The 72,089-nt window shown below is 38.4% G+C and overlaps 1 protein-coding gene across 2 annotated transcripts; it reads left to right on the top strand.

Moving 5' to 3' along the window:
• Positions 1 to 34,032: 34,032 nt before the first annotated feature.
• On the top strand, positions 34,033 to 56,960 carry ICOS (inducible T cell costimulator). Of its 2 annotated transcripts, XM_028112191.2 has the most exons (6): positions 34,033 to 34,182; positions 46,711 to 46,869; positions 50,610 to 50,948; positions 51,631 to 51,737; positions 52,881 to 52,965; positions 54,917 to 56,960. In XM_028112191.2, the coding sequence occupies exons 1-6, from the start codon at positions 34,125 to 34,127 to the stop codon at positions 54,955 to 54,957; spliced, it is 789 nt and encodes a 262-aa protein (XP_027967992.1). In that variant the 5' UTR covers positions 34,033 to 34,124; the 3' UTR covers positions 54,958 to 56,960. The 2 variants fall into 2 exon arrangements, with proteins under 2 accessions (XP_027967992.1, XP_027967993.1); XM_028112192.2 differs by lacking the exon at positions 46,711 to 46,869 and having other exon boundaries at positions 34,034 to 34,182.
• The last annotated feature ends 15,129 nt before the right edge of the window (positions 56,961 to 72,089 follow it).

The following is a 72,089-nucleotide window of genomic DNA, read 5'->3' as shown; positions in this document are numbered from 1 at the left end:
ATGCCAGGGCCACAAGGAAGAGTGTTTTTCTTTGACAAAGTTTCACTTGTCTGTAGTGAGATGAGAAAAACACGATTGATGTAGTACACTTTTAATTCCATTTAAAGAACTGTCACTATTTTGAGAATGTATTCTTAACATTTTGGTGTCCAACATGCTTTCTTTGTATGACTTTGTCATGGTAGTTTATACTAGGATTTTTGTTGTTTTAAAATTTTATTTACTTAAATACTTGTCATTACTTGGCAAAGTGAAAAGCTAACAAAGTCTCCCACTAATTGATCAGTTTAGTTTTGAAAATGTACTTTGTGAAACTCAAGAGTCTGGGAACCACAGGTGGAAGTTACATTAGCTTAGCTGTGTTTACTACGTTTTCAGGGCTGCATGTTAACTGTATCTTTGTCCTTTCTGGACTCCTCTTCTTTTTTCTCTCCTTTTTTTTAGTTAATCTAACAAGTTTGTCTCTTCAATTCTTTTGTCTGTTATGAACTAGAAAATTGTTGGGGATGAGGGAAAAACAGCAAAATAGCCTGAAGGATCTGAGATTGCTTAACTTGGAGTCTTACTATCATTCCTCAGAGATAGAGAAGTTGTAATGCAGAGGGCATGGACCTTAAATATTTTTGGACATTAAAACAGGAAGAATTGGGTTAAGATTGTTGATCACATGGTTGAGCAATACGAAGGAATTCATGAAATGGGGCCATTATTAACCTTGGAACAGCCTACCAAGATCCAGCTTGGAGTTTTTTATCCCTTTGGAACACTGGCCATGTGAGTTCAGATTGGTCCAAGTCTCAGACACTGAAGCCGGGCCTGGTAACTCCTTAGAGAATCATTCCAGCTTTTTGATTACAAAACAGTCTAATGACCTATGCAAAATTCCTGTATGACTTTTACATTATAAAATGGATGACATTCCATCATAAAGAATTTTCCAAGTTCTTTAAGAAAGGTCTACAAATCAGGATTGACCCATGGGCAATCATTGAACACTACATCAAAAAATAATGAGGTACTATATGTTGGCTAATTGAACATAATCATTAAAAAAATGTGCTTTGACCAATGAAGTGATAAAAAACCAAACCAAAACAAAAAAGGACTCATAGTTTGAACTACTTCATTTTAAATGTTCTACTGACTTCAGTTATTTCATGATTACATTGTCCATGAAACTGCAGGCAAGCCAACAAATTTTTAGAGAGCCTGGAGTGTTCCTTTTCTTCAGTGTGGTGAAATAAATATTGCTATCTAAAAAGTTTTGTTAAAAGATTTTACTTATTTGAGAGAGAGAGAATCAGCGGTGGAGAGGGGCAGAGGGAGAGAGAGAGAGAAGCAGATTCCCTGATGAGCAGGAAGCTCAACGATGTGGGGCTCGATCCCAAGACCTGTAGATCATGACCTGAGTGGAAGGCAGACCCTTAACTGATTGAGCCACCCGGATAACCCTAAAACGTTATGTATATGTTCAACATTGGACTTAGAATCACAGCAATGTTCCTCTTGCTCTGAACGGCTGTTTTGCATTTTTTGGAGCTAAAAACCTGTTCTTCAACTCTCTATTCAAGGAAAGGAATGAAGGCCCACAGAGGTTAACCATCTTGCTAAAATAAGGCAATTAGGTTTAGAAGCCAGCTTTCCTGATTCCTAGCTTATTGTTTTTTCCACAGCATCAAATTATTTTCCTCAGGACTTCTGCTTTGAAAAGTAGACTGTAAAGAGGAAGATTTAAGCAGGGTGAGAAAAATTATGGCCCACCTCTGACAGGCTTTTCATTTTTGATGGATACTATGATTTAGTTTGCAGAAAGAGAGCTCTGGCACTGTACATTTCAACAAATGGTGTTATCTGATCACACTTGCCTGCATTCACAGATCTGTAGAGTGTTGGAGCCTGGGGGACTTCTGAGGTTATCCAATCTAGGAGCTCCCAAATGATTCAAAGCTGCAGAACTCTTTCTTCAAATTAAGCCTTCCATAAAAACACACTATAAGAAGCAGTTCCAAGTGAAGCTTCTCTTCCTGAGGTAGGAGCAGGAGTTGGGTGGGATCTGTCCCCTGGTAGCCCTTAGAGCATTGTGCTCTGTGGTGAGCAATTTCAAGACCCAAGTACTGTCTTTGGCCCGCATTTTGCCTCTGAGGAAGTTGAAGACATGCCTTTGCTCTCTTAAGTTGTATCTTCAAGTAAATTCTTCTTTAAAAAAAAAAGATTTATTTATTTATTTGAGGGAGAGAGGTGGGGGAGGGGCAGAGGGAGAGGGAGAAGCAGAATCCCAAGCAGACTCTCTGCTGAGCATGGAGCCTGACCCAGAGTTCTATCTCACAACACTGAGATCATGACCTGAGTCAAAATCAAGAGTCGGATGCTCAACTGACTGAGCCACCCAGGTGCCCTTATCCTCAAGTAATTTTTTTTCAGATTTCATTTTATTTATTTTAGTTTTTTGAAGATTTTATTTATTTGACAGAGAGAGAGGCAGTGACAAGCAGGAGGAGTAGGAGAGGGAGAAGCAGGCCTCCTGCTGAGCAGGGAGCCCGACGCGGGGCTCGATCCCAGGACCCTGGGATCATGACCTGACGCTTAACTGACTGAGCCACTCAGGCGTCCCTCTTCAAGTAAATTTTTTTTTTAAGATTTTTTAATTTATTCATTCGAGACACAGAGTTACAGAGAGAGAGAGAGAGAGAGAGAGAGAGAGGGCATGAGCAGGGGGAGAAGCAGAGGGAGGGGTTGAAGCAGACTCCCCGCTGAGCAGGGAGCCCGATGCTGGGCTCGATCCCAGGATCCCGGGATCGGCCTGAGCCGAAGGCAGACGCTTAACCATCTGAGCCACCCAGGTGCCCCCTTAAGGGTGTATAAAAGGTGAACATTTGATCCCTTGCAAGTCTGAAAATGTTTTTATTTGCCCTCACATTTGATTAAGGATATGTGAGTTGAAAATAATTTTGCTTCAAAACTTTGAGGGTGTATCTTCATTGGCACAGGAGTCTGATGCCCTCTGATTTTCTCATTTCTCATATGGGGAATATATTTGTTTCCTCTCTCTAAACAGTTAGAATCTGAATTTAATTTTTAAATTTTCTTTTGCTACACTTATAATTATTTGTACTATGTGTAGCACACACACGTATGTGTGTGTGTGTGTGCATGAATACATGTATTCCTTATCACCCTTAACATGATAGCGTTCCATATAGTCCTTACTTTTTGGATCTTGTTTCACCTAGATGTTCCTGCGGAAAAATGATTCACTTCCATAGTAGCCAATGTTGTTAATCTTTCCCCTATTTCTAGAGATGAGAAATCCCTGCCGTTGCTATCTTAGAATCCACTTTAAAAAGCTTTTAAGTAATCTACACGTTCAGAGGTATAGGATGGGCAGATGATATGAAAACAGGAACAATGTAGAGCTGATTCTGAAGCTAGATTCTTAGCAAGGACAGTTCTACATATTCCCATGTGGTTGTGATGATTAATTTTATGTGCCAACTGGCTGGAGTACAGGGTATGGCTATTTGGACAAACTTTATTCTGAGGGTGTCTGTGAAAGTGTTTTGGGTGAGTTAACATTTAAATTGTTAAACCTGGTAAAGCAGATTGCCCTCCCTGATGTGAGACTCATTCAGTCAGTTGACTTGAATGGAACAAAAGGGCTGACCTTCCCCTGAATAACAGAATTCCTCCTGCCTGATTGCTTTTGAACTAGGACATCTGCTTCTTCCTGCCTTCAGACTTGAACTGAAACATCAGCTCTTCCTGAGTGAAGAGCCTGCTGGCCTTCAGATGAGAATTATATGGTCAGCCCTCCTGGTTCTCAGGTCTTTGGATTGGGGCTGGAGCTACACCATAAGCTCTCCTGGGTCCCCAGCTTGTTGACTGCAGATCTTGGGGTTTGTCAACCTTTATAGTCAGATGAGCCAACTTCATATAATATATATGTATATATATTACACACACACACACACACACACACACACATACATCCTGTTGGTTCTGTTTCTCTGGAGAACACTGACCAATACACTGATGTCCAAATTGACATTCATCTGTATGTTTTAACATTTATTTTGTCTCATTGAATAGAATTCTATTAATTAGTGCCTCATAGTTTATCAAGCATTTTTCTTTTAAAAAAATAAAGAAACATCCAGTTTCTGGTCCAGCATATAAGGAACATAGACGTTGCCATTCCATCATAACAGCAAGCAAAAAGCTAAACAAACTAAGAAAAAAAAATCAAAAGCTCTTCTTATATCTGTCAAAGGGTTGAGGTCAGAGGGTCAACTGCTGTGCCTAAAATTGGAGAGACAGGCAGATACAGATAATCATGACTAACCAGAACAGAAACACCCAACCAGAACCTCTGTGGGAACCAGTGCTAGGGTAGGAAAACCTAACTGTAGTTGATGAATTGCTAGAGGCTCAGTGTGGACCACTGTGAGAGTTAAAAACTCCAGGGAGACCAGTCATGGATGGGGAGGGTCTCCTACACTTTTATGAATTTTACCTCCAGGAGTTCTACCAGGTCTCACAGGGAGTCCTGGAGAAAAGTCTTCTCATGCTGCTGGCACAGGGAGGAAGAAAGGAGGAGAAAATAAGTGAAAAGCATTGGATAAGTTCATAGTGCAAAGGAACACATTACTATTTACATTAACACCTCCTAAAATGAGATACCTAGGTATTAATCTAATAAAACATGTTTAAGATCTATGTGAAAAAGACTACAGAGTTCTGATGAACAAAATCAAAGAAGTACTAAATAAATGAAGAGATATTCCATATGCATTGATAGGCAGTCACGACATTGTCAAGATATGTGTTCTTCCTAACTTGATCTATAGATTCAATGATATCCCAATGAATAGCTCAAAATATTACTTTGTGAATATTGACAAAATGGTTCTAGAGTTTATATGGAGAAAAGATGTAAAATAGCCAACTCAATATTGAAGGAAAAGAATAAAGTTGGAGGACTGGCAATACCTGATTTTAAGACTTATTATAAAGCTACAATAATCAAGACAGTGTGGTATTGCTGAAAGAATAAAGAAAAAGATCAAGGAAACAAAATAAAGAGCCCAGAAGTAGACCTACATAAATACAGTCAACTGGGTTTTGGCAAAGGAGCAACGCAATACTATGGAGCAAAGATAATCTCTTCTATAAATTATGTTGAAACAACTGGGCATCCATATGAAAGAAAGGTAAATCTTGACACAGACCTTAAACTCTTCACAAAAATTAACTCAAAATGGAAAACAGACCTAAATGTTAAACCTAAAACCATAAAATTCCCAAAAGATAATGTAGGAGAAAAGCCTACATGATCTTGGGTGTGGCAATAATTTTTAGATATATATCAAAGGCATGATCCATAAAAGAAATAATTGTTAAGGTAGACTTCATTAGAATTTAAAATGTCTGCTGTGTGAAAGACAATGTCAAGGGAATGAGAAGACAAGCCACAAACTGGGAGAGAATATTTGCAAAAGACACATCTGATAAAGAACTGTTATCTGAAATATGCAAAGAAGTCTCAAAACTCAACAATAAGAAAACAACCTGATTTAAAAAAGGAAAAAGACCTGGACAGAGACCTCACCAAAGAAAATATACAGATGGCAAATAAACATATGAAAAGATGCTCCACATCATAGGTCATCAGGGAATTGCAAATTAAGACAATAATGAGATCCTACTACACACCTACTAGAATGGCCAAAACTGGAACACTGACACACGAAATGCTGGCAAAGATGTGAAGCAACTCTCACTCACTGCTGATGGGAATGCAGAATAGTACAGCCACTTTGGAAGACAGTTTGACATTTTCTTACAAAACTAAACATATTCTTACCATATAAACCAGCAACTGGGTTCCTGGGTATTTATCCAAATGACTTGAGAAATTGGGTCCACACAAAAACCTGCACATAGATATTTATAACAGCTTTATTTATACTTGCCAAAACATGAAAGCAACCAAGATGTCATTCAGTAGGTGAATGGATAAACTGGTACATCCAAATAACGGAATATTATTCAGTATTAAAAAGAAATGAATTATCAAGCCATGAAAAGACATGAAGGAAACTTAAATGAATATTACCAAGTAAAAGAAGCCCATCTAAAAGGGCTACATCCTGCATGAAAAAGGAAAACTATGGAGACAATAAAAAGATTACTAGCGGCCAGGGTTAAGAGAGAGGGAGTAACAAATAGGTATAGCACAGAGGATTTATAGGGCATTGAAACTATTCTATGACACTATTATGATGGATACATGTCATTCTACATTTGCCAAAATGCATAGAAAGTATAACACCAAGAGTGAATCCTGTTATAACCTATGAACTTTGGGTGATAATGATGTGTCAATAGAGGTTCATCAATTTTAACAAGTGTATCACTCTAGTGTGAGATTTTGATGGTAGGGGAGGTTATGCATTCATGGAGACATGGGGTCTATGAAAACTTTCTGTACTCTCCAGTCAATTCTGTTGTAAACTTAAAAACTGCTCTAAAAAATAAGGTATATTAATACTAAAAAATATGTATAAAATATATTTGGGATAATATGGGAATTTAGTGATTATTCAGATTTTAGTGTGAATTAGTTTGGGGGGGATGTCTTTTTTCTTCTATCAAGGGGAAAAGTGAGCTTTGATTATGAGTAGGGAAAGGAAGAAGATGGTAAGGGCATAGAGAAACATAATAGCATTGAGCCATGGATGGGTAGAAATCAGTAGATAGTAGAGGAATTAAAATGCACCAGTGTTAATTTTTTTCAATTTAAACATGCTATCTAGATTTGGTTCTATGTTGTATAAAGTCATTGTTGTGTTGATATACGTAGGTTTATTTTTCTTTTATAACTCAATTATTTGCATGGGTAATTTTGTGTCTTCCTTTTCAAGGGTCTCACTCCTTAATTCCTTTTCTTGTCTTATTGCATTAATCAGAACTTCTGGGATAATGTTGAGTAACCAGAGAATGATAGTTGAATCCCTGGGTCTTGTTCCTGACTTTAATTTGAATACACCCAAAATTTTAATCTTAAATATAATATTTACTTTTGATTTCTGTCAACGATCCAGGATTAGAAAAACACATCCATAACAGTAAAATATACTAACAACTTTTTAGAAATGGCTATTGAATTTTGTCAAATATTAAATTATTTTATTTTTATTTATTATAACATGTATAAATTTCTTAACTATACACACGCACATGTTACACACATGCATGATTTTCATAGATGTGTAAATATGTGATATCTGTACTTTTTACATTCTTACCACACTTTCTCCTATAATCTAGAGGAACAGTTTAAGATGTGTCCTTCTATTTTTTTCCAAAATGACATAATTCATTACATATGTTCATCACATGCACTCTTTTGGGTTTGACTTTAATTCAACAATATTTCATGGAAATGCCTCCAAGTTAAACAGATGCTACATTTTAGTCTTGCCTCTGGTATTTATTAATTGCATGTCCTTGGGTAGGTTAAGTAACATTTCTGGCACAGGTTTTCCCACCTAAACATGAGGATAATTATTCCTTTCTCTGAGGACTATTGTGAAAACCAAATGATATCCTATATATAGCACTAACATGAAACCTGGCAAATACTAGGCTCTAAACTAGGGTTACTTGATCTCATGCCCAGCAGTGGGAGACCAATCCCCTTTCTTTTCCCTTTTGGCAGTCATGGCCTTTGGCCGAGGGATTTGTAACTCAGCAAATACCTGAGCCCCTGCTGAGGGGCCTTGAGGGTACCCTGTGTGGCACTTTGGTTCAGAGCAACAGTTCAGGAGCCCCATGGGTCTGGTTTTGAATCCACACTCCATCTCTTTGTAGTTATGTTCATTAATTTGGACAGACTTCTTAGCCCGTGTTCCAGGTGCTTCATCTTCAAAATGCAAACAACAATACCTATCTCTTACACCTGTTGTGGGTGTAAATGGCATGATGCACGTGGTGCACTTGGAAGAGGGATGGGTACACTGAAATGGGGACAGGCAAGTAACGTGAAAGGACACAGGCCTCGAAGCCAGTCAGCTTATCTTTGCCATTTACTGGCTGTGTGACTTTGGGGGTTATCATGAGCCATCTAATCCCCATCTTCATCTGGAAAATGGGGATGCCCACCTTCAAGCGTTGCTTGAGAGTAAGATATGTAAGATATAGTCAGTGGTGGCAGCGTGTGCTTTGTGTGCGCGGTGCAGGCTGCCTCCCTCCGCCCTTGCTGCATATGGTCCAGCCTACAGCTGCGTGTGCTTTGGCCACACAACAGCTCTAACCATCCTTCACAGTTCCAGACATGGAGCTGCCAATGAACTTCCCAAGTGCATGCTCTTAGTGAGTTGGAGCATGCTTGTGTCCTGACTGTCTGTTCTCTTCAAGTGGTTCATCACCTATCCCAGCAGGGACTGGGGTCATGCTCTGATCTCAGTAGCCTTTACTACCTTGTTTTGTTTCCTTCCTGCATGTGGAAATATGCATTTTGTTTTAAGTGTCAAGAGCTTTCAAGAAGACTACAGATTTTCTACTGGTCTGGCGAGCACAGGAGGAAAACCATGAAGTGCATTTGCAGTAAGAGAACAGAGAAATGGGACCAAGATGAGCCTGGCAGATGCATATAGGTATCAGCTAGTTTTCTTGCCTTCAATGGGATATTGCAATCCTCCAAGGACATCTTAGTTTCCTTCTCAGATCTCTGAGTGGAAGCTCTCCCACTATCCACCCACCCCCAAGCAAAGCAAGATAAAAAAAATGCGTAGGTTTTCAGGCAGTCATCTATTTCAATGCAAACGCAAAATTCTTTCAACAGAACAATTCCAGGGAAAGTATCACTACATGGATTTATCCATCTCTTCTTGCTGAGATTTGCTTGCTTCTGTTGGCAATACAGGGATTTACTGAGTTAGCTTTATGGGCCTCTACTGCAAACTCTTAAAAAAAAAACAACAACAAACAAAAAAACCCAACTTTCCTCTTACACTGCATTGCACGCATGCCTATGGAATTAGTTGGTGGGTGTTTTATATTTTACGAATTAAGTGTGATTCAGCAGCACTCCCTAGTGGCGATATTTGGAAACTGTCAGAAGTTGTGAGATGCAAATGAATCTTGGGACTTCAAAGCAGGAAACCTATAGAAATACCTTTTTTTTCTTTTAGTACCTAATAAAATGAGCCACCCCGACACCCCCAAGTATGTTTAATTATATAGAACTCTTTTTGATCACCTCACTACTTTCTTTTTTCTTTGGACAACCCAACTGAACAAATAGAAAGAGCTGTATTTCTCTGCTTTGGACTATCCATCTGGGCCACACCTCCACCTGTCTCCACTTAAGCAGCACAGACCCGGGAAGTGGTGCCCAGTTCTACTCTTTTATTAAAGAAGATTCTGTCATTCAGCCACTGGAGTGGATATTGATGAACACAATGTATTCTGTATTCGACCACAAGCAGTTCCATTTTGATATCACTTTCTATGCTACGGATGCCAAGTATTTGTACTACTTGTCAAAGTAATTATCCCAGCTAACCACAAATAGGTCAAAGCCTTCAGTTTCTCCATCACACATTCTAGATAATTAAGAGTTACTTTATATATTCCTTACATAGATGACTAGGGAAACCTAGTTATTATCATAAACCCTGCTGATGGATAGAATCTCTATAGTATAGTACTAACTTTTAAAAAATTATTAAACATGAAAAAGCTGATAAGATGAAACACTGATGCAGTTGAGCCAAATGGAGAATATACAACGGAAAGAGTGAAATATGTAAATCCCAGCTTCTGCCAATTGCTATTTTCTTGAGCCTCAGTTTTCATATCTGTAAAATGGAACTGCTGGGAGCATCAAATGAGACGTGTGTTAAGTTCTTAGCACAGTGTATAGAAGCTTAAATAAATGTCAATTCTCTATGTCATACAGAAAAAGAGAGTGAAGTTAAAATTAATAAGTCAGGAAACGACAGATGTTGGCGAGGATGCAGAGAAAGGGGAACCCTCCCCACACTGTTGGTGGGAATGCAAGCTGGTGCAGCCACTCTGGAAAACAATATGGAGGTTCCTCAAAAAGTTGAAAATAGAGCTACCATACGATCCAGCAATTGCACTACTGGGCATTTACCCCAAAGATACAAATGTAGTGATCCGAAGGGTCACTGTTTATAGCAGCAATGTCCACAATAGCCAAACTATGGAAAGAGCCCAGATGTCCATCAACAGATGAATAAAGAAGATGTGGTATATACACACACACACACACACACACACACACACACACACACACAATGGAATATTATGCAGCCATCAAAAATATGAAATCTTGCCATTTGCGATGACGTGGATGGAACTAGAGGGTATTATGCTAAGCGAAATAAGTCAATTAGAAAAAGGCAAGTATCATATGATCTTACTGATATGAGGAATTTGAGAAACAAGACAGAGGATCATAGGGGAAGGGAGGGAAAAATGAAACAAGATGAAACCGGAGAGGGAGACAAACCATAAAAGACTCAATCTCAGAAGAGTTGTTGGAGTGGTGGGGGGTGGAAGGGATGGGGTGGCTGGGTGATGGACATTGGCGAGGGTATGTGCTATGGTGAACGCTGTGAATTGTTTAAGACTGATGAATCACAGACCTGTACCCCTGCAACAAATAATACATTATATGTTAATAAAAAAATTAAAAAAATAAATAAAACAATTTACAGTTGGTAAAGCTTGAGTTGTTAACTGACACTGTGGCCTTAAGAAAGTGTAGTAGTTATAAGCCTGGACTCTGGGATTCTCTCCCCATATTTCAGATTCTGGATCTGCCGCTTAACAAGTGGAAGGACCTTGTACAACTTACAACCTCTTTGTTACTCAGGTTCCTTGGTTGCAAAGCAGGGATAATAGCAGCATCTACCTTATCAGATTTTGTAGGGATTAAATGATGTAAAGATTTTATTTATTTATTTGAGACAGAGAGAGAGGGAGAGCACACAAGCAGGGAGGAGGGTCAGAGGGAGAGGGAAAAGCAGACTCCCTGCTGAGCAGGGAGCCCCATGTGGGGCTCGATCCTGGGACCCTGAGATCATGACCTGAGCTGAAGGCAGACGCTTAACCAACTGAGCCACCCAGGTTCCCTGGGATTAAATGATTTAATACAAGTAAGTGTTTAAAAAAGAGTCTGGCATAGAGTAGTTTCTCAATAAACCTTAGTTGTTATGAGGATTAAAAGGTGAAATACATCAAAAGGGCCTAGAAAATGATAGGTAATTAAATACCTACATTTTCTGCTGTGAACATGCTCTTTTAAGTCATATACTTAATATTTCATATATGGTGTCAAACAGTGCTGCCCAATAGAACAATACTGTGGGCTACTTATGTAATTAAAGCTTTTGTAGTAACCACACTAAATAAAAGTACAAGTCAGCAGTAAAAAGGCATAGTAACTTCCCAAACTCCTTGATAGGTTACACTGGAAAGGACAATTCTCATCTGTAATTTTTCTTGCCCCAAAGCAATAGCCTCATTCCAATCATGAGGAAACGTCAGATAAACCTAAACTGAGGGGCATTCTGCAAAATAAAAGGCAAGTACTCTTCAACAGCATCAGGGTCATGAGGGATGAGGCAAGACTGAGGAACTGTCACAGATTAGAGGAGACTAAAGGAACATGGCAACTAAATTCCATGTGGAATCTTGTATTGGATCCTGGAAACAAAGCAAAAAAAAAAAAAAAACAACAAAATCAGTAGAAAAAATTGGTGAAACATGAGTATAATTTGTAGTTAATAGTATTGTATCAATGTTAATTATTTGGTTTTGGGAATTACACTATGGTTATGTAAGATATTAATTTGCGAGGAAGCAAGGTGAAGATTATATGGGAACTCTATACAACTGTGCAACTTTTCTGAGTCTAAAATTGGTTTAAATAATTTAAAAATTAAAAAGAAACAAGTAGGGGCGCCTGGGTGTTTCAGTCGGTTAAGCGTCTGACTCTTTGTTTCAGCTCAGGTCATGATCTCATGGGTTGTAGGATCATGGGATTGAGCCTTGCGTTGGGCTCCTCACTTAGTGGGAAGTCTGTTTGAGATTCTCTCCCTCTCCCCCCACTTGCACATGCTCTCTCTCTCTCTCAAATAAATAAATCTTAAAAAAAGAAAGTGAGCTTGGTTTTAATGTTTTATTAAACTCAAAACATCCAAAATATTACTTTAACATGTAATCGTTATAAAATTATTAATGAGATTTTATGGGTTTTTTGCATGGTCTTAAAAAATTTGCTGTGCATTTTACACCGACAGCGCATCTCAGTAAATATTTGGTTTTTTTTTTTAAGTGTTCAGTAGTCACATGTATCTGGAGGCTGCCATATTGGACAGCACAGGAATAGATGCAGAGATGGGATGTCATTCAGGGGCCCAGTGACTCCTTGGCAGCATTTCTCTGGGGTGACACCCCTTCCAGCTCTGGCTTTAGGCCTTCTCCTAGAAACTCTGAGAGCCCCCAGAGATGATTCGCCCGTAGGAGGGAGCTAGGGTTGACTAAGTCTGCTTAACATTATTTTCTGGTCTAATGAGAAAATGTATAATGTGTAAAGAGCACAGTCCTTTCTAAGGAATGAAATGTTCATAGCCCCAGTGCTCTCTAAAGGGTGGAATGGATACCATTAATTTTAAGAGGTGTAAGAAAAAAAGACTTTGGGTGGTATTTGGATATTGAATAACATTGACTCACAAAGTAAGACTATTTTTTCCCATTTCAATTTTCATTCTTTTTGATTGCATCAAAGAACAAATCTCATTAATTCCCTTGTATCTTTAGCACATTGCTAACATGCTAATCTCAAACTCTCTTGCTAGAATTTAATGCATTATTTGTTTCCATTTTATTTTTGTCATTGCCTTTTATTCTTGGCAGATAATACTGGCTTTCCATTTAATTACTGATATGAAAAATTTTAAAGTTTTTTATTTAAATGAAAGGCTTTCTTTTAATATTTTATTTACCTATTTATTTTTAAGTAATCTCTATGCCAACCTGAGGCTTGAACTCAAGACCCCAAGATCAAGAGTCGCATGCTCTACCAACTGAGCCAGCTGCGTGCCCCTCTTTAAGTTTTAAGTAAAAAAATGTAAGGACAAATCTAGTAAAAACACATATATTAAGATAATCATAGCCCAAGGGACTTTGGGGAAAAAAAAAACAAACAGAAACAAAACCCAAGAATAACAACAAAATTGTCCCTGTGACTACAAGAATGTTTCAAATTTGGGGAGCTTGTAGATCAAGTCTCTGTTTCAGAGGTACCCCCTTTTATAGAAGCTCTAAGAAAATATTTAAGCCTAGAAAGGCAGTATTCACAGTAAATCAGCTCCTTTGTTAAATCTTTCCCTAGAAAGATTAGTTTCCTTCTCACAGTCCTTGTTCCTCTGGCTGTTGTCTCTCCTTTCTTCTTTTACTTTATTTCTCATGCCTGAGTCTTTCTCTGTCCGCTCTCACGTTTTCCTCTTCCATCTCCCCCACTTTGGCCAAAGTTCCCACTCTCCTCATCCACCTCATCTTCTGCCCCTACCTTTGCGTGTTTTACCATCTGACCAATCAGGTGCTGCATCAGACACCTTGTGCTTTCCAGCTTCCTCTGGGGTCTTCGAAAGAGGACTCATGTACACAAAGGACTCTCCTTGGATATTTTGCATCCCTTTAAGGTGAATTCAACAATTTCTGGGTTCAAATTCTGGACAATCGGAGGGTACTTTTATCTATAGAGAGTAACCCTGCCCATGATGCTTTCACTCTTGACTTCTCTTGGACCCAGAGAAAACCTGGGTTTTCCAGGTTGTGGTACACACCATTTTATCTACTTCATGCACTGCTGGGACAGCACAATGAAACTTCTGGAATCTGGCTTGGATAACTTATGTCCTTGAAGGACTAATATTATAACATTAAATTCTGGGGGTACCTAGGGAAAGCACTACCAACTGAAACTAAATATATCCAACAAGGTTGTCAATTTGGAAACAACTTAGGGGAAAGTAATGACTATTTCCCTCTCTCCCACGATGGTCATGGACGGAGTCTGATAGGAAGGAGAAAGTCAAGGGAATTTTCCTCACTATAAGACAATAAGAGAAAACCTCCCACCCCAGACCTGAAACTAATGTTGAGTGCTACATTTAAGCTCCTTTGACACGTCTTCTTTTTTCTCACATTTCTTTTTCTTTTCTTTTTTAAAGGTTTTATTTATTTGAGAGAGAGAGCTTGAGCAGGGGGAGGAGCAAAAGGGGAAGGAGAGGGACAAGCAGACTCTGTGATGAGCACGAAGCTGGTGCTGGGTTCCATCTCACAAGCCTGAGATCATGACCTGAGCTGAAACCAAGAGTCAGAAGCTTAACCGACTGAGCCACCCAGGTGCCCCATCTTTTCTCACGTTTTACATTAGCCTCTTGTCTCTACATTCAGCTTTTGAGCACAAAATAAGGAATAGCTTTAAGTTTTTACTAAATCTTACAGGTTGGACCAGAGAAAGTTGGAGGTTTGTTTTGTTTTGTTTTATTAAGTTATGTTAATCACCATACATTACATCATTAGTTTTTGATGTAGTGTTCCATGATTCATTGTTTGTGTATAACACCCAGTGCTCCATGCAGAATGTGCCCTCGTTAATACCCATCACCAGGCTAACCCATCCCCCACCCCCTCCCCTCTAGAACCCTCAGTTTGTTTCTCAGAGTCCATCATCTCTCATGGTTCGTCTCCCCCTCCGATTTCCCCTCCTTCATTTTTCCCTTCCTGCTATCTTCTTCTTCTTCTTTTTCTTCTTAACATATGATGTATTATTTGTTTCAGAGGTACAGGTCTGTGATTCAACGGTCTTACACAATTCACAGTGCTCACCATAGCGCATACCCTCCCCAATATCTATCACCCAGCCACCCCGTCCCTCCCATCCCCCACCACTCCAGCAGCCCTCAGTTTTTTTCCTGAGATTAAGAATTCCTCATATAGTGAGATCATATGATACATGTCTTTCTCTGACTGACTTATTTCGCTTAGCATAATACCCTCTAGTTTTATTTTTTAAAAGTCATTAAACAATCCCTGCATCTTCAAAACAAAACCCACTGAGAAAGCTGGTGTCACATAAACCTCACCACCACCGCAGCCCCAGCGCAGGGCCCCTAAAAAACAACCTGCGGTATTGACCAATTAACCACGCAGATCACAGCGGAGATGTGTGAATAAGGGGTGAGAGTCACGTGCTGTTTGCTACCTCAACGTCAGTGCAACTCACACTTATCCCGCAAACAAAACATGTTAGATACTAGAAGTACTTGACTGGTGTTAACTTACCCAATGCCCACAACTAGCGAGTAAGGTGGGTATTGTCATTGTCTTCATTTTACACTGGAGAAAACGGAACTCAAGTTCGTCACTTCCCTGTGGGCCTGCGTGCAGCTAGGAAGCTGGGGAACCCTGGGCTCCAGCCCAGAAGGTGTGGCCGCAGAAGCCCCGCCCAGCCCAGCTCTTCACCCCTGCACCCTGAGCGGGCCTCTCCCAGTGGGGTACTGCCGCCTCGACAGATTTTGTAGCCAACGGGAGTCTGTGAAGGGAATCCAGTTTTCCCTTTTGGGAATCAAGTTGTATTCCATAGGAAAAATTACTAGGCACTGGGGGTAATAAATACCACATTTGAGAATGAGACAAAACTTCTAATTTTATATATTTGAAGGAAAAACTCACTCATAGAAACTATTGTTAAGAACATGAAGCTTCACTAAATTAAATAAAAATGAACAGCTCTGGAACTTGAAACTAAAATGAGACCGTATAAAACAAATGACTCCATTAATAGGGTTTCTGTCACAGATGACATTCCATTTTTGAGGCTGAGATCTCTCAAACCTTAGCAGTTTGGTTTTGATTTTCTTTGAGTTTGTTTTGTTTTTTTTAAAGATTTTATTTATTTATTTGACAGAGAGAGACATAGTGAGAGCAGGAACACAAGCAGGGGGAGCGGGAGAGGGAGAAGCAGGCTTCCTGCAGAGCAGGGAGCCCGATGTGGGACTCGATCCCAGGACCCTGGGATCATGACCTGAGCCGAAGGCAGATGCTTAACAACTGAGCCACCCAGGTGCCCTTGAGTTTGTTTTTTAATCAGTCCCAAACCTACTTGATGCTTTTACATTTATTTCTAAGGCAATGGGTTCCCAAGCACAAATTTCGAAAGAAAATTCTATTGCTTTAAAAAAAAATTTCCACTATAGCTGACATACGATATCCTATTAGTTTCAGGTGTACATCATAGTGCTTCGATATTTTTATACATTTCAAAATGATCCCCATGATAAGTCTAGTTACCATTTGTGGGCATACAAAGTTATTACAATATTATTGACTATATTCCCTATGCTTTACATTACATTCCCATGACTTATTACTTTTTAATAATTGCAATAGAAGCAGGAGGTATCCCGGTAGTATTTGCTCCTATAGAGAGAAAAAAAAAATAAATGTGATTGCCTGGGGCTCTTTCTTTGCTTTGTTCTCATTGCTGTTTAGACTTTCCCTGTTCATATAGGGCACTACCAACAACAAACTGAATAGACAAGCAAATCCTGCAAATTAAGGGGTTTGATTTAGATCAGGGTATGGGCTCGAGGAGACCTCACAGTCTCAGATAAGGCGCTATGAATAACCTTTGTTGGAGTAGCAACACCTAGAGGCTGGGTAGGGAACTGACCTCTACAATTCAGGAGGAGTCTTATTGTACCTTATTTTATTATTTTATTTCTTACTGTTCACATCAGTTGAATTGTCATAGCTTGCCATCTAGTAATCCTTGTACAGGATCATTGTGTGAGAAAAGAGAACATATTAAGTCCTAATATGCCAAGTCCTTGTTTAGAAATGAAGCTTTGTCTGAATATTTGGTGGGATGGACAGTAGCCCAACCATAGGTTAATTCTCCCAAATGGCTGGCACATAAATGCACTGACAATTTTATTGCCTCAAATGATGGATCTGCTGGCATATATTGATGAATACATAGGTAACAAGACAGCTTGCCCTAGGGTTTATATATATAAGTTGCAGCTTTATGATGCTAAAGCAATGGATTGATGTGTTTTTCTTGGTCTTATGGAGGAGGCTTTTTTTTTTCTCCCCCAGAAGAGAAGTCTTTATTTAGGACCCTTGGGGCATGGGGCTATATTAGTTTGCTAGAGCTGCCATGACAAAATGCTACAGATTGGGTAAACAACAGAAACTTCTCACAATTTTGGAGACTAGAAGTACAAGATCAAGGTGTTGGCAGGATTGGTTTCTTCTAAAGGTCCATGAGGGAAGGATGTGTTCCAGGCTTCTCTCCTTGGCTAATAGTTGGTTGTTTTTTTCCTTATGTTTTCACACAGTCTTTCCTTTCTGACCATCTGTCCTAATCTCCTCTTCTTAGAAGGACAACAGTCATATTGGATTAGGACTCACTCACCTGACCTCACTTTACCTTGATTATCTCTTTCGAAATTGTATCTCCAAATATAGTCACATTCTGAGGTATTGGGGGTAGGACTTCGACATAAAAAATTTGAGGGAGAGACAATTCAGCTCCTAACCATGGGTAACCTCATTTGTTCTAGGCTGATAGAGATGTTTAGCTTTAGAGCTAGCCTTCAAAATTACAAGTTGAAAAATCTAGCTTTGGTATGCACAGTCTTTTTTTTTTTCCTGGATCCCGTCTTCACTGTGTTGTCACCATTTTCTTTATCCTTATCAGACTCTGTGCCTCACTGTTCTATTTCCCTCTATCATCAGTGCTATCTCTCTCGAGAGAATCTGTTATCAGTCATTTATATAGTGGAAGAATTTTAACTCAGGGCAATTTGCATGCTATGTCTTCCCCATAACATTGTAATGAAAGGCTTTGTCTCCATTTAAAGGAAATCCACCCAATAATGAGTAGATCAGTAGGTGAAGGGGGGCAGTGAGATCAATGTCTTTTCCTTGCCGCACCCCTGAAATAATAAGATGTAGCCAGACCCTCACTAAATTCATCTCTTTACAAAATTGGTCCTCGGGACCCTCACCCACCGCCCCACACAAAGGAAATAAGCAGTAAACACAAGCAGGAGTAGCTGAGGAAAGTTTAATAAAGAGACTATTTGCAAGGGTGTGAGCAGGGTTAAGGAAAGCCAGTAAGGGATGGATAGACATCCCAGGGCAAGCAACAGCAGGAAGACATTACCACCTCTAGTCTGAAGGTCAAGGTCAGGGAATGCTTACCAGAATGCAGACAGAACCATAGGAGTAGCTGTAGGTGTTAGAGGACTCCAGGACAGAAGCTATGGTTTTTGAAAGGAGGTAGATGAGAGGAAAGGCAACCTCACTTTCCTCCTGCTCTGTGATCTCCTGCCAGTGCTCCCTCGGCTGAAAGCACATGGAAGCCGGAGGTTGAGGAAGTCAATGTGGTCTGTAAGGTCAGCAGAGCAGGGAGGACCAGGTCCTTATCACTCCTTGTGCTTTATCTTTTGTGGCATATGAGGAGCAGTCCAACAGTGAGAGCTAATTCCAGGCTCCCATTTTCTCCTCCTCTATTTTTAATGATGAAATGACTAAGAAAAGGCTTCTGTTAATCACTGTCAATTATTTTGTCTAAGAGTCTTGTTATACATCCTACTGCAATGAGTTTTCATACTTGCATCGAACATTTATTTTATCAGCAGTGTCAAGATGAAGGAAGCATTTTCTCATCTGTGCAGACTTCTGCTGTTCTTGTCTGCTCAACATTCCTTTTCTTCCTTTCTGGAAGCAGCACCTTGGTTTTCCTTTAGGGGCCACTTTCCTGGACTCTTAGTTCATGTGGTTGGGGTGGCGCTGACCTGGCCTCTGGGCTTCAGGGCTAAGCACTGCTCTGCATCCCATTTGCCATGGGATTATTTTTTTAAAAGTCACGTGCCTCTATCAGTTGGTGCATCAGACCATGACTCCTGCTAGTGCTATATACTCTTTTTTTTTTTAAACATTTATGTATTTGAGAGGGAAAGAGGGAAAAAGTGCATGCAAGTAGGGGGAAAGGCAGAGGGAGAGGGAAGGAAGCAGACTCCCCACTGAGCACAGAACCTGAGGCTGGGCTGGATCTCACCACAGAGATCATGACCTGAGCTGAAATCCAGAGTCCAACGCTTAACCAACTGAGCCACCCAGGGCCCCTATACTCTTTATAAGCTGTCACATTTGTAAAGCTGGAAGGATGTAAGCCCAGAGTTCATTAGTTCAGAATGAAGCCAGTACAGAAAACAGCAGAAAGGAGATACAAATAAATATAGATTTCTGGATCTAGCTATACCTGACGTTCTCTTAAACTTACTTTAAGTTTCATGAACCATAATTCCTTTTCTTTTCTTAAGCCAATTTGGGTTTCAGTCACTTGCAATGGAAATTTCTGACTAATAGCTACTCTGTGATCTTAAAAATCAATATTGCTTTACATTGGGTTCTATACACATTATTTATCAACAAATGGTCTGGGTTCAGTCCTATGCTTAGTGTTGTATTACAGAGATGGGTGGATTAGCAATGTTGAATGTATATTTTTTAGCAGAAAAGTGAAATTCCCTACAGGCTGTCAGCTGGCCTGTTTTTGTGGGGATAGAAGCCACCTCTTCATTGTAAAGAATACTACTTGTTTGATGAAATAATGCAGAATGAAGACATGGTCTTCATGGAATACAGAGCATTAATTTTTAGGTTGGTATATATATGCACACAATAGCAACCAGGTTACTGGAGCAATGAAAAATATAGCACATTTAGAAGTTGCTCTTATGTCTTATTGACCTTTAAGTTACATTAACCATATTCCAAAGCCTCCTTCCCTTGGTCTGGGAAGGAAAAAGAGAATAGTTCCTATTACCTTTTCTATTTGTTTTGCTATTATTCTCTTTCTGATGATACATATGTTTTGGCTATTTCCAGGGCAAATTTTCAAAGCTGAAATAGGTATCTACTTTGGCACATTACTCAACACTAAACAATTAAAAGAATAAAATTCAGTCCTTTGGATGATTCTACGTGGCTATAAAGAAGATAAAACAATATCTGGGTGTTTGGAGTTTGTGTAGACACAACCTCATTTATAATGTAGATATACATCTGCATATGGGCTTGAGGGTCCATTGGAGTTTCAGTAAGTAAGGGCCCTGATCTGCTTGGAAAGATCTGATAAAATGGTAGAGCAGGCTTCCTGGGAGAGGCCGCTTGATCTGGAGACTGTATGATGTGCTTTAAGACTTGTGATATTTATTATCAACTTACCCTTAAGGAGGTTGTATCAGTGTTCACCACTACCAGCTATGGATAAAAGTGCCTGTTTCTTATTTCCTGATCTAAAACTGAACATTAGATTTTGTTTAAAATCTTTTAGATATCGGGGTACCTGAGTGGCTCAGTTGGTTAAGCGTCTGCCTTTGGCTCAGATCATGTCCCAGCGTCCTGGGATCGAACCTCAGCCCCGAATTGGGCTCCCTGCTCAGTGGGGGAGTCTGGTTCTCCCTCCCCCTGCTCTTGTGCTCTCGCTTCTCTCTCTCTCCCTCTCTCCCTCTCAAATAAATAAAATCTTTAAAAAAAAATAAAATCTTTTAGGTATCATTTAATATCTTTTAAATATCATTTAAATATCTTTGCCAACTTGGGAGGACAAAAATTTATGTCTTGCTTTCCATCTCATTTCGCTTACTAGGGAATTTGAACTTTATTTTTCTTAAGTGGATTTTGAATTTTTGCCTTTCCTCTTGTGTAAATTGCCTACTTGAGCCCTTTATCTACTTTTTAGAGTGTTCATCTTACTGTGGATGACTTGTAAGAAGTTTTATATATTGATTATACTGGCCTTTTGCTGTCAGAGTTACAAATATCTTTTCTGCCTTCACAGTTGACCTTTAGATTTTAGACTTTAGATTTTTTTTAAAGATTTATTTATTTATTTGAGAGAGCAAGAGAGAGAGAGAGAGAGTAGGGGGAGGGGCAGAGGGAAAGGGAGAGAGAAAATCCTCAGGCAGACTTTGTGCTGAGTACAGAGCCCAATGTGGGGCTCAATCCCAGGACCCTGAGATCATGACCTGAGCTGAAGGTGACGCTTAACCGACTGAGCCACCCAGGCTCCCTAACTTTAGATTTTGATGCATGAACATTTGTGAGTTTTTATGAACTAGATTTATTAAAGTTTTTCCTTTATGTCTTATTTTCCTTTTGTTTTTAGGTTTAAAATACTTTCTTCACTCTGAGATCAGGCACATAGTCATCTATGTATTTTTCCAAAAATATCTTTACTATTTTTTTCTAACACATGATTGTTGATTTAAAAAACATAATAGAGATGAGGAGAATGTCTGAGAAATAATTATGGAGGACTTTATCCTTCTAAGCAGTTAAGATATACTTTTCTCATCTAAATTTTCTCCGAACTTTTTTATGATTTTTTTTAAAATTTAATTTTGAATCTGGAATTTATTTTGCCATTTTATGTGAGGTCAGAGCCCTATTCTAACTTAATTTTTAAAAATAGTTGGCTAATTATTCCTAACTTTATTTAATGAAAAATGCATATTTCTTCCACTGCCTTGAAATTTATGTATCTATCATTTTGTCAAATTCCTATGTTGTGTGGATTTGCTTCTGGACTTTGTATTCAGTTTAGCTAATTCTTGCACCCATTCTTGGGGCTCAACCACTTTGATACTTCACATTCTAGTCCATTAATTATTTTGGTTATGTTCAACTTTATTTTTTTCAAAAGAATTCTAGAATCATTTGGTAAAAATTTTCAAAGATCAAAAATCCAGTTGGTATTTTGCTGGAAAAACATTATAAATTTGAAGAAACTGATATTTTCATCAGATGGAGTCTTCCCATTCAGAAATATTGTATGCCTTTCTATTTATTCACATCTTTTGTTATGTCCCTTGGTAAGTTTCATAGCTTTCTTGATATAGGCTGTGTATACTTATTGTTATTTTCCCTTTATAGTTTTCTAACCATTATTTTTTTTCCCTCACATATAAGAAACTACTGGCTTTTCTTGTATTTATTTTGCTCTTGGCTCCCTTACTAAACTTATTTTTTTTTTAAGATTTTATTTATTTATTTGACAGAGAGAGACACAGCAAGCAAGAGAGAGAACACAAGCAGGGGGAGTGGGAGAGGGAGAGGCAGGCTTCCCACGGAGCAGGGAGCCCAATGCGGGGCTCAATCCCAGGATCCTGCTGGGATCATTGACCTGAGCCGAAGGCAGACGCTTAACGACTGAGCCACCCAGATGCCCCTCTCTTGGATTTTCTTGATAATCAAATACATCAGAACAAATATCTGATAACTGTTTCTCCTCTCTTTTAAAAAAAAATGTATATCACTATTTCTTTTAAATATCTTTCTGAATATTGACAAACAGTGGGGGTAGTACCTTCCTCCAAACCCTAGAGAATCCCTTCATAATTAAGCATGATAGTGTCTAGTGATAGGAGGTATAAACTTTTCATCAGGTTAAGAAGTATCCTAGTTCTGATACATTAGTAGATTTTTCTTTTTAAAAACCATGCACAGATGCTGAACTTATTGAAGGTCTTTTCAGCATCCACAGAGATGACTGTATATTTTTCCCCTTTAAGTTTATGAGACATAGATTTCTTAATATTAAGCAATTCTTGCATTTTGGGAGTAAATACTATTTGGTACATTATTCCCTTAATAAGCCACTGAATTAGGGACACCTGGGTGGCTCAGTTGGTTAAGTGACTCTTGATTTCAGGTCAGGTCATGATCTTGGGGTCCTGGGATCAATCTCCCTGTCGGGCTCTGTTCTCAGCAGGGAGTCTGAGATTCTCTCTCTCTCCCTCTGTCATGCTTGCTCTCTCCCTCTCAAATAAATGAATAAATCTTAAAAAAAAAGTAGGCCAACAAATTAGATTTTTTAGTATTTAATTTAGAATGTTTGTATCTATATTCATAAATGAGATTGGTCTGTGGATCTTCTATGAGTTAACTTTATTTTTTAGCATTATCTCATTTTCAGAAAATAAACTAAAGTTTTAATCTTTACTTCTAGTGGTCTGGAATAGTTTAAATAGCATGGGAATTATCTACTTTTTGAAAATAATTGAAGCACTCACTTATAGAATAGTCTGGGTTCAGCTCTTTTGTTTCGACTAGTTTCTTGGTTTCATTTTTATGTTCTTCCAAGGTTATTAGCCTATTCAGTTTTCTATTTGTTTCCATTTTCTATGCCCCAGAAAATTGGCCATTGCAACCATATTTTAAAAAGGTACATGGTACTGGATGTTGTATTTTCTTTAAAATTAAAAAAAAAAATCTCATCAGTAACTGTATTTTCTTTTAACATTGTGCATGTATATTTTTTTCCCTCATACAAAGATAGTCTTGTTCAAGTTAATGATTTTTAAAATAAAAACATAACTTTTATTATGTATAATACATTTCCAAATTTAGTATTTTTTCTGTTTGTAAATATATATTAATTCTATGTCTCTGCTTTTTAAAGGCTTAGTTTTTATTTTTGTATCTCTTGATCTAAGTGATTAGCTCATTAGTATTATTTTATTCTTATTTAATAATAAAAAAGCTAAAGTTATATGAATACATTTTTTGCCAATTATAGCTTTGGCCACATCTAATATGTTTTGGTAAGTTGTGTTTTATTGTCATTTTTCCCAAATAGTCTATAATTGCAATTTATTATTTGCTCTTTGACCCAAGAGTCATTGTAGAGAATGACTTTTGAAATTTTCAAATAGACATCATTTTAACATTTAAACTTTTCTTACTAGTTTTTAATTTCATAGTGATCAAAGGAAGGGTATATCTTCTGCCTTTGAATTATATTGAGGGTTTCTTCGAGTCAGTACATAATCATTTTTTATAAATATTCCAGATGTGTTGGAAGAGCAGATATATTCTCTAATAGACTAAAAGTTTAATATGTATCTAATAAAATCAACCTTTATAATTTATTATTCTAATTCTATCTTTGAACTTTTTGCTTACTTGAACTCTCAAAGACTAAAAATAATCTCTCTTCATTGTTGTTTCTGTCAATTTTCTATATATTTCTGGCAGTTTTTATTTCTATATTTCAGTGATACATTATATAAATACTAAGATTTATGATTACTAAAGCTTCATCATGAATTGTACTTTTTAATCAATATAAAACAACTTTGTCTTTTTTCTTTGATAGTATTTTGACTACATTTTTGTTATTATTTATCATATATAGACACATCTTTTTATATTTTCCTGTCAAATTTATATTCAAGCGCTTTGCCTAACTTCTCTGTGGGGTCTTAATGTTTTCCTGTCAACTTTTGTAGGATTTACATATGAAAAATATCAATCCTTTGCTTCTTTCTTATAAATACTGTTTGTAATCTGTTTGAATTATAATCCTTAATTTTTATGTGCAGAATTCTTTTTGGATCCAATCTATTAATGTTTCTCTAGGAGATTTCTTTTGTTGCTTTTATACTTAGAATATACTTCTTCGTATTCTTTTATTTTCTAATGTGAATTTTATAACTTTTTAATTCATATGCAGTTTATTTGGTGTATGGTAAACTAGAGATCTAAACAGATTTTTCTCCAACCAGCTATCCAAATATTTTGTCATTATTTATTAAATAACTCTTTCCTTCTAGCCAATGTGAAATGCTGTTTTTGGTAGATACTAAAAATTGGCTTGCTCAAGTTCCATTCCAGCCTCCAAGTGAGCTTGCTTATACTGCAGAGGTGGGAAATAGGAAAACTACCTTTTCTGGGCTTTCTTATAGCTAAGGTTCAGATGTGATTTTGGTTCAGCCAATCAGATGTGCCAACATGGCTCTTGCTTTTGGGAGTCACATTAATGGAAGAAAAGTGAAAGACCTCTATTCTGCTAGTGCAAATTATGACAGAGGCAGGATAGTCTTATAGTCGTAGATTCCTGACATGACAGCCTCCAACAGTGTCCATGGCAGCTTTTATGATCATCATAGGAACCCTGTAAGTGTAGGGTCGGGGAATTATTTTTGGAAGCTAAGCCCAGAGTGTACTTCTCCAACCCTTCCAAAGATTTTGTAATATCTGATAATAAATCATTTTCTGGTTAATCTAGAGAGAATGGTTTGTCTTATCTGCAACTGAACACTACCCAGTGTAATAATTTTATCAAACATTAAATTTTTATAAATACAAGTGCCTAGTTCTGGATATACTTTTCCACTGAATTTTCTATCTTTGTGTCAGTATAAAATGATCTAATTGTTATAACTTTATATATTTTAATATATGTATGGCAGGCCTACTATAAAAAAAATATTTATTCTTCTGGGTAAACTTTTGTATCCTTGACAATTTCCTCATAGTCCTCAACCCTGTTCCTTGGGGATATGATTCAATATGCCATTTGAGGAAACTGCTCAAGAGTCCAGGTTGGGCTCACAGTTTCTTGATAATAAACCTGCTATAATGGTTACAAATAATTCTAAGATTTAGGATGGAAGTATTTTTTTTTAATTTAAATTCAAATTAGTTAACATATAGTGTATTATTAGTTTCAGTGGTAGAATTTAGTGATTCATCATTTACATACAACACCCAATGCTCATTATATCAAGTGCCCTCCTTAATGCCCATCACCCAATTACCCCATCCCCCACCACCTCTCCTCCAGGAACCCTCAGTTTTTTCTCTAGAGTTAAGAGTCTCTTATGGTTGAAGTTTTGATAATAAAGTGGGACATTAATTTTCTTTTTTGGGGAGACATTAGTTTTCATAACTTTATAACTGCACCCACCAAATCTTTGTTTCTATTTTGATATCAAATGACTTATGAAAAGCTGACATCAAAGAGGTCTGGACATTTTAATACATCTATAATCTAGAGAATGATCAATGGTTACATGAGGAGAGGCTAGGTCCAAGATGATTCCTAATTGCATTCTTTAGGCATAGGAAACTGTAAACTATCAGAGACTGACATAGAACAAAGCCTCCAAGATAATCTTCTATAAGCCCAGAATGTTTCTCTCTTTCTTTCTAGACACTTACAAGAACGCTAATCTGAAGCAAGCATATAGGAGTTCTGATTTTGACTCTGACCTAGCTAATTTGGGCAAAATATTCAACTTTTGAGACTCAGGTTTCTATTCCTATTAGATGGGAATGATAATAACTGTTTTGTGCAAATCATTGGTTTTTAACTTACAGTGTATGTGTAGATGTCATGTAACCTCCACCATGCCATACAAATGTGAATTAATACATTTTCTGTCTTTTATCATCTTTTATTTAGCTTAATCATCAAGACATTTTGCTCTATCTTCTTCATCAAACTTTTCAGCCATCTCTGATTTTTCTTGACCTACCATGAATCTAAAATAGCTACTCATTTGCTTTAGTTATCATCACCCATTTAATCTCCTGGTGAACACCACTAGCCTTTGCAAGATCCTTGGCCTTCTCTTCTCAAGTGGTTCAGCACTCAAGACTGGGGAAAACTCTTGTTACATGCCAATTTCCTGTAGCCACTAATGTCTCCTCAGGACATGAAATAGTGCTTAGGAAATAAAGATAGACATTGATTAAAAATATGAGATTAATTTTATATGTGTTAAACTTTCATTGGACTTTTAAAATAAAATGGTTAATGAAAGCTATGAATTACTAGGCTGTAGGATGCTCCTGGGATTCAAAGTAGTAACATAGAGGTCTGGGCACTCAATACTATATTGACTGAAAATCCCAGTGGGATTTGAGGTGTGAGGATGTTGGACAGAAAGAACTTGTAAACATTTGGCAATGATTATTAGGTTCATTTGGAAAAACAATTAGGTAACAATGGATATTTCTTAAAAAAAGAAACAAATCAGAGGCTTTGCCTGGCCAGAATGTAAAGCTCGTTATTAAGCTATTTGATCACTTTTGTCCTTTGTCCTTTAGGTATTTTGCTTCCTCATGTATAAAATAATTTCATATGACTTTTACTAAAGAAAAAAAAGTATTAACCACACACACACAGTGTTTATTTGTTCCTGTTATGAGAATGATACATGGTCACAGCAAAAGATTTCAAAAATGCAGAAAAACAGAAAGGAAAAACAAACTTTTGTTATACAAGCAAATTAATTTTTGGTGCCTATCCTTTGAATTTTTAATATATACTTTCTCTATATTTTTTATTTATAAATTTTTATATAAAAATTTAAACATTAACCTCATATATATGTAATACTTAGAACTTGCCTTTTCTACTAATTGTATCATGAACATTTTCTCATGGTTCTGTGGAATTTTTGACTTGTACCTCTAGCAATTACACTTTGACAGTGTGGGACTCTGCTAGATGTGTTTTTTTCTTTTCTTTATTTTGGCTTAAAAGATGAACATTCATTTTTCTTCTTAAAAAGAAAAAAGCAGATTTTCAGTTTATGCCAGTAGGTGTCATCCGTTCACACAAAGCACAACCCAAGAAACGTAATGTAATTTGACCTAACCTCCATAATTTCTACCAAATTCTAGTGTTGTGTTTTAGCTACCTTTGCCCTTAGGGTGCTTGCAAAGAAAGAAAGAAAGAAAGAAAGAAAGAAAGAAAGAAAGAAAGAAAGAAAGAAAGAAAAAGAAACAGTTTTAAAATGGAATGAATTTCATAAGCTTGAAGTTATTCTACATCTTAAAAATACATTAGTTACTGGGAAGAAGTTATAAAAATCTTACTCTGAGGAGCCACCCAAAAAAGGTCAATGATATGTCATGTTTTCAGAAAAAGAGAGTCACCAATCTTGGTGCTGTGTCAAAATATAATAAAGTATTTTTAAAATATCAGAAATTTATGGAAAAAGTCATGAAATTTAAACATTATAATTTTTTGGTAGCATGTAATAGTTCTTAAGAGCTTTCATGTCCATTAGCTTTTGGTCCTCACAAGAATCCCTGGAGGTTAAAGAAAGTAAACTTCTGTTCAGAGAAGTTAGGTATCTTGCTCAGGGCCATCCAGCTGGTAAACGATGAAGCAAGGCCTAGAACAAGAGTCTTCTGACTTTATATGTGTATTTGTATGTATTGCCAAATGAATTATCTTTTAAAGCGGAGGTTAAAAATTGATAGTCCATGGGCCAAACTGGATCTTGGAATGTTTTGCCTGCCTCCTATAGTGCTGGCTCACATTATATTTTAGATTTTTAAAATAAGTTGCAAAATTTTTAAATTGGAATATTTCCCACCAAAACTAGACTTTCCAATCTATTTGGAAAAATTCAGCAGATATGGCTACATTGGACTTGTATTCCATTGCAGCAGTGTATAGCTGGATCTAATTGAGCTGCTTCTCCTGCCCCAGTTTCCACCACTCCCTGCTGCCTTATACCAGGTCCACTTCATTCATTTGTTCCATCTGCCTGCCCCTGTATGCATATGAGCTTGTGAGTCTTTTGAGTTTCAGTCTTTTGGGAAAGATTATGTACTCATTTCAGCAATGCTATTATGGTTCAAACATTTGTTTTGATAGCTTTCAGAATCAGGTTAAGAGTCACAGAAGAGACATGCGGCAGGTATTTCAACCCATGTAATTTTTTAATTGACAGGGCATTATCTGCTTGATCACTGAGGTAGAGTATATAGAAGGAGGAAAGCAGAGGATTGAAGCTTCAATTTTGGGGAATATCAATGTCAACATTTAGGAGGGCAGAGACATGCGAAGAACTAGCAATGAAGCCCAAGCTGGAAGGGGTCTGAGAGATGTTAAAAAGAAGACAGCAATGATTCTGACCATATATGGGGCCTAAGAAGGGGCTTCGATGAAATGTTTGAAATCAGGAGGCTAAAGGTGTCCTTCTGAGAGTTAGACTTTATTCAACACAGAAGAGATCAGATTAAACATATGCAAAGTAGCCTAAAAGAGTATAATGGTTCTTGGTTCTGATAATTCAGTCAGGAATGGGTGGTACTGTTTCAAGATAAAGTATGTATAATATCAACATAAAGTAGTATAGCATCGAATGATTCAGACAGGTCAAGGATGGGAAGGATAGAGGGTGTTGGTTGGAGTTGGCATCGTGGAGCTCATGGGTGGCCTTAGGGAAAGGAGTTTCAATGGAATGATAGAGACAAAAATCAATCTATGGTGCATTTAAGAATATCTAGGAAGTAGTGAAGGGTAGAGACTGAGTGTGGACATCTCCTTCCTAAGAAAGGAGAGAGAACAACAGATGGCAGGGGTTGCAGGGTCTAAGGAAATGTGTTTCTATGTGTTAATGACTGGAGACATCCTAGCATGTTTTTAAATGAAAGGGAAAGAGCTATAGGAAGTTGGTCTAGGGGCAAAAGATGGGACTGAACCCTGGAGGGGCTGAAGGGAATGAGATCCAGGGAGGTGCTTTATGATGTTTTGAGCAACAGCACCATCATCAGAATGAAGGCCTTGTTTGCCAAAGTGACTAAGTTAGGGTATTTTTGCTAAAAATATTAATAATTCACTTTATAGTCACATCCTACACTGACTGTTTTCACTGTTCATGGAAATGTGCAATTAGTTTCCCAGGCTTCGTGAATTAATAACTTTCAACTGAGAAATTATTTGGCTGTTAAAATGGAACGTCCTTTTGTTTGATGTTTAGAGATGGACAAATGGTTGGATAAGAGATAAATCAGAATGATTATTACCTTTACTGAATTAATTTCAATGTGAAATACAAATATTTTGATAATTTTCTACCCTCAAATTATGATTCAAAGAGCACAGCGTTAATTGGTGATTGTTCCTGAGGTAATACGGTTCCGTCAAAAAATCAAGGATTCTTCAAACACTCATTCATTCAACAAATAGTGATGGAGCATCTACTATTCCCCAGGCACTGTGTTGAGCACTGTGTTCAGCATTGCAGAGAAGGCATTTTCTTTGGACTCTTGTTATGGAAGCGGTTGGTAGTGAATGGATCAGGAAAGTCTTCTTTGATGAATTGATGGGTGTGTAAGCAAAGGCCTGAAGAATGGTAGGGTTTCTGCTGGCGAAGGGAGGCTGGGTAGTGAGAAGGGAGAGTAGGGGCAAGAAGAGGGCCCCTGGCATTTGGAGGAAGAATAGCTTGGGGAATTTGAAGAACCCCACATCATTCAATATGGCTGAAGCATTCAATGCAGAGGGAAGAAAGAAAATGTGGCAAGAGATGAGGCTAAATTGGGGCCCTATTGTAAAACGTCTTGTAAGGAGTTTGAGCCTTATCTAAGACTTACAGGAAGCCAGCGGAGGGTGCCAAGCAGGGAAGCAAGATGAATTAGATTCACATTTTACAAAGATTACTTGTTCTTGTTGTAGTGTGGAGACAGATTGAAACGTGGGCAAACGTGGGGACAGAGACATCAGGAGAGAGATGCTGGAGGCCTGATCTAAAGCAGTGACGTTGGCAAGAAAAGAAGAAAAACAAGATGGCTGACAGCCAGGAAGTAGAACAATAGGGCTTACTGGTGAATTCCCAAGGAGCAGAGGGGGCTGACACACGGGTTCTTGGCTGGATGGTGGTGCCACTCAACAATAGAGAAAAGCGAGGAGGAGGAGGGGGAGGGGGAGGTGGAGGGGGAGGGGGGAGGGGGGAGGGGGAGGTGGAGGGGGAGGGGGGAGGGCGAGGAGGAACCATCTTGATTAGGGAGAACACTTCTTTTTCAATGCTTTTCTACCTGAGAATGGCAAACCAAGTTTAGGTGAAGCACAGATAACTTTGCAGGTACTTTTTAAAAACCCCATTGTTTGAGCTCAGTGGCTCTGGTGTGTGGGCTCCTCTACACATGCAAATGTTGCTTTCAGTAAGTTTCAAGTTCAAAAGAAAGCTGTTCACGGGGGAACTTCAAAAAAGCAAGCACACAGCACCACCAAGGCTGGTGCCCACAAGGCAAGGGATAATAAACATTCCATTTTTAAGGTAACAGACTTTCCATTCCCCACCCTCACCCCAGGCATCTGCACACACAAATCAAAACCCTCTTAAGTCATGGAATGAAAAAAATGAAAAAAAAAAAAAGGGCAAACAAAAAGTGCTTCCTGTGAGGTGAACGGAAATTGTTGCCCAGTTTATTTTCCAAGCACATGAAAAGTAGTTTTGAATATTTAAAACCACAAGTAATTGTATTCTTAACTGAGATTTTTGAGAAGAGGCGGCCCAGACAGGATCACTCACAGCACTCTTTGACATAGGCACATTTGCATCAAAGCAAGTCCTGCTCCCCTTTAATATCAGTTATCACCAAGTGGCTTCCAAACAGAAAATCCTGTTGGTTGGGAAAAAGCAAACAGATTCAGAACAAATAAGAATATACATATCCAGTAGAACTAAAGCCGAGCCATACCATAATGTGTGTTTTCTCCCCTTGAGACAGAAACATTGCACCCAAATTTTTTAGGAAAACTCTTTTGCATTAGAATATTTTATTTATTTATTTATTTATTTATTTATTCATTCATTTGAGACACAGAGATACAGAGAGAGAGAGAGAGTGCATGAACAGGGGGAGAGGGAGAGGGAGAAGCAGGCTCCCCGCTGAGCCAGGAGCCAGACGTGGGGCTCGATTCCAGGACCCTGGGATCATGACCTGAGCTGAAGGCAGATGCTTAACCATCTGAGCCACCCAGGCGCCCCGCGTTAGAATATTTTAGAACTTCATCTAGGACCTAAGTACATCCTTCTTCCACCAAAATATGAGGTCCCCAAATCATGTTACCAGTAATTTCTGGCCAGATAAATGAAGACAAGCATGTGAGTGTAGTGTGGTAATTAAGAGTGTGGAATTCATTTTCTTTTCTTTTCTTTTTTATTTTAAAGATTTATTTATTTTAGAGAGAGAAAGAGAGTGAGCAAGGGGAGGGGCAGAGAGGGAGAGAGCAGGGAGCCCAGTGTAGGGCTCTATCTCAGGACCCTGAGATCATGAGAGAATGAGGAAGGGGAGGGGCAGAGAGGGAGAGAGCAGGGAGCCCAGTGCAGGGCTCTACCTCAGGACCCTGAGATCATGACCTGAGCTGAAATCCAGAGTTGGCTGCTTAATGGACTGAGCCACCCAGGCACCCCATGGAATCTGGTTTCATCATCTGGGTTTGACCTGATTCCATTACTTATTGGCTGTGTGAGTTTGGACTAATTACTTAATCTCTTTAACTCTCAGTTTTCTCACTGTGAAATGGGAATGATAATGAGATCTCTGTCACAGAGTAGCTGTGAGCACGAAACAAGATCATCCACGTGCAACACAGTGTATGGCACGTGGTATGCACCCCATAAATGTTCATTATTAGATTCCTGCCCTACTGTCCTCTGCAGAACCACAGCTGAGCTCCAGAATTTGTGGTAGCTTTTATCAGACAAAGTAAGAGTTTTCCAGACTTAGTTCCAGAGCTAGGCCACAGCAAGGTTAGAAAAAGTCAATTATTCTCCATTGCCTCCTTTTTGCTGGAAAAGGACTTTAGTACAATGACCGCGGGTCTGGAGGCATTGCCTCTTGATGCTGTCAAGGAACATGCTAGAAGGGAAAGGAGGGATATCAGGGTAACAGGTGCTCAGGGGTCTTGGTGGCCCAGTATTTCCTGCTCAGGCTAGCTTAACACCTCAAATAGTTTCTCTCACACTCATTACTGAGGCCCAGGAGCCCTAAAAAAAAGGTCCCTGGGGAAACATCAGAGACATAGTGGAATCACTGCAGGATCAGCCTCCTACCTTACCTGTGGAGCCCCTTGGCTCTGGTCCAGGATCCCTAATTGCTCTCCTAGAGCCCCAAACTTGGAGTCCGCTTCAGAGCCCAGATATTGAACTGAAACCTTGGTTGCCCTGACCTCTGGATTTCAGCTTCTCACCTGGATGTCTCCTCTGCAGGCTGACAGTTGGTCTTGCCCTGTTATTTCCCAGAAACGCAACCTGGATCCAGCATCTTGGAAGCTGGTTCGGACCTCTGGATGGTTGGCTTGAGTAGCTGTACCTGCTTTGGTTAGGAGTGAGGACTCTGGAGCCAGACTGTCCAAATCTGAGCATTGCCACTTGCTATTTGATTTGTGCCGGTACTTTACAACTCTGTGCCTCAGTTTTTCTCATCCGTACAATGGGAGATTAGTCGTCCCCATCTCATAGAATGGTTAGGAGAATTCAATGAATTAATACATGTATAAAACATAATATAAATACACATACACAAATAATCCGGATTAATATAGTATTAGCTATATTATATTCTATTTTATACATGTTAGGTATATATTATTTTACATTTAATTTTATGCATGTTTTACATTAAGATGAATACTCCATATAAACACTTACATACATACAAATCTACCTATTTATATTATTATTACTGTTGTTATTGTATGTTCTAGCTCCCTGCAGAGATGGAGAGGCCATGGGTTGGCTTTTCAACTTTCTTGCTTTCATCTGAGGCTATAGGTACACAATTCATGGTTTCTACAGACTCTGCTGTAATATGCAGGACAGAGTTTAAGTTGGATTAAAATAGACCCTATCATTTGGAGAAATACAATCTACAGTGGATGTGATGTCAATATTTCTCCAATTCCTAAGTGACTCTTCTTCCAGATATATCTTCATTTCCATTTCTGTAATAATTCCCTTTGTTTCTTGTCCTGTTTCTAAGGTTTTCTATCTCTGGAGCAAATAGCAGAAGATAGAATGGTATCAAAAAACCTATTATTTATCATTTGGCTGTTGTTAGATCCTGTTATCCCCAGGAACTATTGATTCAGGGGAGTAGGGTGATTCTGAAAATAGGCATTGTCTCTTTCTCTCATTTTATTGGAACCAGAATGAGGGTAAAGTTTCCCTCTGTTTTCAAAATTATCAGCAATTCAATTGATTAAGCTGAACCCCCATAAACAGTAAACAGTAATGCCTCACATATAGCCACTGACATCAATTGAGAGACACCTCCCTGCCTTGATGGTAAGTGTGACACTACATAAACCCTCACAAAACCCACTTCCTTTCCAGCAAATAGAAAACAGTTGAGAACATGAATTCACTATCAGCTTTGGACACTGGAGAGGGTTGCATCTGTTTCTGGCAAACATGAAATCAAACCTCTGGTATTTCCTTCTCTTCTGCTTTCAAGTTGAAGCCCTAACAGGTAAGTGGCCTAGTGATTATTTCTTATTAAGTTATCATTCAAGTGAACGTTAAGAAAAACCAAAGGTAGAAAGATCAGACACCCAATAGAAGGGCTGTTTGTTGGTTGGTTGGTTGGTTGGTTGGTTTTGAAAGGAGGAACAATTGCAGAAGAGCTTGAGCACTTGGCTTAGGGTGTATGACTCCATGTCGCAGCTGATGGTGTTGAATTGGTACTGCTTCCTTTGATACTGTGTTTTTCAAGATGAAGAAAAAATTGTCTCCTCAGACCATTAAAATTTTAAATTACCTGCGTGGAGTTACCTGTTGGTGGAGAAAGTAGAAGAGTGGCTTACTGTTCTCAGAGAAAGATGAAAGGCAAAATGACTTGTGTCAACTGAATGAAAGTAAAATAATTCTGGCATCTGGGCTGGGAATTCTTTTTGAAGGAGAAAATAAAATGGAAGGGCTTTGAAAAAAAGGATTTTGATTTTAATCTTATCTGGGTGATCTGTTGTCAGAAATGTCCAGGCTGCCCCTGAGTTTTTTCTGACACAAAGTGTCAGGGTCCCTCTAAAAGGCCAGGGAATAGCGGATGCTGTAAAAAGTCTCCCTTGCCCCCGGAGACATGAAAGCAAAGCAAACCACCATTCTGAAGTCCTCAATTCTCTCTCTTAGATGGTATATATCAGACTATTTAAACGATTTAAATAATGCGACCTACAACTCAACTAAAAAACGTGTTTCTGCTGCTTCTTACTTGGTACACTTCTGTATTACTTCTATCTTTCACTCTGAGCCATGTTCTTGAGGCTGGCAAAAGCAAAGTGAAATTGTATTAAGTTGGAAATTTCTATTAACACTAAAAGTGAAAACAGAAATCTAGTAGGTATAATCTTATCTAGACATAAATTTTGCAGTGATACAAAGAAATAGATTTTACTTTTCTCTCCAAAGAATTAAAATGCAAAAGCAGATTGGTCAAATGTTTCATCTTGGGGTAGTTCAAGGTGATTCAAATGCTCTTAAGTAAAGAGGAATGAAGAATGAACAATTAGAGTCTGCTTACAAGTTCCAAAGTCAGTTTGGGGGTACTTGCTTGTTTATACCTTGTCTACAACCCAGTGAAATCTTTTCGCAGCATGAATAACAATGAATAGCTTTGGGATTGATATTCATTTATTCATTCATTCACTTAGCCGTTCATTCACACAGCACCAAGCACTTGCCATACAGGAGGTACAGTGAAAGCTGCAGTGTGTACAATGATGAACAAAACCACATCAGTCCCTGCTCTCAGGAAGCTAACTGAATGGCTGGGAGAGAGAGACATTAATCAAATAATCCCATGAATTGATAATTACAGGCAGAACTCAGAATGTAACAAAGAAGCCTCTTTAGCCTGGGTGCGTATGTGGGTGGGGCTGGGGAGTGGTGTTCATCAAAGTCTTTTCTGTGGCAATGGCAGTTGAATTAAGATTTGAAGGATAAGTAGGAGTAAATGGGGAGGATGGTATGAGGGGGAGAAGAACACGCTGCACCAGGAGAAGAGGAAGTGCAAAGGACCTGTGGCAGGAGTAAATGAAGTAAGGTCAGGGGACTGGAAGAAGATGGATGCACCTGAGCACAGAAAGAGAAGGGTTTGGAATGGTACAAGATGATGCTGGAAAGAAAAACAGAGGCCAGATACCATTCAGACTATATGGGCCATGTAAAGGATTTTGGATTTTTTTTCCAAGAACATTGGGACAAGTCATTGAGGGCTTTGTACTGCTAAAAGGTATCCCAATATGCTAAACCCATTTGGGTACTTATGGTTGTTGATAGTGTGCTTATTATCAGCTTGAGATTTGAATTAACAATTGTGTTTTTTCTATGGAAGGATAGATCCAACCTAGGTAGAATTATTTTGAGTTACTAGACTAAGCTGATGAAGAAATTGTGCTTCTAGAATGATATTCATCTTCGGCTCTAATGGAATAAAACCAACGTTCACTCTCACCACACAGAAAACTGCCACGTGACAAGCCTTTTTTTTGTTTGAGGCATGAGTGACTAAATGGAGATCGTAAATCGCTAACCGTCTCCATGTTCAAAATACCATCACGATACATTTATCTAGCACCTATTCATTTTTCAGAGCCTACACCAAGCACTTGCAGGTCTTTTCCTTTGGCATATTTTTAATCCTCGCAATGAAATAGGTTTTCTCATCCCACCAAAAGGTTAAGCATTCTTACCTTCAGTGGATGTTTGAACAATCTCAGACCAGGAAGGCTAAGTGATTTGTTACATAGTAATTCATGGCAGAACCAAGATTAGAACACAAATATATCTGACTCCAATATTCACACTTTCCACATTGCGTTGAAGTAGCAAGGGATATAATATAATCTTTTTTTTTTTTAAAGATTTTTTATTTATTTATTCATGAGAGACAGAGAGAGAGGGAGAAGCAGGCTCCCAAAGAGCAGGGAGCCCGATGCAGGACTCGATCCCAGGACCCTGAGACCACAACCTGAGCTGAAGGCAGACGCTTAACCATCTATAACATAATCTTAAAGGGGAGAAATGCTCATCAGTGTTGCATTTGGTTAGTGAGTTAATAGGCTGGAAATCTTGGTGATTTCTTAACTATTGTTCTTAGTGTAAAATTTAACAAAGCCATCTTCTTTTTTTTTTTTTAAAGATTTTATTTATTTATTCATGAGAGACAGAGGGAGAGAGAGAGAGAGAGAGAGAGAGGCAGAGGGAGAAGCAGGCTCCCGAGGAGCAGGGAGCCTGACATGGGACCCGATCCCAGGACCCTGGGATCATGACCTGAGCCGAAGGCAGACGCTTAACCATCTGAGCCACCCAGGCGCCCAAAAGCCATCTTCTTTTAATGATTCTGGAACAATAGGAAGCTCCTCTTTGTAAAAGGATCTGGAAAAAATGTGAACCTCTACCTCTGTTTAGAAGACCCTCTTTCTACACCTCTGGGCAATGAGAAACATACAGATGACCTTATGAATTCTGATATTAGAAAGACCCACTCTGAAAGCAGTGTGGAGGCTGCGAATAAGTGGGAATGACGGAAGTCAGATGGTGGTTAATAAACGTGCACGTCTCATGATATGTTCTGGGAGAAAGCTGGGAGAATAACCCTCAGGTTCATTTTCAGCCTTGCTTTTGTTTCCAAGCCATCCAATCCATGATTCCAGAATTCCGTCACCTGAGGAAAAACAACCCTCTGGTGTCTGCAGATCAGCTCCTCCCCAGAGCTCAGAGAGAAGTTGGCTGATCTAAGCCGACCTTCAGCTCCTCCCACAACTCCCTTCAAGTATTTTTTTTTTAAATTTAAAAACTTTTTGTATTTATTTTTCTATTTTTGAATAGGAGATACAGGTATATGGTGTAAAATTTAATAAGTACAAAGGAGTATATAGTGAAAAGTAAGCCTCTTTTGCACCCTTGACTTCCCGTTTCTCTCTGAAAGACCATTGTTGTTACCTGTTTCTTGCTGTGTCTTTCCAGAAATATTCTGTCTATATAATCTGATATGATTATAATCAAACTTTTTGGATAGCTAACAACATATACATTATTTTCTGCACTTTGCTTTTTTAAAAAAGTTTTAACTATGTATCTTGGAGATTTTTCCACAACCATACATATAGAGCTACCTTTTATTTTTAATAACTAATTGTATTCCATTATATTGTTTAATTATAATTTATTTAGCACCTTGTTAATGGACATTTTGTTTATAGTTGTTTTTCCTCTTATAAAATCCTTCAAGTATTTTTGTTGGATTTTTAAAAATCCAAATTGTTAACCCCCCTGCCCCCATAGATGAATTCAGGCCATTCCCATTCAGTGTGATAAGCCTGTACTTGATTCTATCTCTTCATTGTTATGCTTATTTCTATTTATTTTCCTTTGCTATTGTATCTTCTTTTTTTGTCTGGTTCTTTTAATTTCCCTCTTTGCCTCTATAATTTGGAAGGTTGTCTACAGTTCTTAACTGAGTAAGTCATTATGTTCAGAGAATCTTGAATGTCTATTTATTTATTATTGGCTTAAAATAAATAATGACCATGGACTTGCCTGATGTGCAGACCCCACAGTCCCATTGACCTGAAGGTTCTTCCATCCCACTCTCATGCTGTCCTGTTAGTGCACCCCCGCCCCAATCTTGGGCTTTGTTGAAATAATAATTGCAGATCATTGCTAGTTTCCTCTTACAGTATTTCTCTTCTGTTTTAAGAATCCCTTCTTGATGCTTCCTTCACTGATTCAGTGACAGCATCACTCGCCTTCTGCTCCTGTCTTGTGATCTCTGTTCTGATACGGTGCTCAGAAGACTTCCATTATTTTCTTCAGATACCCTGGATTCTATGAATTCCAGCATGGGCAAAGAGGTCTTTCTTTTCCTCTGATGGGTAACTAATATCTTTTCTGGGAATAGGATTTCTAGACTGAAGTCTTTTCTCTTAATGGTCTGTGGATCCCCCTACACTGTCTGCTGGCTTTTAGGATGGCAGGTGAAGTGTTGTCTGCTAGTCTGATTCTTATTCTTTTGTAAGCAACTCAAAAAAATTCTCTAGAATCTTGTAAGCTATTTATTTCAATATTGGAATTCAGGAATTCCACCAGGATACGCCTCACTGTGTGAAGATTTCCATGAGCATTGCTTGGGACTGGGTGAGACTTTTCAATCTGTAGACTTAAGGGTTTTTTTTTGTTTGTTTGTTTGTTTTGCTTTTTGTTTTTTAAATTTCAGGGATATTTTTCTCCCTGTAGTTGTAGTTGTTGTTTGATCATATCTTTTTCTTTGTCTTTTTCTCTTCTTTCTAGGGATAGCTATTATTCTCATGTAAGATCTTGAGTGCCTTGATTTTTCATTATTAGTGAACATAGTGGCTTTCATAACTTGCCATTGCTATTAGCAACTCCCTCAGGTGAAATGGAATATTATAGTTTTTAAATTGCTAGCAGCATATTCCTATTTTTTGGTAGAAACAGAATGTAGGTGTGTAGAGAGGACCTAATTCTCATCTTAGTTTTGCTCACTGTAAAGTACATAGTCTTGACTTAAAAAAATTGGCCTCTATAGTCACAGTTGTAAACTGGGCAAAACCCACAACTTATGCTACTTTCCTATCTTAAGGATATGAATTTTATGTGTAAAAGGATTTATTAAACTTTATAAATTAAAAAAAAATTAAAAAATCATCTGTTGCCTTCAATACCCTAGGAAAGGGCCACATTTACTGCATAAAAGGCATCTCTGTGCTACTGCTATTCTAATAAATTGAGTCTATCAAATGGCACTTTTTGGTCATCCTAAGTGAAATAAGACCTTCGGCATTTGAAACCTTATGAAAATTCAAAACCGTATTTTGGAAAGTGGATCTTAAGTACATAGAGAACATATAACACAAATGAAAACTGTTAGTCAAAACGTGATTTTTTTCCCACTGGTTTAGCATGTAAGGTTGATCAAAACAGACCAAGATTTGCAAATTTAAAGAGAGTCAATTGTTGGGGATGTGGACTTCCTCTGGGTCATGTATAACATATTGATGCCTGTTTCTACTTGGCTTGAGGAAAAGCTAAGAAAAATCAAGTTGTCTTTAGGGAGGATGACAGACTCAAGAATTTTGGTTCTGTCAACCACTAGATCTGATAGAATCTTTTGTTTGTCTGAGCCATGTTGACATAGGTATGGCACCTTCAACAAGCAATTGAAGATCACTTAAATGTAGCTGTCTTAAATTTGAGAAATCAAACTTTTTGCAGCCAACATTTATATTTTCCTAGGATTCAGCACCACCACCACCAAACAAACAAAACGTCTAGTGCACGCATAATTAAAATTTTGTTTATTTTGTACTATCCAGGTCTAAAGCAAAAATCTCATGGTAGTTCCTGTTTGTACTTATTTAATGATGATGAAAGTTTGCATACGTGAATCCATATTTTTACATGTCTACAGGCAGATAAGTTTCAGAATAATCATTAAGAATTTAGATCTTGCCAGAGCAAGGAGCTAGAGTTTGTTGCAGATTCAAATACACAGGGCAACTCAACACATAATGGTTGATGAATGAGTATGTCTAGAGAAATGAGTGTGTTTAGCACAAAGTAATTTCATATCTAAGAAATTATTTTATATATTTTTGGTGTATGACAACTTTTTAAATCACAGAATATATATGTGGCATCAATGTAAATAGTACTTTAAGTACTTGCGACATTAATATACATAATACATCTGGAAGGAAAAGAAATACCTGAATATAACTTCCCAGTCAAATTTAATGTTAGAACTTTGTTCTTTTTTCTTGTTTTTCAGCAAGTCTCTTTGGCTTCTGTGCTTTAGCTTCTATAAAGTTAGGGGGTTGGACTAGATTATTGGACTAAAAGACTCCTTAAGAATGTGGATTCTGGTCTCAGATTGTCTAGGTTCATATTATGGTTGCACCACATATTTGCTTGATAACCTTGGGGCAGTTATTCAAGCCTCAGTTTCCTCAAAATAGAAAATCTGACATAAAAGGCTGTTATGAACATCAAATTGTATGTTTCATGTAATGCATTTAACACAGTATTCAATGCATGAGAAACTCTCAAGGCATACAAGTTGTTGTTATATTATTATTTGGAAGCTTTTGAAAGCTTAAATATTTATTTAACTTCCAGACCTATTAGGCTTCAGAGAATTGTCTGAGCATCATTCAGTTTGAATCTTTGCCTTTGGACTGGGAAACAAGTATTCTCCAATATCCAGTAAACAGATTCTCTTGCTCTGCTTTTCTCACTTTTCTCCTCAGTCCATTGTGGGACATTTGCCAACCATGGTCAGCCTCCATGTTTTTCTATGCATTCACTTATTTAATTGAGCTTCTAATACATTCCAGATCCTGGGATGATTTAGGTGACCATACTACAGTACTTATCCTTGTGAAGCTCATGTTTCAATGAGGAAGACAGACAAAATAATCATGATCTAAGCTGATATACATTATAAATATACCGGTGTAAACTAAGTGTTATTGAGAGCATAGAGATAAGAGTCTTTGAAATCTCAGGGACCAATTAAAAATGGTTCGTAAAGAATGAATGGGGGTCTCTAGGAAGATAAAGAAGTCCTGGGATATTCTAGTTTATGGGAATAGTTTAAGGATATGAGAAGAATGGCCAAAAAGTTTAGTATGGCTTGAACCTATATGGTCCACAGATTGTGAAAGGAGTTTGTGTCATGCTAAAAGACGATTGATTTTTTTTTAACCTCATAAGCCACAATCTAATAGAGACTTTAAGCTGGGGAGTGACATGCTTTTTAGAAACACAATTTTGGGAATAGCATGGAGAATGGACTTGGAAAGGGAGAGAATCCTCTTAAGAAGGTCAGTCAAGAAGCTTCCACAGATGAGCGGAGACAAAAAAAGGTCCTGGATTGGCAATAGGAATAGAGAAAAGCAACTGAATTCAAGAGATATCTCTGAGCTAGAGTCAACTGGATTTGGTGAACAATTGGATCAGGAGAGTCAGGGAGAGGGGTCAGACTAGTGGCTCCCTTAAATGATGAGGTTTGAGTCTGGGAGTGAATACTGAGTTCAGGTTGGAAATGTTACTCTTGATCATCAGAAGAAATCAGACAGAGATGTTAAAGGAAATTGGAAATAAGGGGTGGGAGCCAAGGGAAGGGGTGGCTGAGATGAAGGTGTGGGTTACTGGAGTAGAAATGGGATCTGGAGCCTTAAATGTAACAAGTTCACCCAGCCAGTGCCTTGTCTATGTGCCCAAAGGGCTTTACACAGCAGCTGAGTGATGGGAAATAATGTGGATATTCTTGGGTGCCCATAAAATTCTTTCTCCTTCCTTTCTTGGAAGAGACTTGGGTTCATTTAATCTCCTGTGATTTCCCTGTTAGGACAGTTTCAAATCAATGACAATGAATTCACTAACAAGTAACTTGTTTGTAAATTAACTACTTCATGAATATTGCTACAAAGTTTTATAACCTATTTGGCATTCTTCCATTTTCACAAAGAAAGTTTTTACTAGAAGAAAATCAATCTTCCATTTTTTCTTATTATATAATAAGATGCACACTTTAAAGGACCAAAGATTGTTTTATTCCCCCCTACAAAGTTCCTTGGAGAGTAAAAATTACACACATTTAGTGTGTGTGTGTATGCTCTTTGGGCTTCTTTATTTTCTCCCCACTTTTCTTCACATTTTTTGTCTTTCTTTTCTACAAATGTTAAGAATTTAGATCAGATTGGGCACCTGGGTGGCTCAGTTGGTGAAGTGTCATGATCCCAGAGTTCCAGGATGAAGTCTGGCATCGGACTCCCTGCTGAGTGGGAAGTCTGCTTCTCCCTCTGACCCTTCCGCCTCTCATGCTTTCTCTCTCTATGCTCTCAAATAAATAAATAAATAAATTCTAAAAAAAAAAAGAATTTAGATCAGATTGGGCTTATTTTGCCTGTCCTCCCTACTGACTTCAATCACTTCTTTAGAGTATGGATGTCTTTGAATAGTAATGTAAGTATAGAAAAGATGCATGTATAAAAATCTAAGTTTTAGCCAATAGACTTATAAGAAATGACAATGCTTTTATGAAAGGTGAAAACAAGTGGTAAATGCAGGTTTTCTTAAAAGCCAAAATTTCTTAGTAAAAGATCAAATGTAACAAAACTTAAATAAACATTGCAATTTTTAGAACTTCATCTCTTATGTCACATTCATGTGCTGTGCTAAGCTAAAGCTTATTGTTTGATTACAGAAAATATGTTTAATAAGCACTATCAATAAATTGTGAACTCAGGAGATCTTATCTTTCTATCACTCTGAGATCTTTGTGGAGGTTTGTGGTTAGAAGTCTAGAGTTAAGGAGAGTGAAGTCAAATTGCTGATTAGTCTCACAGCCTCTGCAATTGTGTGGGTTCTCTAACATGTTTTTGCCAAAAAGATTTTCAACGGGGGATAATACAACTGCTTATAAAGAATCCTGACAGGATGGATTCTAGCAAGACCATCTTAGACTGAAGAAATGGAATAGTTTAGATATTAAAAGAATCAATTTACAAATAAACTCTTCTGAGCCACAGTACAATTCTCAGGTGAATAATCATTTCTTCCAAGTTTTTTTTTCTTTTTTTTAACAGCCCCCATACTGCCCTTGCCCTGGAGATACGAATTTTCTTGTCCCTTAAACAATTTGAAAACCTAAAAGAAATCACCTAATGCAAAGACTCTGAATTTGCTCTTGAAAACATTAGTCTATTGATGTCAAGAGTAAGGTTATAGAAATCATAGTTAGCAGAAGTTAACAGGTTTGAACCTCTATTGAGAAGGTGGTATTCTTTAGACATGGTAGTCAATGTGATTAAGAAGACAGTTCCTGTTCTCTAGAGTTCTCATAATCTAGGAGTACCAACGGGGAAGTACATAGATATGGTAGCAAAAAAAAAAAAACAACCCCAAAACAAAAAACTAATATTTAATATTCAGATTTTAAGACCCATCACCAGGATTCAAGAGAACATATTTTTATTGTGTTTTTAATAATGTATTAAATGCTAAAAGATATAGCATGGTATTTTATCACAACCACATGCTGTGGTTACGAAACATCTGGATATATTGGAAAAATTATTGGTCCAGGGGTCCCTATCGTGGTCATACATTGGACAATTTTAAGAAGTGTGTACTCTGGAGGATCTAAATTATCAGCCAGGCTTAAACTTGTCCTCTCCTCTATAGACAAAAAAATAGTCAAGAGAATCATCAATCATCTAAACAAGTCTTTATGAACCTAGTGCATGTTTACAGATCAAGAACCTGTTTCTTTGAAGCTCAGACAGAATTTTCATTAGAATCTGACATTCCATTTCAGGGGATTGATTGACTGATTATACATTTTGCTTGATTATACATCTGCACGTACTTGTTTCCGGAAGAAAGACAACATGGCATAGCTAATCATGGGATCATGTCCCAGTTAGGAGCTGTATAATCCTGGGCAAGATACTAATTTTTCTGCTTCTGGTCTAGCGTGATAAATGTAAATAAAAAATGAAAGGCTTAACTGGATCATTTCTAAGTGCCTTTTGGTTTTTACATCATATATTCTATTCATCTCCCCAGATTTGTAATATCACTGAGATCTACATATTCATTTGTTCATCTGTCCATCCTTCCAATAAATATTTATTATGACTTACTACATACTAGGTGCTATTGTAGATACTTGGGATGGATTGATGAATAAGATCAACAGGTGCCTGATTTTAAAGCTGATGTTATAGTGGGGTATCCAGACAATAAACAAGTAAATAAATAAACTGGATAATTTCAGACAATGATAAATACTTTCTCTCAGGTAGTATGATAGAAAATGACATGGGGTGTACTCTGGATTGAGTGGTCAATCGTCGCTGAAAAAGTAAGAAGCAGTCATGTGAAGATCTAAGAGAACATCCCAGGTGAAGAACCAACAAATTCAAAGCCCAGGGAACCAGCTGCTTATGTTTGAGGAATAGAAAGAAGAGAAGTATGGCTGCAGTAGAGTGAATGACAGGTATAAAATGGTGTTAGAGAGGTAGGTAGGTCATGCGGGTCATGGAAACCAGGCTAAGGAGTTGGATTTTATTCTAAGCGAGATGTATGTTTTATAAGCAGGGCAATGACACTATCTGTGAATGTTAAAAGATGATTCTGGCTTCCCTGAGGAGAATAAATGGTAAATGGGCAGGAGTGAGAGCAGAAAATTAGGAGACTCTTGTAGTCCTACAGAGAGATGATGCTGGTTTGGCCCAGTTGAAGTTTAGGTGCAGGTGTAGTGGATAGACTCTACCAGACATAAAACATAGGTACAGGAAATTAGCCCTTCTTCCTGTAGACAGATTTTAATAGGATCCTGTGAGAGTCAGTCTGTAGTGATCATGAAGTATCTAGCTTCATGTGGTTGCCTACTTCCATTACACTTCCCTTGGTTGTTGCTAGTAGCACTTCAACCTTAGATTGAACCCAGAATCTTTTATGCACCCAAGAAGTTGTATGACCTCAGACAAATAATCTAACCTGTCTGGATCTTCAGTTGTCTAAACAAAAGAATTAGACTTGCTGTATAATTTCTAAGTTTACCAGGTCTGATTGTTAATGATACTGGGTGGAGGTTGAATCATGTTACAGGAAATGTGAAGGAGAAGGTGTTTATGGGGCTCTGAAACATGGACAGTGTCTATGAGAGTTTATGGGCACTGGAGATGGAGATAGGATGTTAGGGAGGGTGAGGAACATATCAAAGACTGTGAGAAGGGATATTTTGGAGGATGATTTTTTTAAAGATTTTATTTATTTGACAGAGAGAGCAAGCGCGCATAAGCAGTGGGAATGACAGAGGCAGAGGGAGAAGCAGGCTCCCCGCTGAGCAGGGAGCCCGATGCAGGGCTCGATCTCAGGACCCTGGAATCATGACTCGAGTGGAAAGGTAGACGCTTAACCCACTGAGCCACCCAGGCATCCCATGGAGGATGATTTTATATTAAGAGGTGGTATGTGAAAAAAAAAATTTAAGCTGAGAGAAAGGAAAAAAGAACAAGGAGAAAGAAATTGGTGAGGGGAATACTCACAATTTTTAACTTCCAGTATGGCAGAAGAACTGACCAAACAGATCTGATACTCAATCAAAATAAACACTGGCTAAAAAAAATGGTGCTAGGGATACCAGCACTCCCTGTTGAATGTTAGATTTGGAGATGGGGAGAACATCCAGGGAGGGTGGAGAAAACATTCTAGCTGTTTCTGCTAAGAAACTAATATATTCAGGTTTTCCTTACATTGTCTACTGATCCACTAAATGCTTTAGCCATGGGTATAGAAATGATCCCCTTTGATACTATTTTTTTCACATGTCATCAGAGGCTAAGGAGCATTTGTAATTAGGTATTTGAGCATATCTGTTCTACAGGTGCCAAGGTAATTATGAAGTAATTGATTCAATATCATACTTGGCTCCTTTAATTGAAAACATTCAAATTGCAGACTTAGAGTTGTCAAATGGTTTTCCAGATGAAAAGCTTAAGCATTGGGTATGTAGAGACATAAGTCAGGTGTCTTATCACTACATCTCATAATAAAAAGCTCACCTGGGAAGTTTTTATTATTTTATTTAAAAAAAATTTTTTTAAGATTTTATTTATGCATTTGAGACAGAGAAATACAGAGAGAGAGCATGAACAGGGGGAGAGGCAGAGGGAAGGGAGAAGCAGACTCCCCGCTGAGCCGGGAGCCCAACATGGGGCTCGATCCCAGGACCTGGAGATCATGACCTGAGTCAAAGGCAGATGCTTTACCATCTGAGCCACCCAGGTGCCCCTCACCTGGGGAAGTTTTTAGATTAAATATGAAAAAATGAACAAGTCACAGCGTCCAGCAGAAATGAACTTGGAATCCCCAGTTACTCCTCTAATGTTAATGGCACACGTCCTTGGCGCTATCACTCAAGAAAGACTTAGATAGTCTTCTTAGCCCTACCTAAATACTTTTACAGGGAATGTGAACGTCTCATTCATTTTCATTTCTCCTGACTCCCTGGAATCCCCAGTAAGATGCTGGGACGGAGAGAATTATGGAAACAACAACAAAGTAATAGCTCTCTTGGTTGTTTGCAGTCTCCTCTGGATATATTTTGATCCTGGATCCCTAGAGAGTAAGTGTTGGAAAGAATTTTATGTTTTGGTCTCACTTCTTTATTTCCCAGATGAAAAGGCTGAAGTCCAGAAGGGTACCAGAGTCACGGACTTGCTAATGGCAAGACAGAATTTTCCTCACGTTTCCTTGGGAATCACCATATTGTACTTCCACTACTCTGCACTGCTGACTATTATATTTCATCTTGTGTTGGGTTACGGGTCATAGTGTGGGAATGGGGCGGAGAAGGGAAGCTGCTGACAAAACATCTTCAGAAACATAAGACAGGGCATCTCTGTGTGTTTACATGGTGGCCACAATCACTTTTGCTCCAAGATCTCTTTGTGGTTTACTTGCTGTCATTCTAAAGTCCTTGGGAAATGTGCTCTGAACATTTCTAAAGAAACTGAGAACGAGCCCACTGATTTTATCATTGGCAGAAGGCTATAGAGACATAAACAGCAGAACGATAGTCATGCAACATAATTTACTTTCAGATAAATAAAGTCCCCAAGCAAAAACATCTTTCCTTTGAATCTAATGTAGACTACACCTATGCTCATGCTATCAGTTCTTTCCTTTTTGCCTTTTGCCTACGTTGTTTCCTCTATTTTTAAAATGAAACAAGTGTTATTTTTCCTTCTGTATAATTTTGTGTTCCAGAACAAAACATCTACACAGAAAAGTGAACATATATATACAATTTAATGAATCATTATAAAGCATACTACCTTACTCCCATAATCACCACTGCTCAAGAAATAAAACATTGTCAGCACCTAGAAGCCTTTCCACCCCTGTGTTTTCCTTCCTGATTCCAACACTTCCTTCCCTTTATCCCAAATCATTAGGTTGCATTTTGTGATGTCCATTTAAGTTATATATTGTTTCTATTCTTTTAGTCATTATGCAAGAATAACATGCATGCTTCACTTATTGAAGTTTCTCGTTACATATACCTTTACTATTTTTCTTTTTACTTTTTATTGTTAATGCTGAGACATCACCTGATGGTCTGATAGTTCCTTCTTTGAAGGTAATCAGTCTCTTTTCTACGGCGGCTCTTAGGACTTTCATTATGATATGTCTAGACGTGCATAATTAAAAAATTTGCTTGTGATTTGTTGGGATTCTTAAATCTGGATGAGGACTGCATTTCAAATAATTTTTCCAACCTAATTTTCTAGTTCACCAATTCTCTCTTTAGCTCTAATATGCTTTGAACCTATCCATTGAATTTTTAATCATAGTTACTATGGTTTTTTACCAGTTCTAGTTGATTCTTTTTCAAATTAGTTGTTTTTAGTTTCCTGTGCTTTGCAGATATTATTACAAGTTTGTCTTTTATTGCCTTAAATGTAGTAAGCTCAATTGTTTACTTTGGGGATCTGATAATTCAAATATATAATTTTGGGGGGGTTGTTTCTGTAGTCTGTTGTTTCTATTGTTTTGTTTCCTTGCATGTCATTGTTTTTAAATATTATTTGCAGATAGGATTTGAGGCCTAGGATGTAAATCTTTTCTTCCTGGAATAGTTACATTTTTACTATCAAAAGCCTAGGGGTAATAATAATCCAAAATTACCTTAAACAAAATTTAGGTTTTAGGTTTTCTGGACCATCGAAGTGATTTGAAGGTGAGCTATAATCTGCATGAGATTGGTTTCTTCTGGCTTTAACTGTAGTGCAAGAAGGAAACCCTTTGAGATCCCAGCTTACTGAGGAGAGTCTCTTCTAGGTTTCTTGCTTTGCAGACGCTGGAAGTTGAGACATATAAACAAAAGCTTGAACCTGGCAGAACAGCGAATGCTCTCAGAGTAAAAGCAACTTCTGAGCTCTGCTCATCTCTCTGGGTTCTGGTTCTTCAAATTTAACCTACCAATTTCTCCTCTTTGTGAAACCTCATTAAGCCTTTTAATAATATCTTTAGACCCTTTTGTTCAGCATTTTTGGTTGTTTTGGTGTGGGAATTTGTTTGGATCTGGACTGCCATAACTGAAAAACTAGAACACTTGTACATATTTTCACAATCAAATCCCCAAGTGGAAACTCTATTTCCCTTGTAATCTGAGAGCCATAAATTAAAACCTATAGATATTAAGGAGAATAACTGTGCTAAATCTTAAATAAAATCAAGGCAACTAGTGCCAGCAGAGTTGTGGCAAATGAATCCACCTGCCTAATGCTAGTCCTCTCACAAATGGGAGTTCTTTCAGAAAGTGATATGGTAACACATAGTGTTATAATCATGTTTAAACATTTTGGCCACATGTCGTAAAAGCAAAATGCTAAAAATAACCATAATATTCAACCTTAGTGGAATGCTTTAACAAATTATATATTAATATTATGTCCTAATATATAATCATTAAAAAGGATACTTGTGATGACTATGTAAAAAATGGAACATTTATGATATACCATTAAATGACAATAGCAGAACACAAAGTAATATGTTTGCTATATAAAGCATGTATCTGGAAGGTAAAGAGCAAATATATGCAAATAGCATTTTTATTTCACCGTAGGGCTGGGCAACTTTTTTTCCCTTAAACATTCATTATACTTGTTATATACTCTTTTTAGGAATAAAGGGAGATTTCAAAACATAAGCAAAAAACTGTCATGCTAATAATTTTCCCACACAATTTCAGTGAAAAACTTTTATATTAAAGAAAAAGAAAAAAGGAAAGCAGAGAGCAGTTTGAACTTATAATCCAGTAACTCAGAATATGCAACTAGGCTAAAACCTTTTCCGTTCTTTGTTCATGTGATCCCTATGTAGTTTTCAAAAACACCTTTGGCTTGCTGTAAGCTTAAAATTTATTGGAAAAAAAAAAAGAAGAAAGAAAAAGTATACAAAATTCTGGGGCCTTACTATTGTCATCAGACCTTGATTCAATTCTCAATGGATCAGGTTCAGAAAAGACATATTGCTATCATTTGAAAACGATTCATCTGCTGTTTTACTCTCTGGCAGGAGGGTATAATGTAAATATATATTTATATATAATCATTCATTTTTAGTTTAAGCTATTTTTCACTTTTTAATTTTTTTCCTAAACTACATTATTTCCCAGATCTCATCCCAAATCTTCCTTTGTTTGACTAAGTGCTAATTCTCCTTCAATTTCAATTTTAAAATAAAAAGGGCATTATTTGATTCTATAAACAAAAATAGAACCCCACCACCTTTATTTGAACAGTACTCCATTGTTGGTATTAATTAGGATGGTTTACTATGTATTTATTTGTTTTCCATCTGTCTCCAATATGAAAGGGCAGGCGACATCTCTGATTATACTATGTAAATATATTATTTAATATATTACATATTATATGTTCATATACAACAAGCAAATTTCTGTGTAGGCTTTTTCTTCAAGGGCACAGTTTTATTTTTGTCATGTTCTTTTTTTTTGTTGTTATAGATTTTATTTATTTGACAGAGACACAGCAAGAGAGGGAACACAAGCAGGGGGAGGGGGAGAGGGAGAAGCAGGCTTCCTGCGGAACAGGGAGCCCGATGCGGGGCTCGATCCCAGGACCCCGGGATCATGACCTGCGCCAAAGGCACACGTTTAACTGGGGAGCCACCCAGGTGCCCTATCATGTTCTTTTGGTTGTGAAATTCTTTCATTTTGGTGCAATAGAGGTGACTGTATGAAAAGAAGAGATTACTTGTGTGTTCAAATATAATTACTGGAGTAACATCGTCATAAAATGTCACTTTTCCTCTGTTTTCTTCCTTTTTATTCAGGAGAAATCAATGATTCTGCCAAGTCTGAGATGTTTACGTTTCACGATGGAGGTGTACAAATTTTATGCAAATTCAGTGATACTGTCTGGCAATTTAAAATGGAGTTGCGGAAAGGGACGGAAGTACTCTGTGATCTCACTAAGACAAAGGAAAGTGGAAACACAGTGTCCATTAAGAAACCAAAATTCTGTCAGTCTCAGTTATCCAGTGAGGGTGTCTCTTTTTTTCTGAATAACTTGGACAGTTCTCATGCTAGCTACTACTCCTGCGAACTGTCAATCTTTGATCCTCCTCCTTTTCAAAAAAAGAATATTAGCAGAGAATATCTGAATGTTTATGGTAAGACATTGTTTTCATCTTTCAGACTCGAGTACATTTGTATTTTAATGACTTTTCTCACTAATGAAAACAAGCAAATAAGTATCTTTTGTAGAGTTCACTTTGGTGCAATTGATGACAATCATTGATTATGAAAATATGCAAGGGATCATTTATTAATAATAATTAATATTAATCAGTAATATGCAATTTGATCATGTAGACTGCTATGTTAGAAATAGATCATGTTGTCTTTAAAACGCATATGTCATTAGAGATCAGGAAAAAAATTAAGACTAATTACCCAAATCCATGACCTAATGGCCACTGCCTCTATTCACATAAAGTTTAAGGTTTTGGTTTGTGGAATGGAAGGAGATGATTGAAAATAATAGTTTTATACCATTACTATTCCTACTTACTTTTCTACCAAAATATGGACAAAAAAAAGTCCTTTCTATTAACCCCATTTGTAAACATATGTGTGCATAGAGTCTTTTAGGTTTTAGCTTTTAAATTCTTGCTATAGTAGAGAGATGATGTTATTTACAATTTATTGGATTCCATGATTGTAACGAAGCCAAGCTCCATTTGATTAAATCACTTTTTTAAATTTGGTAAGAGAACCTGTGTGTGATTCAGCACTGAGAGAGGAGATTTGATTCTCTCAGTTTTCCCTTAACATGTCTCTTTTCGAACCCAGAATCACAGACTTGTTGCCAACTGAAGTTCTGGTTACCCATAGGATGTGCAGCTTTTGTTGGAGTCTATATTTTTGGATGCGTATTTCTTTGTTGGCTTACAAAAAAGGTGAGCGATGTCTATTTTTTCCTGCATTTGCTTTACTGAAGAATATCAGTAGTTATTTACTCGTCAAAACACATATTGCTCTAGCCAGAGTAATTCGATTAACAGACAGACGATTTCTTTTCCACAAGATATGCCTACTAATTAAACTACTAACTTGGCAGAGAAGCTTATTTATTTTACAGCTGCTTCAGTCTAAAAAAGGATTTGATGGCTTACAGAGAGAGCTGTTATTGTTATCATTCAAAAAAGATAAGGGAATCGGGGCCAAGAAAACACAAAAAGGCAGGACGAAGATTGAAACATAAAAATAGACGCTTCTGATTTCTAAGAATTATTGCATGCGGGCTGCACATTTGATTTTAAGTTTCCAGAGTCAGGGCCAAGAGGAAACAATCCGTTTTATGTTTCCCTCAACTTGTCGATTAAACAATCACTGAGAAAGTCTTATAAGCTGTCAATAGTAGCTGAGAAGGAAATGGCCAGCTTCTTCCCAGGGTAAGTTGCTAGGACTGTGTTTTTAAAGAACATTAATATAACACTGTATGTAAGCTAACTGAAATTAAAATTTAAAACTTTAAAATTAAAAAATTTTTAAAAGTTTAACAATTTAAAAAATGTAAAAAGTAAAGAACATCACAGAAAAGCTAGGGAGATAACTTGACAGTGACAAAATAATCTTTCTGTGCTGGGGGATCTTCTTTTCAGTTGTTCACAAGATAGATTCTCAATGAAAGAACTCACACCATTCTGCATATTACACAAGTATGCTAATACCCAAGTAGATCCACAGTGTGATCACTGGCCAGACCGTGGGTATATCTGTGCCAGGATGGAATTTGGTAAGAAAGAGAAAGAAGGAAGACAGTGAGATAGGTCCCATGATTGAAATCTACAGAGGAAGGAACAATAAAAATAAAAATGGGGAAGGAAATTTGGCAGAAGCCTCTTTATTTAAAGCCCTTTTCATATTGTTCTCCTACTTAGCTGCAAGTCAGGAGCCTGAGCTGTATCCTAACGCTTTTGTCACATATCACTTCAACCAAGAATAGAAAACAGTAAAAAAAAAAAAAGAAAAAAAAAAAGGACCAGGGATGGAGATAAGGAAGAGCTGATGACAAACCATGTTTCTGACTTTTCTTCCAGAAATATCGATCCAGTGTGCATGACCCTAACAGCGAGTACATGTTCATGGCAGCAGTGAACACAGCCAAAAAACCTGGATTCCCAGGTACCGCTCCATCTGGGGCTTTGGGCAGAGCAGAGCGTTCTTCACCTTAAGCCTGGAATTTTCATGGTTTATTTTAGAGGAAGGGCAAATGTCTCTAAGGCTCAGTTTTAGATTTTTCCGTGAAATTCCGAACTTTCACTTTAAGTTTATATTCTCTGCAGTACATTGGAAACAAACAATGTCTGTAAGCCACTATTAAAAATAAACAAGCAAAAGATTCATAAGCCACTATTGTATCGAGGCAGTTTTCCAATCGCTGTTCCAGAAACTGGGATGAGTCTAAGTCTTCCTTGATAAGAAGTTCTTTAAGTCACCTGATGAACATTTATTGGCTATCAGTGAAGTGCAAATTACTGAGCGAGGCATGGGAGATGCACAAACATGTGGAGGAGGGTTTTGGACAGAGATTTGGAAGAGAGATCTGGGCCGGTGCTCCCCAGTGGAAAGAGGAGTTGGGGAAGCTAGTGTTATTCTGATGAAAAGGAGGTGCAAAGTCAGAGAGTCTCGGATGACTGACTGCACAAGGCCAGTTAGGTGTGACTTTGACTTTTTCCATTCAGAGTGAATATTGTCAATTCAAGGGTTGTTAAGCTGAGGAGCATCTAGAAAGTTTGAAGCATTCCTTGTGGAAAATTTGTAAGGCTCATGCCTTCGATATGAAGAATGTAGTAAGACGGAAGCCCCTGAATTTTTGCCACCATTTAGTGGTGAAGGTCTTGTATAAATGGCATGCAAACAGCATCTGTAATCATGGACTTAAAGCATGGGAAGGGAGTTAATGATCCTCAGGCTAACTCCTCATTTTTTGGGTGAGAGAAATTGATGCCCAGGGCATTCAGTGATTCCTTTTGCTCCCTAGAGATTTCCTACCATAGCTTTGTCACTAGCAAAGAACGTGTGTTTCATGGCTTTGCTATTGAAAACAACAACAACAACTTTTCGTCTCTGTGCTTATAATAATGTGTTTGTTTTAGTTTGGATCCCTGAAAGCAGACCCTGAGACAGAGACTTGGGTGTAAGTAGTTTATTTGGAAGGTGACGCCAGGAAAAAGGGGTGAGGGAGCAGGGAGAGTGAGACAGGCAAGAGGGAAAAGCAAATGAAGGTTGCATTACTGAGATCTCAGCTGGAGGCCACAGAACTTCTGAGAAGTGTTCAGAGGTCTCCCAGAATCATTCTTCTGAAGGGTGGCAGGTGTGGTTATCTATCCACTGGCTCCCGTCCCCACTGGCTTGGGGTTGCTGGCAGGCCTCACGAGCTTTCCCTCATGCACCTGGAACAATACTGTATGCTTGGAAGAGTGTCTCACAAGTCTTCAGAGAAAGCCCAGAGGCAGAAAGCAGAGAAATGCATGGTGGGGCTATTGTGCTAGAATGGACAGCATGTGTCTAACCCAGCTGCGGCTGGAATCAGAGGTGGACATTTTCACACCCCACCTACCACGTGTAATAACTGAACATGGCCAGAGTGTAAGCTTCTTGAGAGGAGGTAGGGTCTCTCCTCTGTATTCTGAAACCACTAAGCAGACACAGTTTCAAGCAGAGCATGCCTCAGCACCTCTGTCAAATATTTATTGTATGATAATTTTATGCATAATACTGTGCTGAGTAATTCGTGTTGGGTAGCGGGAGGGGAGACTCAAGAGAGTCCTTGTCTTCAGTCTGTAATGTCACTGGGAAAGCTGATGTGTTTGTAGAGAGGGTGGAATCATGTGATAGTGGCAAAAGTACTCAATTAAGTGAAGTGTAGCATTCAGCTTACGTCTGTTACAGGAGTCAGGAGTGGGCTGGGAATAACTTCATGGAAAATGTGGAACTGGTGGTGAGTCTTGAAGCATAAAGAAGAGTTTTGATGGCATGTGCGTGTGTACAAGAGGCAGATGAAAGGGACAAACTTGTTGAAGGGAATTGGAATAGAGTGCTTTTAAAAATGTTGTGCTGCATGTTGTTACAGGTGTGACTCATAATTTGGAACTCTGTGGCACCCAGGCATGAACCCTACTGGCCAGCTTTCCCCTGACATGAAGTGCAAGATTCCCACGTTCCCTGGACCCCAGAGAGTCAGACTTGATTTGAGTACATACATCTTCTGCTGGTGTTTTGTTCAATCTGGACCAGTGACTCTATCAGTCAAAAGAGATTTTAACAGGTTGCTTCAGTACTGTGGGGTTATCAAGACACCCTCTTGCAACTAGTTTTATAGAAAGCCCAGCTTGTGTGTGCTCAACAAATAGACCTCACTGGGTTGGAATTCCAGATCTTCATACCTGCTTCTAGCAATGCACCAGCCAGTAAAACAAACACATCTACAGATATTTTTAAGAGATGCCAAGGATACTGAATCTGCAAAGCAAATGGGCAGCCAAGGGCCAGTGTCTGTCCACATTTCACTAACAGACTACCTCTTCTTCCTGTAGGAATGAGCATTCCTTTTTAATGAGATACTGGACCGAGATGCTTCAGAATTGTAGCTATTTCTGAGGTGTTGACATATAACTGGACTATTATAATACATTAGTACACAGTACTCTTTTCAAACTTCTGAACACCAGTCCCCCACTCCAAGAGTTTAGATGCCTTCATCTGCCTTCAATTTTCCTTTTTAAAATATTTCTACATGACCACTTGATGACAGACATTCTGAGCAGGGAGCTAGATCTACATTTTCCCCTCCACTTCTCAATAAAATGCATATTCATTTAGCTGCAACTAAATATATGTTATATCATTTGCCTATATTCTCCCTATAAGAATATTTTTGCTCCAGAAAGACATCTTATTTTCCCAAATTCAGTTAAAATGATTTACTTTGTTGACTTGTTTCGACCACATCAGTGGTGTAAAAAAAAAAAAAAAAAAAAATTGCCCAGCATCAGAAGGGACTTTATTGTATGATTCTGTTTTCTACCATTATCTATGTTTTCATGGTGCTATTAATTACAAGCCAGGCTATTTCTGTAGATCATATTAAAATTGCAAACAAACAAACAAAAAAACCCAAAACCATTTTTCCCTGTCAAGCATTGTCCTGGAGAAAGAGCCAATGACCCATTCAGCAGAAAAGCTGTAGTTCCTGGAGGTCGCTTCCAAACTACAGCCATGCTGACCTCTGGGCTTGACAGGTTGAAATGGTCCCATCAGCCTGGAACAGCCATCCAGACCTGGGTGGAATTCCAAGGGTTGAGAGACTCCCCTGAGCCCAGGACAACCATCTGCTCTCACCCCCAGAGGCAGAAGTCACCCTGGGGACCATGGTGAGTCCACCTGCATTTGTACTTCCAGGCTCTGGGAAGAAGCACAGATGTATCAAGGAACATCAACATGATTCCCTCTCCTAGGAACCATTCAGCCTGGAAACTGGCCCTGGCCCTTCAAGATAGGCTTCCTTTGAATACAATTTGGTTGGAAAGATTCCTAAATACATATAACATGTCATTAGTCTTAGCTGGAATATTTTCTCCATTTTCTGTTCCCATGCCCAATGCTTCTGAAGCAGCCAATGTATGTGCAACAACATTTTTAACTTTAGGTAAAATGGGGTTGTTTAGTAGTTTTAAAATTTGTAGGTGCCTGCTTATAGTGTTCTTTAAAAGCAAGACCAGATATGTCATTATGCACACTTAGGTTGTTGTAAGCGTGTGTAATGCTGGATGTGTGCAGTACAGTACTGCATTTGTAATTTGAATCAAGTATGGTGTTCTGTTTCTAGCTGGCTCGGACAGTCTGGTTGGCTCTGCAGAGGTGTCCTCTGGGCGGTTTGCAGCTTGCTGGGTGGGGGTTTAGAGCGGGGGTAGAGCCTTCATGTGGGGTCCACCTATCCTGGTTGTCTAAACCGTGCCCTGCAGCAGCATCCTCAGCACTGGACATTTCAAAGTGGATTATTCAAAGATACAATTTCTGTGAAATAAAGACTTGTTTTAAGAGGAGCCACTCATGAAATAGATGTTAGCAGCAGTAGGAAACTAAGGAATAAACATTTGATATTCAGCAACTGAAAATACCTCACAGTGTTTTCTTGGGGGGAAGGAAATGGTTACTTTAGTTGTAGCTAGCACTTGCAATCTTCGCTGTCTTGAAGGTATTACACTGCTCAGAACAGTCGCTCTTCATTTTTTTCTTTTTCCTTTTTAAACATTGAAAGAACCACAGACTTATAAAAAAGTTGGAAGCACAGCAGAAGGACTCTTGTCCTCGGTGAGTTTCTGGCCCAATGCCTTATTCACCCCCGAACAGTGTGTATTTCCTATAGACAAGAACACTCTTTTCTCCATAACCACGATACAACCACCAACATCAGAAAAAAATTTTTTTAAAGATTTTATTTATTTGACAGAGAAAGAACAAGCAGAGGGAGAGGGAGAAGCAGGTTCCCCACTGAGCAGGGAGCCCGATGCGGGACTCGATCCCAGGACCCTGAGATCATGACCTGAGCCGAAGGCAGACGCTTAAACAACTGAGACACCCAGGCGTCCCCCAACATCAGAAAATTAACACTGATATATTGCTGCCATCTCATCCTCAGGCTCTATTCAAGTTTGTCCGGTGTCCTCCTAATGTCTTTTATAGCAAAAATTATGTTCAGAATCTCCCCTTGTATTTAGTTGTCATGTCTTTGTGGTGTCTTTCAGTCTGGGCAGTTCCTCCATCTAAACCTGTGTGGCCTTGACTTTTGAATATTGCAAGCAGTCATTTTGTAAAATGCCCCTCGATTTGGGCCAGTCTGAGATTTCTTGATAATTAAAATCAGGTATCAATCTTTGGCAAAAATAGCACAAGAGTGATGCTGTTTTTTTTTTTTTTTTTTTTTAACAGCATCCTGTCAGGTGCCTCACAATCTTGATCTGTTACATTACTGACAGTGTTCATTTCGATCACTCGACTAAGGTGGTGTCTGTCAAGCTCCTCCACCGTCATATATACTCTTTTCCTCTTTATAGGTTACAAGTAGTTTACGGGGAGGTACTTTGAAATCTTCTAAATCTTCTAAATCTTCTGTTCCTTGTCAAATTTTCAGTGTATTCATTCGTTCATTTTTATCTGTATGGTTTCCTGTTTTATTCAACGGTGAAACATTTGTGACTGTCATTATCTTATCCTGATGCTTACCTTGTCCCATTCCTAGCCGGCAGGAGCCCTGTTGACACTGCCTCTGGCTTCTTTCTGCCACATCCCCAACACTTCCTTGCTTTCTGGCAGAACAAGATACTCCCGGGTCAGCTAGTGTTTTCCCATCCCAGTGCAGGCATCTGCCATTTCTCCAAAGAGCCCTGGGCTCAGGGTCATGAGATTGAGTCCTGCATCAGGCTCCACACTGAACGCAGAGCCTGTTTAAGATCTTAAGATTCCCTCTCCCACTGCCTCTCTCTCAAAAAAAAAAAAAAAAAAAAAATCTCTGGTTTCACAGGAAGTTTTTAGTCTTTATGTTAATGAAGAGTATAATGACATCTAAGCATGGTTGTTTGACAAAAATACTGAATTCTACATGTGACTTCTCCTTTGATCCCTCTCTACTCTTTTCTTCTGGCTCAATGGTCATAGTTCAAAAGGACTGTGGCTTGTCTAATGGACATGGCACTCTTCTATCAGTATTCCAATAATTTGGAAGTCATGATGAAATGTTCTCTTGAGCTAGGCTAGGAAGGGGACTTGAATTCGAAATACAACCGAATGCCCCATCTTATATCCAAAACATCAGTCAAGTTCCCCTAAAACCCCTAAAATCAAATCAAGATACTTCTGGACCAACTCAGAGTTACATTGAAAGAGGTAACACTCTACCAGAAATAATTTTAACTGGAAACATAGCACTTCTCAGTCTTTTAAGAATATACCAAAATGGGAACGGGTTTCATTCTCAAAGCACAGCAAAGCTTCATTAACAAAACCACTTTTCCTCATTCTCAGTGCCTCTTATATGCCTGCAGGCAGCTCTCAAAGCAGCTCCTCCCTCCTTTTCTTCTCCTCAAGTCCTCTCCAAGCCACCAGTACATCTCTTCCATCCCCTCCTCACATTATCCCTTTCAAAGCACCTGATAAAATAGCTCTTTTTTTTTTTTAAAGATTTTATATTTATTTGACAGAGATAGAGAGAGCGGGAGCACAAGTAGGCAGAGAGGCAGGCAGAGGGAGAGGGAGAAGCAAGCTCTTTGCTGAGCAGGGAGCCCGATGTGGGACTCGATCCCAGGACCCTGGGATCATGACCTGAGCTGAAGGCAGACGCTTAACCAACTGAGCCACCCAGGCGCCCAAAATAGCTCTTTCTAATTCACGTTGTACTTGTATAGGTTTCCTGTCACTGCTATAACCAATTTCCACAAACATGGTGGTTTAAAACAACACAAATTTATTCTTTTATGGTTCTGAAGGCCAGAAGTCTAAAATCAGTTTCACCAGCCTAAAGCCAATGTGTTGGCAGGGCTACTTCTTCCGAAGACTCAAAGGGAGAATCTCTCTCTCTCTCTCTCTCTCTCTTTTTTTTTTTTTTTGCTTTCCCAAATCTTCTGGTGGCTGCCAGCATTCTTTGGCTTGTCATCACTCCAATCTCTTCTGTAGTCACACTGCCTTCGCCATTTCTGCTGTGGCATCTCCCTCTGCTTACCTCTTATAAGGATACTTATGGTTGCATTAGGTCCCACCTAGATAATCTGGGATAATTCCCCATCTCAAGATCCTTAACTAGTCCCATCCACAAAGTCCTTTTGGCCACATACAAGGTATTTCACAGTTTCCAGGTATTAGGACTAGGATTAGGGCTGGTCTTTCATGGACCATTTTTCAGCCAACCAGAGTCCCGTAAACACCAGGGATTTTGGGGGTGGGGAATCCTCTATGAACCTTTCCTTCCACTCCCAATCTAGGTTTCTATACCTAGTATTCCCCATTCTCTCTTCTAATTCTTTTTTGGAAACTCCATACCCTTCCTTGACAAAGCCCCAAGAGTCTAAAGTTTCCCTATCCAGTGGCCTTGTTCCAAGTCTGAATCCTGTAGTTGTGATTAGTTTTAGACTTCAGCCCACTGGATGATTGCTGCTCATTACTCTTAAAAGAGCAAGTGTTGGAATGGAGAGGGGACAGACCAGTATGGACTTTGGTCCTGTGGCCATTGGTGAACTCAACTTTGTCAATTCCAGTTTCCTTTCCATTACATCCACCAAAAGGTGCTGAAGACCATTGGTTTGTTTGCTAGTTGGTCCATTATAGTAAGCACATCCCTGAAGAACAAACTATACTTGGGAGTCAGTGTAGTCTGAACCTAAGTTAAGAAAGGATTCCGTTGCCTCACTTAGCCAAGAGCCCACCCTCCTTTGTGTCACTGGGTTCCCATCACTGTGAAATAAAATTGTTTTCCTTGATTTATCTGGCAGGGCCTTCCAGAGTCCTAAAGGAGTTGACATTAGCTTTTAATGGCTCTTCACTTTATTAATGTGGGAAATAGGCGAGACTTAATGAAATTATTTTGGGTCAGAGTTTCCCCTCTAATGGAAATCAGGGTGGGGATTTTCTATTTGCCTCCATCCCATGGTATATATTAAATGCTGTGGGATCTGAATTTATTTCATAACAACAGTCAAGAAAAATGGCTATTTCTGGGAAGCACTCCTCTTTTTATATAAAGCAGCCCAAGTGAATGAACATGAGAAATAGAGGAGCCATTGACTGCCTTCCAGTTGAAGCTTGGGTCCAGTCTAACTTTTCGCAAACAGTGCTTTGAGAATAAATCCTATTTGTATGTGAGGAGCCAAGGAGTGATTTAAAGTAATCAAAGTGCTTCTTTATTCTTTTCTTTGCTGCCTAATCCCACTCTCTTACCTTAAAGGAACAATTACTTTATGTTGAATTCTGAATTTCAAGCAACATGTTACAGAAATCCAACTGTCCAGATTTTCAAATATCTAGAGTAATCAGCTTTATACGAGTGAAGGCAAGGTCTGGGGTTTCAAATCTGATCACAAGGAAAAGCATTTATAAAGCTCAATGAAACAACCACAGAATCTCCACCCACTGTCTAACCACAGAATTTCCAAGAATCCACAGTCCAACTTCATAGATGGTCTGAAGAAGTAAAATGATTTCTCATGCTTACATTCTTAGTGGGTATTGGAAGCAGACTAGAAACTGTGCCTTTTACTTTTGACACATTGCTTATCTCTTTTCCACTTGCTTTATTGCACCTAACCCAACTTCCCGTACCTAGTTTCCTTTCCCTAAACACTCATTCTCCCCTCTTATCTCCACTTTCTACCACCCACCAAGGCAAGACTGAAGAGATTAAAGAAGAGGGATCAGTGGGCAGCAAGCGGAGGAAAACCTCTATGACGGGCTATGTCAATTCCAGTTTCCTTCTCACTCTTCTTCCTCTTCACCAAGACTTGTCCCCATCTGCAAGGCCCCCTGCCTGCTTTCCAGGGCCAGTGTTCTGCCAACACCCCACTCTGCCCCTGACACAAGAGACACTGGTGTGCCCCCTTCCTCGTCCAAGTTCTAACCACATAGGAGAAGCTCTGGCCAAAAACTGTTTTTGAATGAAAGGATCAGAGAAGATGAGGGCTATATGCCTGGGTTCTGGGACTCAGACCCTATCCTTTCATTCTCCACTAAAGCCTTTCAGTTTATTTGCATCTCTACTGATCACTGTCTTTGATAACACCTGAGAGTTATGCAGTTACCTCATCATCACTCCGGTGATAACTTGCCAGCACTAACCTTGGTCTCCAAGCATTCTGAGTAAGAGAAATGTTTACTGTCAGTCACTAAAGTTTCAGGGCCCTACCTCATCCGAATCTAGTTTACTCTGACACCACAACTCCAGCCTGTGTAATCCACTTATGTAACTACTAATCTTCGGACTCTGGGCCTGCCACTGGTTTGGATATATGGAATATATATATTAAGCACAATTGAAAAGATGTTCGGCATCGTATTTATCAGGCTAATGCAAATTAAAACTACAATCAGATAATACTACCCACCCATTGGTATGGTTAAAATGAAGTGTCAAGATGGATATGGAGCAACCGGAACTCTTATTCATTGCTTGTGGGAGAGCAAAATGGTAAAGTCACTTTAAAAAACAGTTTTGGACAAAGTTAAGCATACCCTTTCCATATGATCCACATTCCACTATTAGGAATCTTCCCCAAAGAAATGAAAATATACATCTTCACAAAAGCCTGTATGAAATGTTCATAGCAGCATTATTCATAATAACTGAAAACCACCAAAATATCCGTTAACTGATTATATTCAGGTCCAAAAATTATGGTAGCTCTACTTGTGGTAAATAAGGAAATGATCCATTTAAGCATTAGGTTTAATTGTTAGAATCTCAACTGAGACCTTCAGAAAGAATTTACAGAACAGAAGAGAAAAATGACCCTTCCCCCGCAGATGTCCCCTCCCCATGATTGAAGAATAAAATGGAGAATGCAATTCTATTCAAAGCCTGGAACATCCAAAAACTGAGGGAAGACACTGCTGTTTTGAGGACACAGGCAGAGAAATCAGCTTTCACTAGACTCCTAGGAAGAAAATACTCTGAAACATTCATGGGAACTTCAGCTTAGAGATCTACTGAGGCTAAGACTCTGGCAGACAGAAAAAAAATGTAGAGAGTAGGGTAACATCTTTTCTAGGAAATGGATTTCATAGGCCCAAACAATTCTACCTCAAGAGGTAGGGGTAGCAGCCATTGTACCATAGGACTGAAAATGCTTGCTCGGAAATGGGTGTGGAAATGATGGTCTGAATAGATACCATGCTAGGTAGGGCACCAGGCACCAGAAACAAAAGACTTGAAGGGGAAGTGGAAATAAGAGCTTGTGACTGGTACAATAACCACTGTAAGTTTCTACACTTTCTAAGAAGACTACGATGTCTTCAACACCTCTCTCTGAGAAAAGCTCTTGGATGCTCTTAGATTTTTCTCTCAGATAAGATATTAACCTCTTAGGAGAAATTAACCTCTTAGGAGAAATTTCTCCCAGTTGGGTTTAACTTCATAGTTATGAATTTTAGATAACATATCAGCTGACTAGCATCCTGGAAAGACTAAAATTGAGACCCTCTTTCCCTCGGTACCACTGATTTGCTGCCATGATCTTTGGCCACGTTAATGTGGATCTAGATTAAGGTTGAGTTTGGGAAACAATTTCACCTGAGATGACCTTTCTAGGGGCTGAAGTTTGTCTTATTTAAAATTTCGTGAGTGTAGCGCTCTTGCTGTGATAATCTGGGTATGTCTTTGGGTTCTTTAAATGTTGGAGAACATGAGAAATTATGCTCATTTTAGTGATAAAAATCCCAGGTAGCAGTGGTTGAAAGAATCCAGACTCTACCAGATATCTGAGCCTAAGTCCTTTCACTGAGCCTAAGTAGAATAAGAACTGGAAAGAAAGAATTAAGGACGTTAATTTTTTCCCACGTTAAATTATTTGAATTCTAAGTTGCAAGAGAATTTAATCTTTGGACTTCAATTTCTTCTGGGAATTTCAGAATGGGAGAGAGTTTATATGCAAATTTCGGCATCTCTATGTTGGTGCAAATTTATTAGTGGAATAGGTTAGTGTTGCCATTTAATCATATTGCCTAACCTCTGGTGAGCTATACTGAGCAGTGTAGTTGGGCATAATTTGGGATGGGAAATAAAAGAGGGAGCAAACTCTCAGCCTTGGATGTAGTTTGGATTTGGAGTTAATCTAGTGAATGTACTATTGGGAGCATTTTTATGCTTCTTACTAGTAGTCACAGGAGGGTAACAAAGGAGCGTAGGTGGTATTGAGGAAGCAGCCCGTGAAGGTGGAAACAAGATTGCCTTGATGAACAGCTGATCTCCTCCCTTTTGGAGGATTGTCACTCTCTTGGTTGTTATAATTCATGGTGAATCCCAAAGAACAAAAGAAAAAAACAGGAAGTGATGTAGGAACCCCCTCGCCCCCACCTTCCACAATCTTTTTTTTTTTAATAGGTGGGTCTTTAGCTAACACCCATGTCTTTTACCCATCTTATTTCTTACTCCACCCCTTCTGATAATAAGAGACATCTATTAGTCCATGTTGCTTCAGTTGACAGAGTTGATTTATTACAAAGTTCCAGGAACTGGGGGTGCTAATTTTTATTATATTCTCTCCATCCTGGCTCAGGATGAGGCAGAGATCCTAGATAGTGTTTTATTTTGCAGGTCTAAGTTTTTCCCTTGGGTGGGCTTTCCTAAGGTCTAATTGGGTAATGAATGGGAGGTAGTGTAGTAGAAAGTGTCAGTACACCGGTTTTATTGTGTAAATTAACCACACAATCCACCGCAGCTTTCCTAAAAATAAGTCTAACATTTTGATCTCCATTTTCCTGACTGCAGTTGAGAGTCTATTTCTCAATTGGTTTTTAACTCAGGTGAGGAGTAGAGGTATTATTTCTTTTGGAATCTCTCAAACTAGAAGCATCAGTACAAAAATCACATAGATAGTAAAGAGTAGGGTTTTTTAGAGAAAAGTCAGTGATTGGAGTTTGTATGAAAACAGTGGGGAAACAACTAGGAAGTGTATCTGGCCCCAAACACGGGTAATAGGTTTAATTTTTTTTTTTTTTAAGCAAATGTGAGAAGCATTGAAGGTATTTGAGCGGGACAGGAACATTGCCAGAGATGGGTTTTCTCAAGAGCAATTTGGTAGCTGTAGGTAAGCAGACTGAAGACAGGTGAAAGGAGATGACCAAGAGGAAATGTAATGACTGAGGAAATAGGAAGAAGGAATGGTAGTATTATAGAGGTGTAACCTGGCAGATAATTCTCTATTGAGTGTGAAGGGAGTGCAGTTGCCAAAATAACGGAGTTGCTCAGCTTCAGAAGTTTGGAGCGGGGGGTTGGCAAATTTTGTCTGTAGAGGGCCAGACACATATTCTAGGCTTTTGTGAACCAGACAGTCTTATGGCAACTACTCAACTCTGTGACCATAGCATGAAAGCGTAGCTAATATGTCAATGAATGAGCAAGACTGTATTCCAATAAAACTTTATTTCTAAAACATCCAGCCCACAGGCCATGGTTTACCAGTCCCTGGTTTACAAGGTTATAACATCAGTGCTGGTTATGAAACTATCCCCTTTAAGCTCTAAACTCACCCTGTTCCCTGCCCTGAGATCCTGAGGCTGGGACGCTGCAAAGCATATTTCTGTTTTCCCAACTGCTCCCTATGAGGTGTGGCGTGGGGAAAAGGGACACACGCCTTCCCGGTTTGCTTGCCCTTTCCTGTCAGGTCATCACCACAATGGTTCTTCACTTTGGCAGCTGCAGTTGGTTCTGATTTCCAGTTTGTTCCCACACTCCCGGAACCAGACTGTAATAGAGCTCTCTCAGAGATACCAGCACCAGCTGCCTGGCAACGCCTCCACAGGAGTTTGAGTCTGGCATCATGAGGCACCTCTTCTGAGATCCTAAGGCATCATTCCCGGCCACGCAGAGCTCTCTCCCCATATCCAAGAGTCTAGGTCCTAACAACCCTAACCTCTTCCTTCTGCCCTACCAACACTACGAGGGCTTCCTGCAGTTACTACCTCTGTGTTACCCCAGAATTCCCTTTTGCTTTCTCTTTGCAATTCTCCAATCCCTGTTTAACTTATTTCTTGTATTAAATTCTCTCTATTGGAATAACTGGTATGGTTTCTGTTTCTCTGATGACATCCTAATACAGAACATTCTGTGTAGAATAGGAATATACCTAGGGATGTAGATAGGAAATATGAGACATGTAGTCTTGAAGGGGTAGATGTTGAGTCTACTTTTAGAAATGATGAGTTTGAAGTACTGACAAATCACTTCTAAACTTCTAGCTGGTAATTGGACATTGAAAAAAGTCATGGATGTATTATTCTCATAAAGGTGCTGTTTCTATGAGTAGACATCAACAACTAGGAAAGTATAGCTGGTGTGGAAAAGCTATAAATGGGAAATATCTTCATTTTTGAGAGAAATGACGGGGAGGAAGGAAAGGCAATGAACAGGACAAATAAATAATTGCCTCAGAGGCAGAAGAAAAACCTTCAGAATACAAGAAACCAAGAAGAGTGGGTTTTTTGTTTTGTTTTGTTTTTTTAAGAAGAGTGAGTTTTAAGAGGAAGGTTGCAAATAGGGAATAATCTTAAAAATATCAAGGGAGATTGCTGTGACTTCCCAAGGGCAGTTTCAATAGAACAATAAAGTTAGAATAGGAAGAATTGGTAGGAAAAATGAGGCCACTAAGATCTTTTTTCTTTTCTTTTTTTCTTTTTTATGATGATGAAAGGAAGATGGGTGATTATATAGAGATCTATAAGCCCAAATAAATAAAATTGACTAATTAAACTAGGAAAGCTTTAAGTTTTTATGTAGAGAAGTTATGGGTGGTGAGGGATAATGGAATATGCATAGAATAAGGGAATAATACATGGGATACATAAATGGAAAAATGTGGGTGAGGGTAGATGGGATTGAGAACCAAACTGACATAAAGGAAGGGCATTTCTTTCTCTGAGATTCAGATAAATTGCGTATCAGGAGGAAAGAAGCAGAACTAGTTTTGAAAACTGGACTGTCCAAATTCCTTATTCCTGTGTTAAATAATGGGACCAGACATATTTTCCTACTCCAGTGTTAAACAGTGCTAAGACCAAGCAATAACCAAAGCTGCTTGTTTAGGGAATATATGTTCATGGATGATGAGACTGTGAACCACCCTCTCTGGGTCCCTCTGCCCTAGCTGCTGGCGAATGCTGTTGGCAGAAAGCCTTTATCTGCCATTCCCTTCAGAGATTGCCTCAGTGCAGAAAGCTGCCTTGCCCATCACTTCCTTCCAGAGGGAGCCCATGTCCATTGATGGGGTCCAATATAGGACATTTCTGATGCCTCATTTTATACACACAGAACGCTCTGTGGGGATTGACTGAGACTAGAGATCACAAACTTGACTTCTCCCCTGTAGTCAATCTGACTTCCTCTCCCTCTCTTGCACAGGTGTCAATCTCAAGCATATTCCCTAGTAAACATCCTGGATATTAAACTGTGCCCCAAAGTCTGCTTCACAGAAAACCCAACCTGTAATGCCAGCTCAGCAGTCTACTTCAGGACTTGCTTTAACATCTATGACCCATTGTACCCACCAAATCAAGTTTTTTCATCATAAATTCAGCCCAATCTCAACCATTTTCCCACCTTAGAAACCTTGCCTTAGAGTCATCCAGCCTGAGCCCAAAAACTCTATAGATAACTTGTTTCAATTTTCTATTTTGAGACTGTCAAGGTGGCATCCTCCCTTACTTCAGTAACTTTAATAAACTTAGCTTTGCTTAGCAGGTTTTTCTGGGGGTCTTCTTGAGAACTGATAGCTAACAATTTTCATCAGATGTCCTTATTATTCCTGGTAGCTTCAAGGCAAGAGGAAAAGCTCAGAAAATATGTTTTGCCTAATATAATAAGGTATCAACTAAAAAACTCTACCTTTTCTCTCTGGACTTGGGATTTTGCAAAGAAGAATGATCTTGGGGGTGGAGAGATGGTGGGAATTCTGTAAACTTGGGCTCAGATAATACGGTACAGTTAGAGTCGATAGCTGCTGTCTTCCTTTATAATTGGTGTTCCCAGAAGTTCTTATCCCTCTGATGGAGCAGCTTGGGCTCTGGTGGAAGTAGAGTCCCTGATATCTGCTTAGACTCAGTAGTCATGTTTTCCCTTGCGTTGGGATGGCCCTGATTCTGAGCACTTTCACTTTTCATTTCCTCTATTCTCCTAGGCTTCTCATCCCACCTCCACCGTGCTCTGCTGCTTGTAGGCTTAGCAAGAGACACTTGTAGCTAGAGCAAGTTTTTCTCTCTTCCTTCTATAAAATATATGAGTAGGAATTTGGGAACACAGAGACAAATACAATAATTTTCCTTCCAAATAATCCCAGAGATATCACAAAAGCGATCGTATGTGAAATTACTTTTGATGTGTTCAAATAGGATATGATGTAGGGAAGTGCAATCAATTCTCTTGCTTTCTACTCTATTCTTAAAGTACTCAGAGATTGGATCTTCTTACATAGGTATTTTTCAGTAATTATCCACTAGGCTGTGCTTCTTATTTTTTGAAATTTAAACTAATTTCTTCTTGCCATTAATGAAGATAGCTCATATTACTGAATGCCTGCTAGGACAAGTCTACTGGCCCTCTCATGATATCATGGTCTATCCCTGAAGATGGTTTGTGAACCTCTTCTCCAGTTCTCTTTTGGCCAAATGGACCTAGTTTTTCCTTTACCTGATTTCCAAAAGATGTTTTCTATTTCTGTTTTTTGAATGCATTATTGGTAAAGGCAGGGGTGGGGCATTAATTAAGTCGAGTTCAGCCCACAAAAGATCCTTAACTCAAATTACCAGCCTCTGAGCTTTGAAACTTTTGAAGTTTAGGCTTATTTGAAGTAATTTGGGTTTTCCCCTCCTTCTATTATCTTCTTTATCAACAGCAAACTCTGGTGCCTAGAGGCACTGAATATTACCATTTCAAGCGCCCCACCTAACTCAAACGCGAGCCTGCTATGCTCGTGAAAAGCATCTAGAACCACAGCTGGCTATGGGGCCACCTGGGAGCCATTTTTACATAGAGGTATAGCAAAGGTAGGACACAGTACTCAGAGAGATAATGAGACTAGGTTCTGGTGCCTATAATCTAGAAACTCTGCCACCCCCACAAAGAACAAAACAAGTTTTTGCTAAGCATTCTTTTCTATAGTATAATTTGCTTTTCTAAAGAAGTGGTACTTAGTGATGCTATAGATGAAATTAACATATGAATCTTTAAAAATGGCAAACCTGAATTAAAAAATGACACTTAAAAATAAATTAAGACGCATTTTTAATTACATGCTCGAAAGAAAATTCATAATGTAGTTAGGCAGTTTTCACTAATAATTTGTCTAAAATTAGTCAATTTTCTATTCTCATAATTATCATGAGCTTTTTGGCTTTCACACCTTGCATCTCTTCATCTTCCCCAAGTTATCACTGGCTTTGAATTTTCAAGTTTCTTTGTATTACCACCCTCATTGTCACCAACTTCTCTGTACTTAGAGAGAGAAAGTCAGGAGTGTGCCATGGGTGAGCCTGGACTGAAGCTTGGGGTCTTTGAGGATGAGACCATTGCATCCCTAGGATTACACCCAATCCCCTTTAGTGCTAACCTTTGCACATAATTTTTCCTATTATCTAAAGCATGTTGCCTTTTGTCTGTGCCCTTATCTTCACACATTCAGTCATTTCTCTGCCAGTCCAGTACACTTGAGGGCTCATTTTTCTCATTTACAAAATAGTTTCTGAAGTCTCTGCTATCTCTACAATTTTACTATTTTAGCATTTAGAATTATTTTGCTCCAACCTCAGCACTTGAATTTCAGGTTTCTTAAAATCTTTCCTGGTGATAATTTCAGGGGGTATCAGAGTCTGTGTTGATTTAGTTCAGGGCTGCAAACTTGTACTCCCAAGGTGATCTTTGTATGCAAAAGTACCATAAATTACATTGGCAAGATGAATTCCCATTAAAAAACATTTTTTATAAGATTTTATACTTCTTAAAGCTGCATAGTCAGGCTTCTTACAATTTACTTTTTTTTTTTTTTTTATTTCTGGGAAAGTCCTAAGGCTCCTAAAAGTCCCTGAGAAAATCACCCAGATCATAAGATATTTTCTACTTCCATCTTCTACCCTTTTTTGACTTGCTTAGGGTAGTCTGTTTAGATTTTACTTCATTCTGAAAGTTCCCATTTTTCCATTTTTAGTATTTTTATATTGTGACTCTTATGGGTTTTCCCCCCTTAAAAGTTAGATGGCAAGAAGGGGGTTATCCCAGTGAGAATGCATAGAAGGGAATGACTTTGCAAATTAAATAAGCAGCTTTATTTGTGGCAATCCTACGTGGAGAATATGTTTGAATTAGCAACCATCTAATTCTTAGGTTTATAGAACAAGAATATGTGTGATACAAGCTTTGAAAAAGTGATTTCAAAAGAAAAAAGTCTTTTTAAAATGTTACAGATGATAGTCAAAATGCTTCCTGGACTTAAATAGCAATTACAAGTGGCAATTTCAAAATCAGAAACATTTGGATGAGATTTCTCACAAAACATAGTAGAGATTTTATAAAGAATATTTCAATGTAATCACTGTCTTTTGTCACCAGCTGTCAGTCTTTTGAGAATTTATAGTGATTTTAAGCTTCATTGGAATAAAAAACAAAGCAGCATAGTCTTCCTTTTGAGTGAATTTAAAAACTTAGTGTAAGAAACAAAAAACATTTTAATCTCTGACTCTGTTAGGGCCAAAGAGGTCACGGCTGGGAATGGGGAAAGAGAGGAGAGCTTCTGAGCTGTGTAAGTCTATAGGGAACAAATGAACATTAGAAGAGTGAGGTGAGGCTACCCCGACTGCACAGGTAGACTCAACAGGTTACATCCTAGAGCATGAGTAAGTCAGGAATGCCCAGGCAGATGCAGAAATCAATTGGGATCTGAAAGGAATCCTTATTCTCCTAAGAGTTAACAACCAGGGTTGTTAATGCAGATAAAAAATGCAGATTAAAAAAATTGTTTCTGAGAGCTCTAGCGTTGGGAGGAACAGGTGGCCAGAAATGAATTAAAGCTGATGGAAACATAAGCATATCAAATAGTACGAAGATGTGTTCACATGGAGGCTCGAACTAAATCTGAAGACAAGAAGGTTATGCACCCTGCTGTGCTCCTGACTTAGAGCTTTAAAGTTTTTCTGCCCAACTTCTGACACAACTACGTTTATTTAGCACCTACTACATGAAAGACACAAGGAATAGAAAACAAATCAGACTCGAGAACAACTTGTGTCTCTTGAATATTCACAGCATTGACCTATTAACTCTCCCTGCCTTTCCTACCTCCTTACTACTCCTTTCCAATCAACACTTTCTCTATTCTCTTTCACTGGCTCCTTTGTCCATTTCTTTTATCTCCAAGTTTTCTTTCTTGATATTTAATGTACTCCCAAAGATTAATCTATTTTCCCCAAAGAAGATGATCACATTTCCAAGTATTTGGATATTTCTCTCCATCACTTCATACATTACATATAAATTATTCAGTCCTGGGAGAGGGGTATAAAGATGAGTATGATATCCATTGAAACATTCATTTACTCATTTATCCAATAATCATTTATTGAGTGCTTAGCAAATACTACATATTATTTGAGACACTGGAGGCACAGAATTGATTAAGATGAATTTCTTGTTCTTAACAACTTACAGTCTAGAGGAGGAGTAAAACACTGGACTTAAAGGACATGTTAGACCAGATGTACTTAGACATTTACAGAACATTCCATCCAAAAGCAGGGGAATACACATTCTTCTCACATGCACATGAAACATTCTCCAGGACAGATCATATGTTAGGCTATAAAACAAGTCTTAATAACCTTAAGAAGATTGAAATATCAAGCATCTTTGCTGACCACAATAGTATGAAATTAAAAATCAATTATAAGAAGAAAACCAGAAAATTCACAAACATGTGATTAAGCAGTATGCTACTGGATAACCAATGGGTCAAAGAAGAAATCAAAAGAGAAATAAATATATTGAGACAAATGAAAACAGAAATACAACATGCCAAAACTTATGGGGTATAGCAAAAGCAATTCAAGAGGGAGCTTCATAGTGATAGATGCTGACATAAGGAAACAAGAAAGATCTCAAACAAACAACCTAATTTTACACCTCAAAAAACTGGAAAAAAAAAAACCCAACACGACAAATTAAGCCCAAAGCTAGTGAAAGGAAGGAAATAACAAAGATCAGAGTGAAATAAATGAAATAGAAACTAAAAAGACAATAGAAAAGATCAATGAAACTAAGAGCTGAATTTTTAAAAAATAAACAAAATAGACAAAATTTTAGCTAGACTCACCAAGAAAAAAAATAAAGGACTCAAATAAGGAAAATCAGAAATGAAAGAGGACATGTTGCAACTGATATCACAGAAATACAGAGGATCATGAGACTATTATAAACACATATACACCAAAAAAATTGGCAACCTAGAAGAAATGGATAAATTTGTAGAAACATACAATCTTCCAAGAGTGAATCATGAAGAAATAGA

The sequence above is a fragment of the Eumetopias jubatus genome, unplaced genomic scaffold (assembly GCF_037043125.1).
Source record: "Eumetopias jubatus isolate StellerSeaLion01/CBP00866 unplaced genomic scaffold, mEumJub1_p1.0 scaffold_3, whole genome shotgun sequence".
Classification (NCBI taxonomy): domain Eukaryota; kingdom Metazoa; phylum Chordata; class Mammalia; order Carnivora; family Otariidae; genus Eumetopias; species Eumetopias jubatus.
This window is presented reverse-complemented; position numbering and strand designations above follow the sequence as displayed.

Bases quoted from the DNA above. Each gene is read 5' to 3' on its own strand.
- ICOS (XM_028112191.2), top strand. From the start codon at position 34,125: ATGAAATCAAACCTCTGGTATTTCCTTCTCTTCTGCTTTCAAGTTGAA. The intron at 34,183-46,710 runs GTAAGTGGCCTA...ATACTTTTACAG, and splicing joins TCAAGTTGAAGCCCTAACAG to GGAATGTGAACGTCTCATTC. The intron at 46,870-50,609 runs GTAAGTGTTGGA...CTTTTTATTCAG, and splicing joins TGATCCTGGATCCCTAGAGA to GAGAAATCAATGATTCTGCC.